This window comes from Cucumis sativus, chromosome 2, assembly GCF_000004075.3.
Source record: "Cucumis sativus cultivar 9930 chromosome 2, Cucumber_9930_V3, whole genome shotgun sequence".
Classification (NCBI taxonomy): domain Eukaryota; kingdom Viridiplantae; phylum Streptophyta; class Magnoliopsida; order Cucurbitales; family Cucurbitaceae; genus Cucumis; species Cucumis sativus.
In genome coordinates this window covers 11323773-11395861 of record NC_026656.2, presented here as the reverse complement: position 1 = coordinate 11395861, position 72089 = coordinate 11323773, and the positions used below count along the sequence as shown (strand labels likewise).

The 72089-nt window shown below is 30.5% G+C and overlaps 5 protein-coding genes, 1 long non-coding RNA gene and 2 other non-coding genes across 9 annotated transcripts; 6 read left to right on the top strand and 2 right to left on the bottom strand.

The window, feature by feature from the left end:
• Positions 1-7441: 7441 nt before the first annotated feature.
• On the bottom strand, positions 7442-11230 carry LOC101218864 (2-methyl-6-phytyl-1,4-hydroquinone methyltransferase, chloroplastic). Its single transcript, XM_004145321.3, has 3 exons — positions 10236-11230; positions 9491-9797; positions 7442-7971 (listed from the first exon to the last, which is right to left on the bottom strand). Exons 1-3 carry the CDS (start codon positions 10784-10786, stop codon positions 7816-7818), a joined length of 1014 nt encoding a protein of 337 aa, XP_004145369.1. The 5' UTR covers positions 10787-11230; the 3' UTR covers positions 7442-7815.
• A 1604-nt stretch (positions 11231-12834) lies between these two features.
• On the top strand, positions 12835-16184 carry LOC101219100 (guanine nucleotide-binding protein subunit gamma 2). The gene is made up of 4 exons (XM_004145322.3): positions 12835-13294; positions 15353-15405; positions 15594-15638; positions 15715-16184. The coding sequence occupies exons 1-4, from the start codon at positions 13163-13165 to the stop codon at positions 15797-15799; spliced, it is 315 nt and encodes a 104-aa protein (XP_004145370.1). The 5' UTR covers positions 12835-13162; the 3' UTR covers positions 15800-16184.
• An 18558-nt stretch (positions 16185-34742) lies between these two features.
• LOC101210692 (protein LONGIFOLIA 1) lies at positions 34743-39025 on the top strand. The gene is made up of 4 exons (XM_004145368.3): positions 34743-35113; positions 35206-36666; positions 36790-36982; positions 37977-39025. Exons 1-4 carry the CDS (start codon positions 34967-34969, stop codon positions 38585-38587), a joined length of 2412 nt encoding a protein of 803 aa, XP_004145416.1. The 5' UTR covers positions 34743-34966; the 3' UTR covers positions 38588-39025.
• A 6813-nt stretch (positions 39026-45838) lies between these two features.
• On the top strand, positions 45839-52813 carry LOC105434599. Of its 2 annotated transcripts, none has more exons than XR_004214685.1 (3): positions 45839-46382; positions 46520-46676; positions 46870-52813. It is a non-coding gene; the product is annotated as an uncharacterized LOC105434599 (long non-coding RNA). The 2 variants fall into 2 exon arrangements; XR_004214684.1 differs by having other exon boundaries at positions 45841-46382; positions 50199-52813.
• A 195-nt stretch (positions 52814-53008) lies between these two features.
• Positions 53009-57804, bottom strand: LOC101219340 (beta-carotene isomerase D27, chloroplastic). The gene is made up of 7 exons (XM_004145323.3): positions 57352-57804; positions 57126-57265; positions 56105-56197; positions 54971-55032; positions 54603-54709; positions 53508-53600; positions 53009-53310 (listed from the first exon to the last, which is right to left on the bottom strand). The coding sequence occupies exons 1-7, from the start codon at positions 57575-57577 to the stop codon at positions 53270-53272; spliced, it is 762 nt and encodes a 253-aa protein (XP_004145371.1). The 5' UTR covers positions 57578-57804; the 3' UTR covers positions 53009-53269.
• Positions 57805-62012: 4208 nt separating this feature from the next.
• On the top strand, positions 62013-62988 carry LOC105434735. The gene is given in 2 exon segments (XM_031880850.1): positions 62013-62211; positions 62543-62988. Coding segments are annotated over 2 exon segments (645 nt in total).
• A 3054-nt stretch (positions 62989-66042) lies between these two features.
• On the top strand, positions 66043-66116 carry TRNAI-AAU. Its single transcript has one exon. It is a non-coding gene; the product is annotated as a tRNA-Ile (tRNA).
• A 1191-nt stretch (positions 66117-67307) lies between these two features.
• On the top strand, positions 67308-67381 carry TRNAI-AAU. Its single transcript has one exon. It is a non-coding gene; the product is annotated as a tRNA-Ile (tRNA).
• Positions 67382-72089: the final 4708 nt, after the last annotated feature.

The following is a 72089-nucleotide window of genomic DNA, read 5'->3' as shown; positions in this document are numbered from 1 at the left end:
TTTATCGAAGTTTAATCCGTTAGCAATAGAAGGGTATTTTTAATTTTTTTAAGTGTGATTATGCTCTTAATTATTATCTTATTAATTTTGATTATTCGTTGTAAGGAGGATGTCTTTGTAAGGACCCTAATGAAAAGTAGCCTCTAAGTTTGAAAGCAAAAGGTTTTTGGTCTTTTGTTGATGTTGTCGTCCCGTGATATTATCGCTTTAACCTTTGTTTCTTCTTTGTTCATTGGTTTGAAGATTTTTTTGTTTCTTTTTTTTCCATGTTTTTTTCTTCTTCTTTCTTTTTATTTTTTCTGTTTTTTCTTTCGTTGTCGTCGTTTTCTTATTCTTTCATTTTTTGTCTACATTACTGCTGGTCTTCTATTTTTTTTTTCTTTTTCTACTCTCTTCGTCTTCTTTGTGCTCCAAATTTGTTTATCCTTGTCGTTATGCAATTTTCTTCTACTAGATGTGTTTGAATAGGAACAAAGGGAATGAGCAAGTGAAGAAACTAGAGGTTGAAACAAGAAGGGATAGTGAGAAGCTAGAGGAACAAGGTGAGAGGAAGAATTTGAACAAAGGGAAAATTGAAGATAAAATTTACTCTCGTGCCTAATGAGGAAATAAGAAACAAGAACGAGAAGCTGAGAAATGAGAGGAAGAGTCTGAATGTAGGGAAAAAAAAGTTGCAATTGTGTCGATGAAGAGCATGCAAAAGGAAAGAACGAGAAGTGAGAGATAAAAGCAAAAAAGTTGTCTATGCACGCGTTTGAAGGTCAAATTGGTACTTTCACATGTGACTAATGTAAGTTGAAAGTCATTTTTAAGCATTTTTGAACCTTGAGTCAAATATCATTTTAACCCCCGTAAACGAGTCATTTATACAAATTGTTATATAAGAAACCGACATTCTAGTAAGAAAATAACTTGAAGGCTTGGTGTAAATTATAACCCTTTTTTTTAAGAAGAATAAGCTTATAAATATCTTTTTCGATCTAAATTTTTGTTTTGTTATTATCCTTTTATCAAACAACATTTTTAAAGAAAAGTATTGATAAAAAAATTCAACTTTTTTTTATCAAAGAACTTTATGAAAGTGAAAATTAAATCGTAGTTTATATACACTCATTTGACAACGATCTTCGTTTTGTTTTATATTTTTTAAATTCAATATTTATATCCTCTCACATTTTCCATTTTTTTCCACATTTATTGAACACAACAATTTTGAGTTATATTCTAAATTTCATAAGACTTCATTTAATAACTATTTGATTTTTTGTTTTTTAGTTTTTAAAATTTAAACATATTTCAAACTCTGTATTTCTTTATTTGCTAACTACTATGTAATGATGTCATGGAAAACCAATCCAACTATTGAAAAGTGAAAAAAAAACTTTTAAAAATTGTTTTTGTTTTTAGAATTTGACCAAGAATTTAACTATTTTCCTTAAGAAATTTTAAATAATGGTAAGAAATTAAAAAAAGAATCGGCTTAATATTCAAAAGTAAAAAAACCAAATAATTACCAAGTCAGGTATTTAGTTTTCAAAATTTGACTTAGTTCTTAAAAGTATTGGTAGAAAGTGAATAAACGTAAAACCTGTGGATGGAAGTAATTGTTTATAAGTTTAACTTAAAAAACATTTAACAAAATTGTTACCAAACATGATCAAAATAATTTTTGAGGCAGAAATTAGATCTAATATTATCTTAATTACACCAATTTAAAGATTAAACATGCTTGAACAATAACACTAAAAACATAATTCGAAGATACTAATCTTTGAAGCAGCTCAAATCATTCACTCGATTTGGTTGATTATAATCACGAAATCTTCAAGGACAACCATCTCGAGATCTTTTTTACTAATCTCTAGACTTGAAACTTGGCTGTGGGACCAATTTAGTGGGTAACTTAGGTCATCAATATCAAAATAGTCCGCTTTAAAAAGTAAATAATGTTATAATGCAAAAGTGATTGTTTCATGGTTTAGTTTTATATAAACTCTTTTACATAGAATACTCTCACACGCTTACATGTCTCTACATGAGTAATTTGGGATCACATCGTTTGTTTTAAATATAAAGAAGACCACATCCAATGTGTACTTAGAATAAAACGAGCTCAATCTTTTTCATATATTGTAGACTATCTACTTGAACTTGATTCATGTCTATGTTATTACGTACTCATACTATAGTTAGAGTATATAACAAGTAAAATTCTTATTCAATAATAAGTTATTGAACAAAATCCCAATAACAACTTGAATAATAGAATAGTCATTTAACATTCACAAACCGCAAGTTTTAAGAGATAAAATCCAACACATGATAAATCATTCAAGGATGTCATGGCTTAGGAGTTTTATTGTCGATGTATATATATGTGAATGAAACCATAAAGTGTCTCAAATTTAAATTACATTCAACATTATACAATTTAATTTGGCTAAATTATAAATATAGCTTCTAAATTTTATGGTGTGTATCTATTTGAACTTTCAATATTCAAAATTTAAACGTATGTAATAAAACAATTAACTTTTAATTTTTTCTTTTTAATTTACAAAGAATTTATTCAACGTTTAAAGTTTAAATGGACACAAGTCTCTCCATCTATATATTAAACTTGCAAATGATATATTTAGTTTTAATATTTATTGGGTTTTTTTAAAGGAAAGAATATTTATTTGAGTTGAACTTTTGAAAGTTTACTTATGAATATAATATTAGCAATCAAGTTTAATTATTTTATATCCAATTTGGATTAGAGAGATAACTCACATGAATTCAGAATAATAACAATAATAAAATAGATTAATTGAAAGGGAAAAGGATAGATGGGTTAATATAATTTTTAAATAGAAGTTATATTCATATATGTATATTAAATGTTGGTAAGTTTTATATAACTTATTAGATATATATGTTATAGGGTTGTCCCATGGGAGGCTCTAAGAGCTATGGAAATTAAAAGGAAACACGAGAAACGAGCATCTCAAACGAGAAATGTTAAGAGCTTTAGGTTTTGGATCCACTAGTAAATATACTAGAGCTTTGTAACTGAAAAATATCGAATTGTACTTGGTATGGTGCGCACAATTACGATGGTATTACTAGAGTCATTGTACCTAATAACCACAGGTATAAGTTATGAAGAAGGAGAATTATAAATAATCTCATTCGACAACTCAAAAGATAAAAATAAGTAATCTCTCGAGAAGAGCACTAACCTTACTTTTGTATATGCTTAACTCAATTATACAAAGAGTATACTAACTTAGATATCAGAAAGTGGTAAGATTCGACAACACACCAATGCGAGAAACTTTGTTAGCACTTGAAAAGTGAGACTAGACTAAGAGAGTCGAGTGTCGAGCAGGCGGTCAAGCCAAAAAGTCTACTATAACAAAAGCGCATGTGAGTTTTCCACTCAAAATTTTGTAAAGCCAACTTCTTCAAACACAAAATCATATATTTTTTTTTTTCAGGACAAAAGTTCATCTCTTGAAGAGTAAAACATGCTATCTACGAAAAAAGACTGTCTCTTCAAGATAGAACACTACCGTTATCTTCTTATACAACTCAACAAGTATAAAATTTTTCAATATTGTTTATATATTTAACACCATCACATATCCATGTCTTCAAGTATATAAAGTATATAAAGATGAGAAAATGTCATTTTTCTTGAAAAGAACTAATGTGTGAATTAGGTTTTTCTTTTTGCCATTTAATTTTATACAAAAATACTTTTAAAATAATAAGTTGAGAAAAGTCATCATTTTCAACTATAAAGTTATGTACAAAAATGAATCAATATAATCATGTGTGTGTATATATATATATGATTTTCACAACTAATTAATGCATGTAGGAATCACAATAAATTAAATAAGCAATATAAAGTCAAAATAGATATAAACAAAATAATCTAAGTTTTCTAAAATTGTAATAAAATTTTGTGTTGACTTTAACATCTTACCATGAATTTCCATCCATAACTTTGGAACTTTATTTTCAACCAAACTTGGTTGAAAGTATATAAAGATTATAAATTTTATGGATCACAAAAATGATGGGATGATTATTAAATTTACGTCAAATTTTTAATATGGATATTAATTCACCATTGTTTTATATATAAAAAAGTGTTGTAAAATGTCAATTGGTGAAAGCTCTCTTTTTGGAAAACCATTGACATGAGAAGTTTTCATATTTTATTGTTTGATTGTAAATATAATATCTTAATAATGGTTTAAAGTATGGATCATAAATTTCAATCCCCTAAATTTCCATAGTTTGGCATTTCAAAAATAGAACAAACATCTAAAATATTTATACTCTTCGGAACAATTTTGAAAACGAAAAAAATTCACGGACCCACAATATGAAATACAAAACATACATTCATCAAGTACACACGATTAATCGCGCATGTAGTCTTTCTCTAAACGATCATGATACACAATCGTGTATCATCATAGCTAAACGATGATCAAATCTAAACGATCTTGTATCAAAACTAAATGATCTTGGTACATGAAATTGTAGCAAATCTAAAAGATATTGGTACACAATCTTGGGTACATGATTGTTTAGATATTGGTATACGATCGTTTAGGTCATATCAACACGATCGTGTAGTTCTTTTTAAACGATGGAAAAAATGCTTCAAATTTAAACTATCGTGAATGATGGTTTAGATCATGTCAAAATGATATTTAAACGATATTGATATTCTCTAATATGAGGAAGATGAAATAGCTTCAAAAGTAGCTTCAAAGAATCTTATCTAAAATGATGAAGATGAAATATGAGATTTAAACCGAAAAATAAATCGTTTAAAAATATAAGAAAGAAAATTTGGAAGAGAATGTGAAGAAATCTGGAGGAAAAGATCAATAAATAGTAAAGAAGAAGAAAGAGAAGTGATGAGTCGCTCACGATATGAAAAGCAAATCTAGAAATTATGAATATATTTTACCGTCTTCATGAGCTTTTGTCTTTTGTTACATTGACCGTAAATATTTTTATGTTTTTTTACATTAACAAAAATTAACCTTTTTTATTATTATTTATTTTAATGATGAAAAATAGGGAAACTAATTGGATAATTATAAAGTTAATTTTTATAAACATAACAAAATAACAAGTAAAACAACAAAAAAAACCTATGAAGCTGGTAGAAATTTTTCATAAATTCCAAATTTGTCATTGATATTGGGGACTATTATTATTTTTTGCGATTTATTCATCTTCTCTACCAGATTTCTTTGGCTCATCTTCAAGATTTTCTTTCTTCTATTTGTATTCATCTTCTTTTTCTTTCTTTCTTACAGCTTCTTTTTCAGAATATCAAAATTGTTTAAATATTACTTTTATGATCTTTTGTTTACCTAATCAACACGATTGTTTATCTTTGAAGCATTTTTTCCATCATTAAAAAGAACTACACTGCCGCATATCATGATAGTTTAGAAGAAGAATTACACGAAATGTTTTTGGTTGATTAATCGCGTGTTGACGGAAATGTTTTTTTCTATTTTTCATTGTGGGCCTTTGGGCTTTTTTCCTTTTCAAAATTTTTCTATACAATGTAAATATTTTACCGGTTTGTTATATTTTAAAAAAAAACCCTAATTATAATATCAATTTTAAGAATAATAATTAAGTATATATTATCATTTTAAAAAAAGTTACAAATAGAATAAAATCTATCAGTGATAAACTTTTATCGCTATGGTTTATCAGTGATAAACTAATACTTGCAATGTGCTCTATGAAAGATAGACTTAGGTAGATTTTGTTATATTTACAATTTCTATAAAATTTTGTTACATATGCGAATATTTTTTAATCTAATAACCTTTTGCAAACTAATTATAATAGGGTGAAATTGAGGAACTTTACATGAATAATACTCAATATTGACACTTTGGATGGCCAGATTAGCAAAAGATTTGCATGGAAAAACTGAAGGGTATTTTTGGTATTAACAATTACCATTGACAAAAATAAACATCTTGAAATTGTGGAAGATGAAATTTAATACTAAAAAGATATAGATCAAAAGACATTTAGTTGGTAAATGGTTTTCCAATTTTGTGCCTTTTAAAATCTTCAACATTTTGAAATGGAATTCATTAGATATAAAATTGAATTGTGTCGAAAAAACCACTGAAGTTTCAATTTTACGTTGAATAGAACGAAGTCGAAAATTCTAAAGCTTGTTAGACTTAAAATGATTTATTAATTACTTTTTAAAATATAAGGACTTATTAGATGCAAAGTTTGAAAGTTGAACGAACGTTTGCAATTCAAAAACATATTTGTACAATCTATTCGTATTAACAAGTTTTTCTTTAGTTCAACTATGGAAGTGAAGACTAAATCATGACTTTTGAGAAGACGATAGGTGCAGTGGATTGAAAAATGTATCATTTTTATCTTAGACTAAAAAAAAATACATCTTTGATTGTTTTATTTTAAAATTTGACACTTTTAGTTATTAAATTTTGAGTTAGATTTTAGTTTAGTTTCTAAATTTCAAAACATTACACTTTTAATTCTTGAGCTTCCAGCTTTGTTTCAAATTAGCCATTAGATTTTAAGATTAATAACCTCAACGTCAATATTTTGCTAACATTAATTAATTTTAACATTACTTTTGAAACTCAACAAATTTAAATCTAAAAAGTATTGAAATTTCAATAAGTATAAATTGAATTAATTATAAATCTTTTAATTTTTAACACTATGAAAAGTTAATATTTATAAATATTCACAATAATATTCCTATTCCATAGAGCAAACAAGATTAAAAGTTTAAATTTCAAACAAATCCCAAAATAAAATCATCATAAAAACTAAAGAAGTGAAAGTGAAGGTTTCAAAGTAGAGAAACCCATGACCACAAACGTATTTTTCTCTAATAACATAGTTGTTGACTTTTTCTTTAGGCTGAATTCAAGATGCTGACCATTGACTTTAATAAAGAGTTTTGTTTTTGGTTAAATTAATTAGTAATATAATAAAATAATAATTAAGAAATTTGGCAAGAAGATATGTAGTATGGTGGAAGAGTGGCCATCAATTCATATAACCACAAGTGCCGTAGTCCTTTGGCAGCCTCACCCATTCTAAATTATAATTGCTTCTTCACCGTCCTACTTCATACAAAAATATACTTCATACTTTTTCACTGTTCAATGTATAAAACAGTAATACCTCAAATGCCAATCTCTTCTTCTTCCTGTTTTGTTTTAAGAACTAAAAGCATAAACATCACATGTAACCTTTCTTTGTTTTTTGAGAAACCCTTGATCACCACCCCCACCACTCAAGTGGCTCCATGGCTAGAGAAAGAGTTGTCAATCACATTTTTGTAATTTTTATAAATAAAGTAGTTTATTTCTGGAAGAAAATGAAAAACAAATAATAACCATCATTAAACAAAAAGGTGAGGATTTGTTTTTTTGTTTTTTTCAATCTACATCAAACGTCCTTTATTATAAATGCCTCATTAAATAATGGTCCTCTCTCTCTGCAATTATTTTAAATCAAAGTGGACTTACTTTGAATCTGACTAATTCCTGAAGTCATTCTGACCTCAAGATGAGGTAAAAGGACGGGCTCTGATTTGGAAGGTTTCTGATTCCTGAAAAGAGTTTTGAATCCAAATCATACACATTTCTGATGGGCATTCAATAATTCATTCTCAAACTAGAAAGGACAAGTAGTGAGAAACAAACAGTGCTACAACTAGCAAACTAAAATTGTATCTCCAAGAGTAAAATATCAGCTTGATGCCTTTTTCCCAGCTCAGATTGGTTGACCTTTTGGAACAATCTGATCTTTGATCCACATGTATATGGGAACCAGCACATAGTATGTAGCTGCCATGGCTCCTAGAATGAAGCGATACAGAAATACTAATGGATTGATGGGTTTCGATACATCCTCTTCCTTGGGACCAAGCTGCAAAGAAATACGTTTAACACTCAGGAAGTTGAACACTGGAAATAAAACCAAAATTACATAGACAAAACATGTATTGGTTATGTTGGATTTGATTAACAAAAAGTTTTTTTTTTTATGTGAGTGTTCATGCTAATTTCCACGCACCTTGACTATTTTACACAATAACTTGCATTTGGATTTCAAGAAAAAATCATAGAATATTTTATCTTAGGTTGGTTTGTATTTGACAGATTTCTATGATAGTAGGAATGGATTAGTTCAACCAGCTGGCCAGCACATGATAGTTTGATATTACGACGTAGTTAAAGATTTCATTTCACAGATCATCACTCAAGTTTTATGATTTTAAAGTCTTGATACAGTAGATTGTGTTCATAATTGTTTGTGGCCTGAACTGAGTGTACATGTTTCATGTCATAATTTCAAAAGCTAATTCCATATGATGACCATGTACTTGGATTCTGCATATGTTCAGCCGTTCATAGTTGTTTGTGGCTCGACTGAGTGTTCATATTCAAAGTCTTGATTTCCAACAACTGAACGTGAACCCATAATCACCATTGTACTGGTTGTTTTTGCAGAAAGCAGAACCCCAAGAAGTGTTGGGGCAACAATTGCATAAACCACGTTCTAACATGAAAAGAAAAATACTTGTGTATAGCCCACTAATTGCCTAATTAAAAACTGCTGTGTGTTGACTTTTTCAGAAAAGTTAAATTACTATTTTCTTGTCATGTGATAAATGAAGGTGTAGCCATTGCCCATATATAAATAGGAATGGTTTTAGAGGAATTAAAATTTAACCCAATTTTTTTAAAAAAAAAAATTGAACATGTCAAATACAAACCAAAGGAAGAATGTTCAGTAAAAAAATGGTGAATGCTAAAACTCAAGTTCAACCTTTCTATCGCCCTCACATATTATTAAGTTATGACCCAAACATCTAGATTATCTCTTCCTGAGCAAGAGGCCAGAAATCTGAATATCAGAGTCCATACGATTGAGATAATTATGGATCCTATGAGATAAGAGCATATAAAGATCTATAATTTAGCAAATTTTCACGAACAACTTTGAGAGTTTATGATAACATCAATCAGAGCAAACCATTAATTAGACATGCCGCACGTCTTAACAGAAGAGTAGACAAGTTCATGCTCTATAACTACCTATTCTTCCAGTTACCAAAGAAAAAAGTTCTATATTAAATGGACCCTGACACTAATATGCGAAAAATTAACAAAGCACATGGTTTCCAACCAACGCTAGTCAGAAAAAGAAGTTTTCCTTTTCTGCGGCTGCTGATGTTTTGTGTGTGTATTTGTGGACTGGGGGTTGGGGGTTGTTATCTACTGCAAACTAAAAAAAGAAGCAACAAAAAAAAAACAATTTATCCAATGGCCTGCCCTTCTGGCAAATGGTAACAATTAATATCACAATAGCAATCAGATATGATGCACCAGGAGAATTACAACAAACTACACTAAGGTTGAAATTTGAAAATGAAAAGAATTACCTGCAAAGGAGAGTCACCAGAATATGGTTTCACACCAGTCACAGAACATCCCATGATTAGACCGTGGCGACGAACTCCTCGGTACCATTTTGGACCAATCCTTTTCAACTGGACGTCCTTAAATCCAGCATTTTTGAACCACTGAATATACTCCTCTTCCTTTGGGAAAAGCATCCACACATCTGCAAAGAAGCGAGACAACCAAAATGTTGGGTACACTGGACCAATTATGCATGCTTTTCCCCCAAGTTTCAGGACTCTATATGCTTCCTTGATGCCACGCTGTGGATCTGGCCAGTATTCAATACTGAGCAGAGAAATCATAAAACAAGATCAGTGCTACCATTAAATCTCTCTCCCTCTCTTGTTCTTTTACATACTAAAAAACAAGAGTAAACGTAGAACACACAGCGCCCTTGTACGGAAAATCACTTCTCCATCCTTCAGCTATAATCTCTTTATATCAAAAAGCTAATTATAGATTCTTAAAGATCCCCAAACCACATGCAGCCACATACTCTAAGTTATTGATCAAATGGGAATGATTCACTTCTTAAGTCTTGATATTTTAATGCTTCTAGATAAACATATTCTAAATTTGGTCTTCTTTCAGGGTGATTCACAATTTTCACGTAAAACAAGATTCCTCATACTTCAATTCAAACTAGTAAATTAACATAAGGAAAATACACATTACAAAAGAGCATGCACAAATGAAAACAAGAGAAGAGTTTCAACAGTAAACCTTCCAGCAGAAACATATCTATCTGCATAATCAGTACGAAATGGAAGATCCTCAGCATCCCCTTCAATAATTTTGCAGTCTTTCAATGCCTCTTTCTTCTTAGCCTTAGCAAGCTGATGAGGCGATTGGTCCAAAATGGTCACATTTTTAGCATCCACATGCTTCACTATTCCTAACGTAGTAAACCCAGTGCCACCACCAACATCCACCACAATCATATTTCTATTGTTGAGATCCGCAGGCTCAAGAGCTTCATCCCTCATATCCTCAGTCCAATGCCCAGGGTTTATGATATGGTCATACACAATGGAAAGAAACCTATAAAACCAAAAAGCTTCTTTCTTGTGCTGAATAAACCTAGGTTGAGAAGCCGGTCGAGAAGCAGAAAGACTGCACTTAGGCGTCATGGACACAGTCGCAGCCTTAGAACACCCAAAACTGGAAACTAAACCGAATTTAGGGAAATTCCTCCCATGGAGATTGGAACCAGAGAAACCCAATCCTCTGGTGAGCTTGAGGCATTCGGCTCCATTAAGCATTGCGGAAGCCATGATTTAAAGGGGAAAAAAACAACCCAGAAAGCAAAGATAGCGAAATTTGAGAAAAGGGTGGACAATTTCAAAGCTTATCAAGAAACCCAGTTGCCGAAATCGACTCTTCTATCGGTTAAGGAAGTGAAATGGGAGTGTAGATGCATGCAGAGGCGTGAAGGAATTGATAATATCAATGGTGAAAGGAGGGGGAAAGTGGAGGAGCTTACCGCTACAGCAACAACTGAAAGGAGAGTGAAGAGGACAGTTGAGAGGATGAATGTGTGGAATAGAAAGAGTTTTAACGCTAATGCCACTCGTGAGCCGAGGAAATTGTGTGGCGCTGAGCTACTTCCGTCTTTACACAAATTTCCAATTACAGAACCATCGGTTCATTTTGTTTTTCCTTCTTTACATCTTCATCTTTCTTGTTGAGATTAGCCTATCAACAACACTTTGTTTTGGAAATTTTTAGCAAACCCTACCCCCACAAATATTTTCATTCCAATACCAAAACCGTCCCTACTTTAATTCATGTATTAATATTGTTTAAATTTAATAGTTTAAATTTGAATATCAAAACGGTCATTTTAGATTTGTATTTTTTTTAATAAGAAAGTAGGTTTTTTTTCAAGATCCTCTATATTTATATTTGTTAGTCGATCTTGAACAACCATTTGAAAAAAGTAATAATAAATAAAAGAAAAATGACACAAAGACGACGGAGGAAAAAAATGCACAACAGAAAAAGTAGAAAGACTTGAAATGAAAAGAAATGACAAAATCTTGAATATTCATATATAAAAAAGTGGATAGCTTAATGATTTTTTTCATTTATTTACTTGCGCCGTAAATATTTTCACTTCCAGTTGTGAAAATTAACCTAAAGAAAATAAAATTAACAAATTTTACGATCTAATTTAGAAGATATTTTTAGGACACAAACAAACAAGAAAAATTGACAAAAGTAGCACACTTTTAGTTTTTTTGTGTGTAAGAGTAGTACACTTTTTAAAACTCGTAAAACTGTTTTTCTCAATATAAGATAAACGGTTGAATTTCACCTAAAACATTAAAAAATTTCAACTTATTGATTGTTTTCCGTTTTTTTGGTGCATCTTTGTAAATAATAGATTGAGATTCTATCATTTTTCAAATATTTTCAAATCTTACAAAATAGGCTATTTTCATATATAGAAAGATAGTAATCTATCTTGATATTTTGTTATATTTATAAATAATTTCAAAAATTTTGTCATTTAAGATGGATAGATTGATAAACTAATTAAAAATTGACTTTGTTAATAAATTATGAAGACTAAGACTCATCACAAATTATCACGGCATTTACTAAATCAATTACAAAAGTACAATAGATTGAATTTGAGACTAATTAAAATTTAACATGTGTTCCAAATTAAATTGAAGCAAATTCTCATGACTTCCAATTTTCATCAAGACCATTGGATCAAGTTAATTATTTTCATCAAGATTTATTTAGACTAAAGTCCAATTGAGTCCAAAAATAAACTTAATTTAGGTTAGGTTAATACTAAATAAAAACCCAAATCCATAGGTCAACTAAGTCCAAGCCCACAAAACCCATCTAAGACTCCAAATATAAATATGCATTTCACTTAGAGAGATACGAAGAATTAACCACTAGTAATCGAAACTACAATTTGAAGAATTAACCACTAATAATTGAAACCACAATGCATCAAATCAACACAAATACTACTCCACCAAAACCGGGTAGTTTTGAAAATAATTTTAAATAATTGTGTTTTTGAAAAAATTAGTTGTGAAATGAATTGAAGTAAGTATTGGATAAACTTTAAAACTAAATTGGAAAGAAAAGAAAAACTAACTAAGTTTGTCCAACAATATAATGATGTAATTAAAACATAATAATCAAATTCTTGATATTGAATATAAAAATAGTGTTCTCTATTTGTATTGTTTAAATGACATAATCCAAAAGCAATTTTGAGATACATAATTGGAATCAATGGCTATGAACTCAATAAATGGATTCTCACTCAGCGCTTTTGAAACTAAATTAGAAAAAGAATTTTTCTAAAAGAAAGAAAAAAACACTTTTAATTTTTCATATTATATTCACACAAAGTTTCTTTGAAGTTGAAGCATGCGAAGTTTTGGAAACTTAGAACGGAGCAAAATTTCCATTCCTTTGCTGATTTCCTCATCAATTTCTACTTGGATCTTCCTTCCTTCCTTCTTCCTCGGTGGAATGAGATTTGTAGCTTCAACAATGGTTCCGCATCTTCAAATCCCGTGACCTCTTCAATTCAATTTTGCTTCCTTTAATGGAACTTGCGAAACAGTGACTGTGTGTAGTCGCGTCGTTGAGGAGCTCCATTTTGGTTTATCGTAATGGCGTCGTCTCTGGATGAGCACCTCGTCACCAGCGCTTCAATTGGAGTCGGAGCCGTTGTTGATTCCAGAGGAAAGCATCGCATTCTCGCCGAGCTCAAGCGTCTTGAGCAGGAACTCAGATATTTGCAGGTTTTTGTTCATTTCGTTCCTTTGAATTTTCACTTATTTGCTGTTTGTTTCCAGCATTCTCTGATAGTTCAATCAGTTGCCTGTTATTAATCTTTCTATGAAATTCTGAAACAATTATAGCAAAAACAGTAAGGCGCGAAGAGAAATTAGGATTGTCTACTTTGCTATTTCTTTGATGCTCACCAACGGAAAGCTATGGATATTCTGTTTGTAGGTTTCGAAATTTTTAGTATAAATTGTTCAATAATTGAATAACTTATAAATGGTAAGCTACTGTGATTCCCCTTCGATTACAAACATAAGAATTAAACTTCAAATTGGAGAAAACCCCATGGACCAGAAAACATTTCACTGCATGAAAAATTATTACAATCTCTATTCCAATTACGAAAGTACTCTCTCAAAACTTTTATACTACCCACAACTCTTTAATTTCACTCTCAAACCAGAATACAAACGGGAATTTAATCTTTGACTCTCTCCCGTGTACTTCTAATATTTACCCAAAAAACTCAACCCTCCCGACTACCAAGTATCACAAGCCCTTAGTTCTTTTCTGGAACATTTGATTCTAAGTTGGGAGAAAAACCGTTGGAAATTATAATTGACAATGTCTCACGAGTCACGAGAGAATATATAAACAGACTTGAACTCTCCAATTGGAGTGAATCAACTCTAACTATGTTCTTTTGTTGTCTACTATAGAAAAACTTCTAGGACAAATCAAAGGAGTCACTGGAATTATCAATATCATTTGGACCATGGGGATGAAATATAAAGCTATTCATGTCACATTGTGTTGTAGGCAACTAATTTTCTTTTAATGGTAATGTTTGAATATGTTATCAAATTTTAAGATACAAAATATGGGGGTCTATTATACGAACTTTTCTTGTTAAAGTAATGGTTGAGTTTGTTATCAAGGGTCGTTACAAAACATGGGAGTTTCTTAGACAAAGTTACTCTTGCTTCTCATAATTTCACACTCTCTTTCTAGTAATACTTGTTGGAATTAATAGCATAGGACCATTCAGTAGGGTTGCCTTGTTTCATAAACGAACATGTCCTTTAGAAATAACTAACTTGAAGAAGAGATGCGACTATTCGAATGGTCACAAATAGTCTATAAACACGAATCTTCCTCAAATTGCTTAGTAGAACTTTTTCATAAGCATTTTCTTTGATAAAACATTTCTACATTTGTTCAAGTTCGGTTCATTTCCACAAAATATAATTCGTTGAATCTTGTAGGCGAAGTGCTGCTTCCATGAGAAAGTTAATATCTTCTATTCTAGAAGACAATTACTCATGAAACTCAAGCACTAGAATAAGTAAAATTGTCTTTAGGTGATAACGTAAATTTGTTGAGCTCAAATTCTATTTGGTATACCAGGTTTTATATTTTCCTTCTTTGATGATACTATTCCTATAAATATACGATCTATTATCTATGGATCTAAGATGACCTAATACCTTCATCAGAATGGTACTCTTAATTTTGATTCTCATATATTTACGGGGTCAGACAGAGACTGTTTGAAATCTTCTCTATGTGCTTGTATAATCATTGATTGCGAATACTGAAAACAGCTGCCTATTTGAGGTAGCTGCATAGGTTTTGCGTGTCTGCAACTCTTGGAGCTAAGGCAACTTATTATATTTGGTGAAGCTCTAGAATTAGCTGAGGTGTTTTGTTATTCACAATTTTAAGTCTTCCTCCTTGCCATATATTAGACTTCAATCCCTTTGTATAGAAAAATTGAATAACAAAACCAAAGGCCTGAAACCATCCTGAGTTAGCTAGTGGTAAATAAAAGACATGCATTAGGAAAAAGGCCAAAAGAGAATAAGTATAATCCAAATGTTGCAATGTCAAATAAGTTGTCTCGTGAAGTTAGTTGAGATGTAAGTAAGCTGCTCACACTCATGGATATTAAAAAAGAAATGGACCATGTGAACAAGTTATGCTTCCATTCCTTTGCTTTGATAAATACCCTCCCAGTATTGTGATGATTACTGATTAACAAATGTGCTCTTCTTTCTGTAAATTCTGTCCAGGAAGAGTTGGATGAAGTTGAGAAAATGGGAAACATCTCGTCGATATGCAAGGAGTAAGTCGAGTAATCCTTCTTATTCTTTTCCCCTTTCATTTCTGGTGTTGTACAATTCGATTTCCATGAGGAAAAAGAAAGAAGATGGCAACTTTTCATCAATACATTAAAAAAGTAAAAAAAGAAAAAAAAGAAAGAAAAAATGTTGAATACAAGTTTATAAATGATTTTTTTTCTCATGCTCTCAGCTTGCTTCCCTGCATCGAAACCAAAACAGACCCACTTTTACCCGTGTAAGTTTTTCTTTTCACAACATCTTCCCTCATCCAACTAAATTCACATCTTTTCATCAGCTTAATTTGTCTACAGGCTGAATGGTGTTGTAAATCCATCGTGGGATCGTTGGTTTGAAGGATCCCCGAGCTCACCAGAATGTAGCTGCTGGATTCTCTAAACAACTGTTCCCTTTAAATTTTTGGAAGGATCCCAATCTTTAACAAACTAATCGACATCTTCAAACGTCGAGGCTTGGATTTCTCAGTGGCACATAACGAAGAATAGTTAGCTTGATGATAATTGATCATTACCCTTTCTTCTACAGTATGACTTATGTAATATCTTTTCACTCTGCTAATTGGGACAGAAATTGTTCTTGTTCCATCGAGGTTGGATTGTGGAAGTAGCCCCAATGGGCCAAAGTCAATCCCAGCCCAGGCCCATATATATGGTTTAGGCTTGTTTTATTTGGGCCTTGATTTTGTTAACTCTGATTTGGCCCCATAACTAGATTTGGCAATTAACTTCTAGCCGATTGCATAAAGTCATTTTGGTTGTTCTTATCTTGTTCGTTTTTGTTTTTGTTTTTTTTCCCTGAAACAAACATAATGTTTCTTTATTATCTCAGATGATATGGACACATAAGCATCACATTCAAGGATCCATGTGGGTGTCTTATTGCTTTGAGAAAAGGTACGTTTTTTAAGATTCATATTGGAATTAGGACATTAATGTCCCTCCTTTTAGATGATGTTAGAATAGAAGTGAAAATCATTTTTTAATAACTAATTTTATACTTTAAAAATTGGTTAAATTTACAAAGTTTAGTTTTTGGACTTTTATGTTTGTGCCTAATACTCTTTATTTTGAATAAGTTTCAATAGATATATGAAATTCATAAAGGTTTCCTTTGTTGTTAAACTTTAATTTGTGTACAAACCCTCTATATATTAAACATGCTTAAAAATTTAGTACCAATTCGATACTATTTAGTTGTTGGTTTTTGGTTGTTTGAAATCTAACTTATAAACCCTACTTTCATATTATGTTATCCACATTCTACCCCTTTACCCCTTTTCAAATAATCAAAATTTGAAAACTAATCAATTAAAAAGAAAAATATATTTATATAATTTGATTAAGAATTCAAATGTTTACTGCTAGAAAAAGGAGATTAGGAAGAAACAAGAAAAAAATATATGAAGGCTCTAAAAACTTATTGGATACCTATATCAATGCACGGAAACACTTTTTTTTAACATTTGGATTTCAAAAATGTTGTACTTTTCTTAAACTTTTGAGTTTTATTTCAATTTGGTAGTAGGGGTTAGATTTATGAACTATTCAATTTTAATTTTCCACTAAATACTTAGTTTTAGTACTAATATTTATTAATTGATTTAAAATAATTGAATTAGATATAATTAAATTAGTTTCAATGACTTCTAGAATTAATAAACAAAATTGTGATCATAGTAATTGAATTAAATTAGTTTCGAACACTTATCATTAAATATGAAAGTGAACATTTTTTAGGTAAAAGTGAAAAATATTGAAAATCAAAAAACAAAACAAAAGTAAAAATATAATGTCCTGACACCAAATGAAAATTATTCACATGAAAAACAATAAGATCTTGTAATGTAGAGGCCAAAGAAAAATTAGACTCTACGTAAAAAGACTATTTTCCCTGTAAGCAATTAAACACAAACTTTCAATTTACTTGTAACTTAATCAACTGCCCAAAATTAGTACCTCAATTAAACTTGTATTAAATCAAGACAAGTTCAAATATCTAATTTCTATTTGGTTTATATATTTCAAAATGTTACAAATTTTATCCATAAAATACTACCACTTTACTTTTGAGATTTGAAGATTTTGGAACCCAAATACTTAATTGAAACAAAACAACTGAAATTACAAGAATTTGAAAGTTGGGAAGGGAAAAAGTAGACCAAAAACCTAATAAACCTAATAGGATAATTTTATTTTCCAAAAATTTTAAAATATATATATCTATATCTATATATATATATAATGAAGAGGCATTATTGAAATGTATGTAATTGTATAAAACATAAATGGTGTGGCCTATGGGCTACGGGTAGAATGGAAACTTTGTTTACCGTTTTAGGGTATTTATTCTGAATAATACAAACAATAAGTATGGAATATTATTTGTTTCCTCTCCTCTTCTCTATTTCACACGCCAATTATATTCTTTTTTCTCTTTTTCATTTCTATTATTTTTATAAAATTGACAAATTATTTAAAACAAAATCACTAAAATACAAAATTGAATTATAAATATTTTATCAAATGATTTTTTTATCTTTGTTTATTTTTTTTAAAAAAATTTAAGACGGGTCTTATAGTGTTTCCATTTGTTCGATAAAATTTTGTTTGGTGAAATATATTTTTCATTAATTTTTAGTTTAACATTTAATTTGAATAAGGTTTTAAATAAAATAAGGAAATTTTTTTTGTGATATTTATATTGTACATTTATTTGCATTTAAGAAATAAAGATGATGAAACAATATCTGTATTTACGTTTTGGTAGAAAATTAAAACACAAAACAATAAATAAGAAAACTTACACTTCATTTTACAACCACTAGATTGTAGTCTTGAAATTTGAGCTTAATTATATTTCTATTTTCATCTATTTTTTCTTTTTTCCTTCTCTTTAAAGAAATATTTAAATTCAAAAGCAAAACTTACATTTTAAGTTAAGGTTGAATTTGAATGCCAAGAAACAAGAAAATTAGAAGACATGGGCAAATGTGAAATTCCTTTTGAAATTCAAGAGAGTTAAAATCCAAAATGAGAAATACGTACGATGAATAGGTATGAAATATGTTAGAGTCCCAAATTACAGAGATTCAAATTGTAGATAACATAGTGTATTGTAGAGGTTTGTTTTTGGTTTTGTTTTTAAGAAAAAATACATAGAGTTGGAATGTAGATTTTGGCCTCCCTCCCTTAAATTGTTGCTTTTTATAGTGAGGCATAAAAATAAAAGTGGAAATTATTTATATAGAGAGATTGAGAGATGGGATTGTAAAAGTACTTTTTTGTGTGGGCTTTCCATGCTCATTGTGATTATTGCCCACAACACACTCAAATGTTTTCACCATTTTTGGAACTACAAATCTTATCATCTTCCTCTTCTCTTCCTTCATTTCAAGTTTCAACAACAACACACACTCACAAAAACATTTTCTTCTTCTTCTTCTTCTTCTTCTTCTTCTTTTCTCTCTCACTTAATTCATTATTTATTGCTCTATATATTTTGTCTCCCTCATTTCCCCCCACCCTTAACTTTAATATATTATTATTGTAGTAAGAAAAAAACAATGATAATAAATGCTATCTACACTCCATTGAAAAAAAAATCACTAAAATACAAAAATTCATTACAAAAAGAAAACATTTTGTCCATTTTAAACAATTTTCTATATAAATATTCTTCATTGGTTCTTTTAAAATCACTCCAAAAGATAGATTTATTAGGTAAAAGTAATATTGGAATTTACTTAATTTGGAACAAATTGATATTAAAAACAATATGTTTACATAAGGACCTTTTGAGTTGTGTTTCTTTTGTTTTAGTTGGTTATTGTTTATGATGAGATTTTGAGATCCATCAAACTGGTTAAGAAAAAGAAAGAAAGAAGAATAAAAATTAATGATAATAGTAAGAAAGAATAGTAATAATTTAGTGAGAAAGAAAGAATAGGGAATACAAAAACCGTACCTGAAGAGATGGCAGAAAAAGTGACCGTTAAGCATCTCTTTGTAAATACCAATCTCTTTCATTTCTCAATTCAATTACTTTTTAAGTGCAGTGGTCATCACTTCAATTCATCAATTCATCAATTCATCAATTCTCTTTGGAGATTGAACCATTTCCCTTTTTCTAATTACCAACTTGCCAATGCCAATGCCTAACTCCCTCTCTTGCTTTCACTTTTTTCTACTTTTGCCCCAACTTTTAAGCAATCTTTCAACCCTTTTTTTTCCCTCTCTCTTTTGCTTACATACCTAAATCCCAAAATATGAGTATGGTATGGTGTCTTACCCTACTTATCATTTTCATCTTTGCTCTTCTTTCATTCATTTCTACCTCTTCTATTTATTTTTCCAATCATAATTTCTTTCTCATTCTCGCTTTAATAACATTTAGGGCTTATAATTTATGTTTGTTTGATATTTGTTTCGTTTTTTTTCTTTTAAGAAAATTAAGTATTTTTTTATTCGTACAATGATTTGCGTCTTTCTTGAGTACAATTGTTGGATTTTTAGTCAAATTTTGAAAATAAAAATAAGTTTTTGAAAACTACTTTTTAGGCCACGTTGGATATAGTAGTCTTTTTGTTTTTGAAAATTAAGTTTATAGATACTACTTCCACTCTCGACTTTCTTCATTCGCTACTTTTTACCAATTGTTTAAAAAAACCAAGTCGAATTTTAAAACTAAAAAAAATATATAGATTTAAAAAAAAAAAATTGTTTTTTGAATTTGATTAAGAATTTTCGGTCATTGTACTTAAGAAAAATGTAAATCATTGTATGACATAGGGAGGAAATAAGCTTACTTTTCAAAAACAAAAAATTCAAAAATAAAAAATAAAATTTTTATCAATGGAGGTCTTAGTTTTCAAATTTTGGCTTGCTTTTTTAAAACCATTAGTAAATAATATAAAGGAAGAAATTTGGAGGCAAAAGTGTGGTTTATAAACATAACTTTTAAAAACAATTTTTTTTTCCATCAAGAACTTTAGCTCAATTGATATTTGTTTAAATTTTGTTTTATAACTCAATGATGAATCTTAGAAAACATTAAGAACGAAAATACATAACAATAAACTCAAATTTGTTGAAAATTTGAAAATATTGTTCCTTAAAAAATGTGAATAAATCAAGAAACAAGAAATATGAACAATGCAAAACGGAGTCTAAAAAAAGGTATAGAATGTGTTGGTGTGTTGAATTATTTATTTCTCCATACTTTTCTCTTTCTTACTATTATTTAAAGGAATTGAAGTGAAATTACATTAAAAACATATAGTATATTTGTGGAGTAGCTAAAGACTCTATGATTGGATCAATAAAACTTATGACATTAAAGGAGAGTTATGTATAGAAAATAATATAGTTTTGCTTTGTTTTTAAGAATATGATTAATAATAGAAAGTTAGGGTTTTTACATAAATGCTTTGGAGTTGATGTTTTTTAATCCTTTTTCTAAAATCTCTCTTCTACAGAGATGCAATTATTTAAATATGTTTAGTACATTTTACATTTTAAATTGAAAAATTTTAAAAATGTAGATTTTACAAAAATGTTTATAACTTATAGCAAATTCTATCGTTAATAGTCATTAATATGCTATAGTGATAAAAAAACTATCAATAATATAATCCAAAATTTTGGTATAATTTATAAATATTTTAATTTATTTTGTTATTTTTAAAAATGTACCTTTTAAATTATTAATTTTAGGAAGAGAAATATATATGTTGAAAATATAAATTATAATTATTTTCAAAGATAATCTTAGTAAATCTTTTCTTTTTACACATAATTATTGTACTAAAACAAAAGTTTGTGATTAATCAATTTGAGTATTCATAATGCATCTAAGTTTCAATAATTATAGTAAATATTTTGAGACTACAAAGACAAAAAGAAAGGTTGAAATTGAAAGAAGTAAAAAACTCTAATTGCACCTAATTTTATGGATTAAAACATGCTCTCTAAATAGGAAAAGTAGAGAGATTATAAACTAATTAATTTTATGCTCAAAATTCTCTTTGGTTATTATCACCACAACAATCTTCGTAGCTATCTTTCCATCTTAGAACGGAATTATGTAATGTATTTTGAGAGCAAATGTGTAGCCATTGATACAATTCAATCGATTCTACTTGCTTCCATTAGTCTTTAATCAAATTAATTTTAACATCTCTTTATAGCTAATTCACACATGCAAACTAATTTGAATCAATAAGTTTAACACTAAATCAAGTTAATTTTTTGTAGAATTTATGTTTAAACTTGGAGATTACACATCACCAAACCACTATAAATTTTGACTTTGGTCAACATTTTTTTTTTACCTTTTTCCAAAATACATATTTTTCCTTTGATTATTTGAATTTAAAATTAAGTCTAATAATCAATTTAAAATTTTGTTTAATTATTTATTTTAATATCCAATTTAAACTTCGACTCGATTAATCCAATTGACCGACTTCAAACCTTTATTTGTAGCATCGATATTTAAATTCTATTTAAATATCATTTCTCTCAATAACAATTTTTTAATTGTATTAAATATTATTAACAGTTTGTTCTCTAAATTAATTCGAACAATTCAAATTTCTTGATTACATTGTCTATGGTTAAATTCGATATAAGCTAGTAGGGAGACCTAATGTGCTTATAGATCATGAGGTCCAACGATATGAGGTTAACTGATTAAACTTTTAACCTAGGTGTTGCCACGTGTCTGAGACGACGCGGAGCGGCCGACGTCCTCAAAAGAGCCAGTTTTCAAATACAATAGAAGTCGCCACCAATCATTTTTTACGATGTGATTGGACACTGAAATAAAGTAAACAAAAAAATGGTCTGCAAAAAAATTGAGTTGAGTTCGGGAGTCATTTGTGTGTGGGGAAGGTATTAGCACCTCACAACACTCATTTAAAAATCGGTGGCCAAATTTCAAATCTTAAATTGAAAATATTTTTTAATTTATTTTTAAACTAATGTCTTATTCTACCTCTCATTACTCCAATGTTTGAAGCAATGATCTCATAAAATAAGTGAAATAATATTTCATTAATTAAGACTACATATTTAATGAAAGTTTCTCAAAATCTATTCTAGACTAGTCTTTGAATAAATATATTTTTTTAAACATTAATTAAATTCATTTTTTTTTATCAAATCTCGGACTTCCAAAGATATTGATCCCTCACCTCAAGAATCAGAAATAACGGACTTACAGAAAGTTCTAGATTCCATCGTATGATCTTTTTAAGGAAAACGGTATAAGTTTTTAGAAAAGACTGATTTAGGAAATCTTATGAAATCATATGTTAAATTTTGAAGATTTTGAAAAAACATACAACATTTATAACATTAGACACAAATTTGCTAAATGATTTTTTTTAAAAAAAGAAAAAGTCTTTTATTTAAAACATAAAAAAATTAAATTGGAAGGATTTCAAAACATTAAAAAATTTAAATACAAATAGTTACATTTAAGTGCATATAATATGATGTAACAATGTGAATCGTAAAAAAAATGAAACATAATAACAATAAAAAGAAAAATAAGGAAAGAAACAAAAAAAAAAAAAGGAATGAACAAAGAAAGAAATAATAAGAAGAAGTAGAAGAAGAAAAACAATATGTAAAAAGAAAAAGAACCCTAATAGTAATAAAATATAATATAATAACAAATGATGATGATAATAATAATAATGGTGATAACGATAATGATAATGATAAAATTTTCTCTACGTTCTTTATCTCTATATTTTAGAAAAAAGATTAAAAAGGGTAATAAAATACAGATAAAATAAAAAAAGAACATTTCCCTTGTGTCATTTTCTTTCTCCCTATTTTAATTTTTTTAAAAAAATTGATGATAAAAGAAAAAGTAGTACAAAAATACTAAAATTTTTCTACATTTTATTATCTTTCTCTTTATCTTTTAACAAGAGAAGAAAAGAAAAATAAAAATTCGAATCCCAAAAAAATTACTTGTTGTATGAGGTGCTGATAATTGAGATTAAATCTTTACCAAATGCAACCTCCAACTAAGTTTAGTTTAGCAATGAGGTTTAATTTGCTTAAGATAAAATTTTAAAAAAATATAGAGATAATAAGGTATTGAAAAGAATAATAGAAACGCACATTTTGGAGAGTTTTTTTTGAAGAGATTCACTCTAAAAACTTTCTCTAAGCACTCTTTCTAAAAAAATTTCGCTAAGAAACTTTCTCCAAAAAAATTTTTTTGTAAGAAATTCTCCGAATTCTTTGTTTAAGAAACTCTCCCCTTTTCCAAATGACAAAAGCCTCTATTTATAGACCCATGACGTATCATAAATTAGGAAAAAATAATCAAAATTTGATATTATATTAATAAGTTAAATTTCATTTTTCTAAAATAAATAAACTAAATAAATGAGATTTTTTGAGATTTCGTAAAATTAATAAATAAATAAAATGGATATTAAAAGATTTTTTTTTTAAAATTAATTTTCCTTTTTCCCTAAAATGATATAAAATAAGTCAAAATCGATATTAGAAGAATTTATTTAAAACAAATTCATTTATTTTTTCCTAAAATAGTACAAATAAGATAAATGTGATATTAAAATATTTTATTTAAAATAAATTGATTTATTTTTATTTCCTAAAATAATGAAAATGAGATATCAATAATATACTTTATTACTAATTTTTTTACCTTTTTTCCAAAAATAAATAAATAAAAGTTTAGTCATTATTACTAATATTATTTTTAGAGAAAATTATTGGTAGGATAAAAATAGGTGGATACACTAGGTAACCAACATTTGTTAACTAACAGGACTGTACACAATAGCTCGTTTGATATAACCATGATTAGTAAGTCGATCATTCACAAGTTATTTGTCATTTTGGCTGAGTCAAAATATCGATTTACTACTGATATTACATCTCATTTCTTAAGTTGCGCTAATCCTAATGAAAAATTAGTTTATGGTCCAACCACTAAACTAAATTCTTCTTGGACCAATGAAAGGGTGAAGTCTCTTGTTCAAGTCTTAGAGTAAACACTTAAGGAAATAACCTTTCTACAATTCTCAGAATCGAGTATGAGTGAATTTTGTCTCGCACTATATATTCTCAATTATATCTATCCAATTTTACCCTTGAAATGGAAGGCTTGTTGAGCTGCTTTGTCTTATGCAAAACTAAGGATAATCCCGAATAAATAGAAGTTCATAACTAGCTTTGAATTAAGATTTAGTTATAACTTAGGTCATCAAATTTGAAATAGTCAGTTCTAAATAGTAACAATGTTGTAAAGTAAAAGTAAATATTTCATAGTTTAATCTTAAACAATCTCATTACATAGGACGTCTTCACTCACATATCTCTACATTAACGATCTAGGATTACATTATATGTCCTATATATTAAGTGGGTCACATCCGTAAAGTCCTTAGGAGAGTAAGGCTCCCAACACTATTCTTATACAATAGACTATCTTGATTACTAACACAAACTCGATCCACTTTTATGTCATTATATAAAGTTCAAACTTTCAAACTATAGCCAAGGAACTTTAGTTTATTAGATTCATGGTTACAATGAATAAATCATATATTCAACAACTCTTTGTTAAATAACATTTCAATAACAACTTTATTGAATAATAGAAAATATTTAACGTTTACAAACCACGAGTTTTAAAATATAAAACTTAATAATAATATAATATTATTATGATTGAATTATAAAAAAATGCCCATCAATTTTGCATTTTGCATCAAAAACACCCCTTTAACTTTCAAAATTTTCAAAAACATCCTCAAACTTAAAAAAAAAAGTTCCAAAATACCCTTGACTTTAGTTTTGGATAAAAACTATTCAAGTTTTTTTTTTCTTTAAGAAAACCCAAAAACTATCCTTGAATTTATATATAAAAAAAAAAAACTACAATCACAATTAGTATATGATATTGTAGGTGACATAGTTATAACATAGTAAACTAGACCTCCATTTTTCAAAAATTTTCTTGAGTTCATAAACAAATTGTATAAGCTTCGTTTGGTAATGATTTGATTTTTTAATTTTTATTTTTTAAAATTAAGTCTATAAACACTTTTTCTATATTCAAACATTTATTTATAAGTTATAGTAAATTTTATTTTCTCTTTTACCATCTTTAAAACTTTTTTTAAAAAAACAATGATTAAAATTGATGCATAGAAAGAATGGAGAAGTGATGGAGGGAGGAGAGGAAAGAAGGAAATGATGATGTAAGGAAAGCAGAGGGGTTGGGGGAAAACATGTGCAATGCTTCTTTCCCTCTCTCTTTTCTAATCATTATTTTTATTTTTTCAACACACAATTTTTATTTATTTTCATTATATATATATATATATAAAAAAGGATAAGATATCATGTGATTTATTATCAAAAAAGAAAAATATAGTTAGAAAATTAGTGACATTTTGACTTATGTTGGTGTATTTTGAGTTTTCATGAGATTTTATTCCTTAAATAGTTTCCATAGCTGACATAACCCCACACCACAGGATGCCAATATATATATATATATATATAACTCTAAAATCCCTACCAATCATACTTATCAATCAAACTAATGGAACAATATATATTTCCTTTTTCTTTTTCTCCAATCACAACAACAAATTACCATTTTTTAGTTACACCCTATGAGGAATAATAATACTTAGGCCCTAAACCATCTCTTGATGAAAGGAAATCTAAACTGATTAATTATAAAGATAGTGTGTAGGGGCAAAAATGGGGGATAGTGAGAAAAAGGATAGAAAGTTAAAAGGGAAGGTGAGGAAAGCAATAGCATGTGATTAAGAAGTTGGAGATTACAACTGACACTCCCCCAAGCCTACCTCTCACTACTAAACCCTATAAAAAGGAATCTCAAATCAAACCTTTTTTTTTTTAAATATATATATATATATATATATATAATATTCACTCTTTCATCATTGATTTAGAATTCCAAAAATCTATTTCACCCAATCAACTATTTTGGATGAATTAAATATTGTGCCAAGCATATGGGGAGGATGTGTATTGTGTAGTGTAAAAATTATAATATATACACACACATATTCCACTCACATAATTGTTAATTGATTTTCTATTTCAGGGTTTAATTAATTGATTGGGTGAAATGATGATTTCAAATCTTTACCACTAGGCAAGCCCATATTTGGCCTAGGGAAAAGTTAAGATGTGATTTTTGTTTAGTTAGGAATTGTTTGAGTAATTAGTAGTTTTTGGACAATGGGATTGTGTAGATATATTTTCAAAGGGTTTAAAATGGAAAAAAAGAAAAGTAAATGAAAGAGATTTGTTATTGGTTTCCTATTTGCATAAATGGTTAAAAATTAATGATATAGGTGTACTTTTATCTCTATATTAATTTAATATCTACTACTTGATTTCTTAAAGGAAAATGACCACACGGATGAAATGTTATAGATTAATTAATATAATCGACATTTAGCTCAACTGACCACATGTATGGTTTAGAGGACAAGAGGTTTTGAGTTCAAATGATTTCATCTCCCATTTGTACTAGAAAAAATACATTTTTTGTTCGTGGAATTTGGGTCTAATTTCTATTTGGTTCATAGATCTCAAAATGTTACATTTTTAACCTTAAAGTCTTTGGTTTCGATTTAGTTCCTAGGTTTAAAAATGGTATATTTCACCATTGAAATTTGAACTTTGCTTCATTTGAGTCGTTCGTTTCGAGATGGAAATTTGAAGATAAAAGTAGTGTTCATAAACTTGATTTTTAGAAACAAAAACCAAAATTGTTACCGAATATAAAAAGCTATGATTAATTAAGTTACCGACCAAAACATATAAATGAATAAACGAACGAAGGAAGGACGGGAAGGAGTGTGGGATGATGATGAGATATATTATTAGGAATGTGTGTGCAGAAGAGAATAAAAGAGGTGAGTTAAGAGAACATGGGAAGTTTCTGCTAGCTTCAAAGCTCCACATTCATCTAAACCTGACCATTACATTGGAACTTCACCACTCTTCTCTCTGCCCCACTTCCCATTTTCCTTCTCCTTCAACTCTCTTTCTTTTTCCTCTCCATGCTCTTACACCCAAACCCTCTCCATCTCTAAACAAGCAAACAGACTTGAACTACAAACGACTTTATTGTTACTAATACACTCATAAATCAATTATATTATATTCAATTTAGATAGAGAGTTGATAATTAAGTAACGAAACCTAAACATCCAACAAAAATACTTTTAAATTTCTAAATTTCAATCCAAGCACCAATTTATTCGATGACAATCTATTTTGAATTTGGTAAGAATTTAATCGTTATTATATATATAAATAAATAAAAATCTCTATAAAATTTGATTGTACAACAACTTTATTGTTATCATAGTTTATAGAAAAGAATAATGTCAAATCAATTTATGAATCTATATGGCTACGCTTTGAATAATATATGACCCTTAAACCTTAGGTTTAACTCCTACCTATCATGGTTTTATTTCTTTCTTTCTTTTTGTATATATTTCTTAATTTGCTTTATTTTCTTTCTTTATTCATTTTTCATATTTTTATTTACATCCAGTATTAGAATTTTGCATTAGAGTATTCCTTTGAGGGTTATCTTTAATATTTTGCATTATTTTTTACGGTATTTTTAAAAATTATAAAATAAATTAAAATATTTATAAATTATAATAAAATTTTGAATTCTATTAATGTCTATTAAGTTATAAATATTTAGTTAAATTTACTATTTTTGACCATTCTTTTATATTTTAGGAAAGAAAATGGTTAGGAGAGGAGGTGTGATATGGATAGGTGAAGAGAGGTAATATTGTAATTAAAAAAGAAAGAGAAGAAAGGAGAAGAGAGGGTTAGAGTGGGGGAATGTACTTTTAGAGATCTGAAATGCATGTGGGTTAATATGAAGAGACAGAGAAAGAAAAGAAAAGTGATTATATAAACAATTTTTAAAAAAGGGATCTCCACACTTTTTTTTCTTTTTAATATAATTATAATTATTGCTTTTATTCTCATGCTTTTTGTTTTTATCTCTAAATTTTTTAGATTAGTTTATTTTACACAACAATACTACCATTTTAATTTTAGGTTGGATAGGAATGTCCTTTTCATCTTAAAACAATATATATTTATAGGCTACTCTTTTTTTTTTTAAATTATAAATTTAGTCTCTCCATTTTTATCTAAAAATACAATCTTTAACTACTTATCTATTTAATTTTAAAAATTCATGTTTATAAATGTTACTTTTATTTACATTAATTCCACTCCCGTAACAAACTAAACTAAAAAGGTATTTCAAGTTTGCTCTTGTCGCTTTCTTCCTTCTTTCCATTTTTTCTTTTCTTTCCGTCTTCTTTCTCCAATTTTTATTTTATATTTTTTGAAATCATGATATTTGTTTTCAATAGTATTATTTGGCTGAAGAACTACCTTGAACGTTAAACAATAGTTGGAATTACTAAATCTAAACTATTGTGTACCAAATATAAAAAATCTTAATACGCATTCATGTATTATTTCCTATATGATTGTACATGAATTACGGAGTTGTGGCCAATGACCAATTAATTGTGTGTGGGCAATGGCTAATGACAGGAGCATTTTTTGTATTTTTTATGGTGGACGAGTAACTTTTTTCCGTTTTCAAAATTGTTCAGGGTAAATATTTGGTCATTTGTTATATATATATATTTTAAAAAATTTAATTTATTACAATATTTTTATTAACAAATTATATAATTTGAATTTGGTTTATTGTAAATGGTTGGATAAAAGTTTTAAGAAGTAATTGTTATAAAAAATTATAACCAATTAAATTATTATTATAGTGTATTTGTTGAAATGAGCAATGACATATTGTTAGAAAAGCTAAAAGTTAATTTTCATCAATATAACAAACCGTTCAAATATTTACGGTTCGTGTAATCAAATGAAAAAGTGAATGAAGTTTATATTTTAAAAATATTTTAGTTTTGTCATTTCTTTTTCTTTTTCTTCTCTTCCTCCTCTATGATTGTTTTTTATCGTCTTTTTCTCTCGTGCAATTTTTAAAGATCATATACAAATTATAAAATAAGTTATTTTAACCAACATAATAGAGGTGTTAAGATTTTTCATAATCACTTTTTAAGGCTGAAAATGCAACTCTAAAGGAAGCCTTAGTATAAAATTTGAATTTCCATAAACTTATTAGAGAGGCTTTATATATATATAGGTGAAAACCTTAGGCATATGGATAAAAGGGAAAAAAGAGTCACATGGAGCATTGGAATTGAGTATTCAAAAGTGGCTAAAAATAATATAAAGCCTCCAAAAACCAAATATTTGATATCTCCATCTCATAAGATTCACCTAATTAATTTGTGAAGATTTCGTAAAATCTCAACACTCATCCAATGTTTTGTCACAATTATTGTTATTATTATTCATTCTCTAACTATGCTCTCAATTATGTCTTTTTCTTTCTTTAATTAATAGACTAAATGTACTATCCTCAACCCTCATTTTCTTTATTATCCTAAAAAAACTATATGCAAACAAAAATCTATTCAATTATGTTATTATGGTGTACTTAAGTATTACTCAACACTCAATTTTATCACTTTTATCACTTGTGGAAAGAAAAATCTATTTTAGGGTGACGTTGGTACTTAAAATCTTAAGTTCGAATCTAAAGTGTAGAACTTTAAAAGGTATCTGTCGTTTGCTAAGTATTTGTATTTTTAATTTTGTTTTAGTAGATTATAAAAACACTTTTGAAAATATCTAATAAAGTTATCAACACTGTCGAGGATTTACCCCAAACAAGATCCAAAACTTATAGGTGGCCAAGTTTAAAAGAAAAACAAGGGTTGTTCTGGGTTCACTTGTTTTAAGAGCAAAAGTCATATCATTGAGTTTTAAGTTGATCATATGAGCTTGTAGAGTTTAACCAAAGGAGAGAAATAACCAAGTCACTACTAATGCTCTTTAATATTCAATTTATTAAAAAACACATAATACAAAGAAGGAGAAATAAGAAGGCGTTATTTTCATGAAGGTTACATAGTTAACTTATCCTTGAAGAATCGTTTTCAATCTTCTTTCTATCTTGAGAAAAATCTGGAAGAACAATATTACAAGCTCTCGTACTTAACAACACCACAAGCATCTTCTTTGTTGTTCCCTGATAATTAGGATCAGTTGGATTATCATAAGAAGAACTATAACAAATTCATGTATTGGAGTTGTGAAGTTGTAGCCCAAGCACATATATTGTGTGTATGGATTGTGCTTCTTAATAGCTATATGCCATTGGGTATATTTGAATTTAGACCTTATTTGGATTTGGATATTTTTGGAATTCATTTATTTCTCTCGGGGTTGGGTTGCTTCGGTGTTGGTGTATTTCATGTAATCAAATTGTATGGTTTGAAAACATGAATATCTAATCCTTATAAATTAATCGAAAGGGTACAAGATGTAAATCTTGGAGTGTTGAACAGTTTATGATCCTTTTGTTCCGAGCGAAATAGCCTCACTAGGGAATATTAGTAAGCTCGACAAAGTGGAGCGTAAAATAAATTTAAAAAAATGGAAGAAAAGGTAACAGTATAAAAAATAAAAAAGATTAGTGTTTCTTAATTTTTATAATATTAGCTTTCTTTAGTATTACTTTCCTTTTTAAAATTTTAAAAAAGGTTTAGTGTTTTTAATTTTTGTAAATATCAGTTTTTTCTGCCTTAGTTTCTTAAGTAAATTTTAGTGTTTTGTTTGATTTTAATAAAGAATTAATTTGAGTAAATTTTGATAATTTTTAAATCTTAAATGGTCCTTTAATATATATATATATTTTTTAAAATATAATTTTTTTCGTCTAAATTTTAAATTTATTTTTTATTTAGTCTCTATGTTTCAAAATCTTACCCTTTAGTTCATGAAATTTCAATAATGTTTAATTTTAGTTCTAATTTAGATAACAAATATGGTAATAATTTAATGAAAAGAACTAAAATTTCAACAACGTTTAATTTTAGTCCTAATTTAGATAACAAATATGTTAGTAATTTAATGAAAAGTCGAATAGGATGATGACTAGATTAATATTTGGGAGTAGAGTAATCGAGACCAAAAAAATCCACACAAACTAGGAAATAAACTATAAATATAGCACAATGATAAAATATTTGTAAAAATAACAAATGTTGATAATATGTTCTTCAATAACTATTATTGATAGAAACTATAACTAATAGTGGATATCAATTATAGCAGCTAATAGTACATTTCACTAATTAAAAGCTATTGCTGATAGTATTTACTTGTGATAACACCCTATAACATTTATCAATTTAATTATTTTAACCTTAGTTTTATTCTAAATATTATAATGCATTATTTATTTGTATATTTGAAACTTGCATGATTTGAAATGAATGTTACTTCATTCAAACATTGTACCAATATATTGGTGTTCTCAATAAATATATACCTCTCTAAAAGTCAAATTTGATCTCTAAAATTTTAAAATCATATCGAAATTTAAGTTTTTGTCTTAACAAGTCACAAATGTCCAACAAATCTACGAAAGTGACAATTTCTTGTATAGTACCATATGTGTTTGTCTCCTCGACAAAGAAATAGATATCCGTTTATCCAACATATTAATCATCTCTAAACAATCAAATTCCACTAAAAAAATTCAAATGAAGGATATGGACTATACTTCCCAAACCGTAAAAAAACCGCCTATCATTTTTGGGTTTCTACCTCACTACATATAGCAATGAACTTTGTGCTATCACTATCTTGATGGTTCTCTGTAACACCCAAGCAACAATAGTGTTCAACTTTAAAATTGCGGTGATAGATAGTTGCTATCGAGACAAAAAAAAAAAGAAGTAGGTATAGACAATTGGATCTCCACTTTACCTATTTCATCTAACCCTTCCTACCAATTCTTCCTTTCTTATATTACATATGTTGACTAATTGACTCACTAATGGACTAAACTTCGAGGAATAATCCTAAAATTTAAAATGTGCTGCTAACAAAATCTTATCTAAACATTTAACATTTAACATTTTGAATTCAAATTAAAATCAAAACTTGTTTAATACGAAGATAAAATAACTATAGAAAAAACAAAGACATATCCTCGCCGTTCGATTACATTTTTTCTTTCGAACTATTTAAAAACAAATACTCGAATCAGAATAGCAATATAATGTCACGTGTCTGCATCAACATTTTACATCCGTTCTAAAGTGCAAATAAGATAATATAAAATATATTTGTTTCTTTTCTTCATATTTTATGCTTATTTATTAATTAATAAAAGAAAATCAAATAGTCAGCTAGGAATATACATTAACATGTGGAAATGAGAGATTCAAGTTCTTAGCATTTGGATGAATCCACTTTTTTTTTTTCTTTTTGTTAAATCGTGAAAATTTTAAAATAGAACAAAAATGAAATAGTTAAAAATATGTAGCAAAAAAATTCAGATTCTATCAATAATATTTTAATTGATAGACACTCATATTTATCATCAGTGATAACAATGTTTTGTTATTGATAAAATTCAAAATTTTGCTATAACTTATAAATATTTTAATTTATTTTACTAATTTTAAAAATAAAAATTGATATATCTATGTGTCAAACCATTTATTTCTTTACTTTAATGTAAATAATTTATGAAAGGATGGATGATAATTATTGGTGTCATTCACATAGTTTAGGTATTTTTTCAAGTAGATTAGATGGGATATGTTTTAATTTTGCTTCCAACATTTATTTCACGTTTATCTTACTCAACATACCATTCTTCTATATACGAATTTAGCAATAAAATAAATGAACAAAAAACGATAAAAACAATTATTTGGTTATCTAATTTCTCAAATAGAAATATTTTTTTAGTAATTTCGTAACCGTGACATCATTCTCGAAACGAATACATAATAATTCAAAAACATATTTAAACATACAAAAATTACTTTTAGGAGTTGATATTAACAAATCAATTTAAGCATAACTCAATTCTATAATATTTATATATTTATAAAGAGTAGTGACGTATAAAATTGATAGTTTAGGTATTTATTATATACAAAATTAGAATTTAGAAATTTATTACATTTATACGGTTGTAAAAACTGTAAAATTGTTTTACGAGGAGATTTTTCTGAGTGCTTGTAAGACAAAAAAAAGGTTATGCGCGGATGCGGAGTTTCTATGCACATTCTGACGCTTAAGTATGTTTGTGTTTCTAGATGACTAGAAAGTAGAGAAAATAGTAGGATATTCAGGCTTATTTCGATCAATGACCTTGGTCGTTTATATAATATGAAAACTGTTAATTGATACTCGAACTCATAATTAAACTCTCCTTGAGCTCTGTCATTGGCTACTATGACCTTACTTCTCATAAGCGTACCTCATGAATCCCATAGAGCTATCCAAGCTCTCTACGGTGGATGCTCTCATTCCTAGGCTCTTCTCTTGAGCCTATCCTATAGGTGCATCAAACTTTGCTAACCTCCTTTTGAGCTTTCTCTCACGCTCACCTCATGGGTCCAACTGAACACTCACTAAACTTGCTAAGGCATACTTCATAGGTCCACCATGCTATCACTAAGCTCGTTTAGGCCCTTCTATTGATTCTCATAGACAAGCTAAACTTTAGATGCAACAAACGTAAATTTAAAAAAGAAAAGAGAATAAATATTCCATAAATTTAGTGAGTTAGAAATAAAAGAAAATTCATATTATTTTCCAAAACATTCTCTAAAATTTTGGATCAGGTAGAAAGAAAAAAGAAAAAAGAATATAGATGATATAAAAAAAAGAAAAGAACAGAAAAGAAAAGAAAAGAAAAAGAAATAATGGGAATATTTGGTTCGCCGGGGAGTGTATCCGGCCGGTGAAGGCAGTGGGACAATCAACGGGCGGGATCTTTTTTATTTAATTAAGTAAATAAATGACGGAAATTAGTGGGAGTGGGAAGGGAATAAACGGTCAAAGCCGGTCGTCGTTCAAAAAAAACGCGAAATTCTAGGAAGTGGAATTTCTGACACGTAGAGAGCTTCACCCACGGAGGTTTACCGGCTCGTCCAGTTATCTGTTTTTCTTAAATATCATATATATATATATATATATATTAAAGTAAAAAGGAAAGAAAATTCCAATATATTAAAATCCCGCTTCTACTGAAGAAGAGAACCCAATTGGGGGAGTGGCTTATCAGCAATTTTGGACTTTCCAGGACACATTTGCTATTACTAACTAAATAAAGGGTATATTAGTAATTGACATTATCACTCCTCTTCGTTTTAAAGCCTTTGAGAAGACAAGAGAAGCGGGAGAGTCGTAGATAAAATAAATAAATCAACAACACAGATGGAAGAAGGAAGGGCTAATGGAAATGGCGGATTTTGAGACTTAAACACACGCACACACACATACCCCTTCTTCTTTTTCTTTCATTTCTTCTTTCTTCTTTGTTGTGACTCAAGAAATGACGACAGGAATGGTGCAAGACCAGAATCTTGAGAAGCAGATTGAGAAGCAGATGGGTTGCATGGCTGGATTCCTTCATATCTTTGATCGTCATCAGATTTTGGCCGGAAAACGCCTCTACTCTACTAAACGCCTCCCTCCTTCGGTAATTTTACTCATTACCTTTCACTCTTTCTGTTCTGTCTGTCGTTTCCATCACTGGAAATTTGTGGATCACTGTTTTCATTCAAACTGTAGGTAGGGAACTCAACACCTCCGCCGCCGGAGAATTCCATCTCCTTACCGGAGGCAACGGTGGAATTGGAAAAACTACAGCAGACTAGAACGATGCCTTCTCCAGACAGAGTGAAGCATTTTGCTTCGGTGACGGACCTTCGATCTCCAGCGCCGGAACCAGCGACGCCGGTGCAAACGAAGCCGAAACATACGCTTCCTCTTCCAGTTTTTGAGTACAAGGAAGGGAATCGGTCTTTATGGAAATTCTCGAGAGAAGCTCCACGGCTTTCGTTGGATAGCAGAGCTATTGTTGACGGGAAAGGAAGTATTTATCCGAGGGAGATCCGTACGAACGCGTCTATTCTCTCTGCAAACCGTAGTGAAACCTCCACGGAAGAAGGGGATGAACAACGGCGGTCTCCGAGTGTCATTGCTAGATTAATGGGGCTGGAACCATTACCTAACTCCGAACCAGAACCGATAAAAAACGCCGAGCTTCGAAGATCGGCTTCCGAATCAAGAGTTTCTAAAGATTTCTATCATAATCGGTTCATCGACGGTAACAATTTCCGACTTAAACAATCTCAACATTTGAGCTCGCAGGACAATAATGGAAGCAATGTACTGATAAAGAATGCAGCAAACATGGACCACAGCTCAAATGTCAAAATGCTGGACAGAAGCGACTTTGCTGCAAGAAGTACGAAGGCTGAGCCTGTTAGGTCGCAAAGAGGAATAGGACCTCGCAAGATTTTCTTCGATTCCGGAGACGTTTTTCCAGAGCCAAAGCAACCTGCATCAATCTATGGAGAGATAGAGAAGAGGTTGAAGATGAGAGGAATTGATGAGCCTTCAAAAGATTTAGAAACGTTAAAGCAAATCCTCGAAGCACTTCAACTCAAAGGTCTTCTTCATTCCAAGAAATCTCCTAGCCAGAGGAAGCTTGTTTACGATCGTATTTCTTCACAGGCTGAATCTCCGATTGTGGTGATGAGACCTGCCAGATCACCAACTTCAGTCAATCGTTTAGGAAGAATCAGTAACGATTCTCCACCTTCGAGTTACAGAGCTAGACAAATCGGTCGCCGGAATGTTAATGTTACCAGTGACTCCATGCCGTCTGTAACCACGAGAAGCGATCGTTTGGAGTTTGATCGGAATTTACGGAATCAACCTAGAAATAGATTCTCTAACTCTCCAACTAGAAGCGAGAGTAACGTGAAAAGTCCGAGTAGAAGAGGATTGTTCGTTGAAACACAGAGAAGAATTAACGATCCTGTAGATCAGAGAAGAAGTTCGAAGATAAATTCATCAAAATTCGGATCAGATCCCCAAATGTCAAACCGATCCCCAAAAAACAGGAAACCAATGGGTTCTGTTCATCATCCAAAAGAACGGAAGATTTACATATCTCAAGCAGAGGATGAATCGTCCACATTCTCAGAAAGTAGCATTAGCAACTCTTCACAAACGGATACGGAGGTACGTAATCACCGACCACCATTGTCGATCAGTCACTTCAATGAATTTCTTAAAAAAAAAACCATTAAATTAATTTCAAAATTTACAAAGAATCGATTGATTCTCATTTGGTTTCTTTGACAGAGGTCCAACAAAATTGAAGAGTACAAAGAGGGCCGTACTCTATTAGAGAGGTGTGGTAAGCTTCTTCACAGTATAGCAGAAATCACAGCATCGACCGAGTTACAACCGAGTCCTGTCTCGGTACTTGACTCGTCTTTTTACAAGGAGGAGTCGTCACCATCACCTGTACTAAAACGGCAAATAGATTTCAAAGGTAAGGAAAAAGAAACCCCAGTGCTTCATTTTTTTTCCTTTTGTTCTTTCTTTTCTTAAAGAAAAAACCCAGTTTGATTTTGGGTTTCCTTCTTGTATTCAAAATTTCATTTGCTAGATTTTTTTTTTTTTTTGACTTTGATGGCGCTTACTTTACCGTATTTAGTTAAAGTATTTGAGTATTTGTTGGCCTGTGGCTTGGCCTAGCCAGTAGTGGGGGCGGTTCTGTTTTTGATGGGTCCTCTTCATTCCAAGCCAAATCCAAAAGTAGTCAGATGATTTTGCAAATGTCCATGCCACATCAGTGATTTTCAAGCAGGACCCATATTTAGTAGGGTTTGTCCAGCTTGAAGCTTTGAGCTCAGCTCAGCTGGATTGATTTGATTGGTAGTTGGAATGAATGAACCAACCATAATTCCATATTCTCATGGAGTTTCATCCAATCCAAAATTTGATTTAAAGCTTGTTCCGAATGATTTTTCGAAAATGTCAAATGGAAAAAAAAAAAGGTGTTCTTTAGGTCTTTGTTAGTGCCATTTGATTTTGTGGCCTTTTATTGATGATGGGTACAATTTACAATAGGTCTTTGTTAGTATTCTTTGAATTTTGCACCCTTTTCTTGATGATGGTTGCTGATCATGTGACTAAAGTACCTAGGTTTATGGTACTGACTTTAATTGTCTAGTGCATGGGGCTATGGCAATTTATGAATGATGTCCATCAGCAGCAAACTGCCAGTTGGATTGAGAGGGGATGTGAAGTAATTAATTGGAACAGCCTTTTGAAGTGTTCTGGAAATGGAAATTTATTGACTGGGATGGATTGATGAGATTGATGAGAACTTGAACTTTTTTTTTCTATTTTTCTTGGAGGGTCAAACTAATCAAACTAATTTTTAGGGTCTATTTAGGATGACTTTTGTTTATATTTGTATGTTACAGTGGGTTGGTTTATTGACTGTTGTTGCTTGTACTTTTTTACTATTGTGTTATCAGACCAAGTGGTTGATGTGGAAGACGAAGGGTGGTTTCAAGCTATCTCATCGATGGAATTGGGTTTGGCAGATGGATCTGACGAGGGTGATTTTGTCTATGTTATGGATGTTCTCCGAGCCTCACGTTGCTTGCAAGATGACGACTCCGATATCTTTCTATTGTTAGAGGAACAACAGTATTTGAAAGGGAAGGACGTCTCCAAGGTTCCAAGGCTTCAAAGGAGGCTAATTTTCGACACGATAACTGAGATTCTCGACCGGAACAGACAATTACCACCATGGAAATCCAACGCGCAGCCAGAATCCATGACCGAGCCGACTTCAGTGCAGGAGATTTGGTCCGAGTTTCAGCGAATGAGGGACCGAGAAAACGACACATCGGAGGACTTGTTTGAGGTCATCTGCAGTGTCTTGAAAAAGGATCTAACAAGAGACGCTCCTAGCGGATGGAGGGACTGGCCAGTTGAAACATCCCAAGCAGTTTTGGACATTGAGAGACTAATATTCAAAGACTTGATCGGCGAAACGATCCGAGATCTGGCCACCATTACTGGAAAATGCAACCTCAATAATGCCATTAACATGATGCCTAGAAGGAAGCTGGTGTTCTAAAAGACTAATGGCAAAGGCATAAAGTTGCTAATTCATTTTTTGGTATCGGCGCCGATGGTTTTCCCCTTCTCTCATTTAATTATTTTTAGGAAAATGCTAATGTTAATCATGATCTGTTCATGGGGGGAGGAAAAAAAAAAGGCAAATCTAAGAATAACCCTTTTTTCTTCTTCTTTTTTTTTTTTTAATATGAAAATTTGATATGTATAAAACATGCATTTAGTCATAAGATAGTGAAGTGGGGAGTGGCAGAAAAAGGAAAAAGGAAAGAAAGAGAGGTGGGTGGGGAGGCTGCTTTAGAACATTTCATGTGAAGAAAAAAAAAGTGTTTGATAATTAAAAATTCCTCATGGGAAAGGTAGAAAGTGACCTGAAAAGCAGGGATTGGAGTTTTTTAGCCTTAAAGCAAAGTTGAATTCATGTGCTTTCTGTCTCTAATCTGGAGCCCTTCATCATTTAGATTTTGAACTAAACCCTAAATATAATTCAAACTAGCTGAGAGACATTTTCATGATTCGTAGTTTTGGTGTATTTGAAGATTCTAAGCTATTGAGGATGTTATCACGTTCCTTAATAGAGTTAACTTAGCCATGTTGGTGTGTTTGTAGATTCTAAACTATCACCCTATGATTCGTCGTTTAGCTTTATTGGATAGACAGTGTAGTAAAGGGAAGCTGGGTGGTCCTTTGTTCAAGGGGGAAGATTGTTGAGAATGCATCCGAAGAACAAAATTATACATTGGGAAGATATGTGGTGTGGAGGGTTGGTATCGACCAAATTCTAATAAGTTTCTAAATTTAATTTTGAATTTTGTACCAATTAAAGACAATAAGTGTAGAACAACATTTTTAAAAAATTATAACAAAAAAAATATACTAATTATCGACTTTATTATATACTTCCAGAGTTGGATCCTAACTAATATGTTAACATTTTAGAAAATGTTTGATGTTTAGTCGACAAGTAAATGAAGTATTAAATATGAAATTGAAATTTTTATAGATTTATTAGACAGATTTATTTATAGATTTATTAGACAGATTTATTAAACACATAATTAAAAGTTTAAAGATCCACTAAACACTTGTTTTATGTTTTTTTTGAAACTTAATGAGGTAAAATTAAAATTTTAAAAATTTATTAGACTTTTTTAAAGTTTACATTACAAACAATTATAACCAATGTTCAAAATATTAACATCCATGATATAGGGTTGAAATCCCCAATGCAACGTAGGCCTATTAGAGAACCAAAGTTGGAAACGTACAGGTATTACTATAAAGACTATTAAGAGTGATTGGTCTAAGTTGGTTCACATAGAATTGATTTTTTTTTATTATTATTATCTTTTACTTATTCAAATATTCTTTTTAATTTCAGTTAGGAAATACAACTTAGATGAGAATTTAATTTAAGATAAAATCTAATTCTAGAAAGCAAAAGCAATAAAAGTGACACGGGAGTGAGAATCAAGTAAAGACACGTTCTTACGATTGGAATTTCGTCAATGAGTTAGCTAATTACTTTTACTTTCGAGTGAAATTATGACAATCATAGGTCTAGGAGTCTTATTTCTAGATTAACTTTCTCTAAGTCTAACCTTTTCTAATCGATAATTAATAGACCCGTTCTCATAAGTTCATTAATTAATACAACATTAACATACTTCCAAATTAATCTATACTAATATCTATGTCTTTCTGAGGCATACCATTTTATTTTATTTTATTCATTTGAAAAATATTTATATAGTTTAAATTAACTAATAAAATAAAATAAAATCGATAATTAAATTAAATTAATAACTAATAATTAATTAAATATAATTTAATCAATAATTTAAGTGAGCATCTATCTATATTACATTAATATTTAAACTCCTTTCAATATTTAATTTTCTCATAAATTAATTTTGAAACACATCCAAAAATTAAACTTACGTTATAAACTATAAAGTTTAATTAAAAAACAAATGTTATATTATAATGTATAACTATATATTATATTATGAAAGATTGTATCAGATGACAAAAATATTTAGAAAAAAATTATTTTTTTAACATTGCGAATATGACAAAATTAGTGATATCAGATAACTATCAGACAGTTATTTAAGGGCTATTAGAGGGTTATAAATTTTTAAATTTGCTATTTTTGCAATTTAAAAAATGTAGTGACATGATTCCTATCATATATATATATATTTTGCTATTTTGCAAGCACCCCTTATATTATTTCCCCAATTAAATTTGAACATTTCAAATCTCATTCAAGTCATAATCACCTTAATACCTTTTATGAGCTAGGAAGGGGACCCAAATAATCCACTGATCATAAGCTCAAACGGTATGAGAAAAATTGACTAAACTCATTAATCACATAAATTAAAATTATTAGATGTGTGTAGACTCTACTAAAGACTCACAGTTGCACTCTTATCAAGTGCTGGTATATTTTAGTTTCCACTAATATAGACCGATAATAGTGAATTAGTCCTTTAGGACACCAGCTAAGTCATATTATCGTTTTACCCTTATATTACTTTTAAATTTCTGAATACCGATGCTTCTCTAATGAACAAATTGTTTAAGGTTCAACCATTAAACAAAAATCTCTATCGTACCAATGAGAGAGTAAGACCTTTTGTTCAAATCCGAAAATCACCATTTAAGAGAACACTCATCTATTTGTCTTAAGTTGAAAATGAGTGAATTCCATCTTGTAATATTATGTTTTCAGCTCCTCACTCAGTCTTGTTATCTAATAGAAGACTTATTGAGTCGGAAAACTGGTAACTCTTCTTCATACAAATAAGAGGACAATCCATCATAAACATATAAGTCTATAATAAACTTAAAATTAACACCAAGTCACTTAGGTCAACATATCCATAGTGTTACCAAGATAAAACATTAGTCTTATCCTTATACGATAGGCTATTTAGACTAGAGGTAAGCATGATACACCAAAAAACCAAACCAATAAACCAAAAATGACCAAACTAAAGGTGGCCAGTTGAAGATAAGGAGATGTTCAATCGGTGTCAGTTTGGGAAAAATTCTAAACTGACAATATTTTTTTAAAAAAGTCAATGACTTAAACCAACTAACTAATTGACCAACGATCAATTTGTACTTCTTCATGGTCGAAGTTGGTTTCAATGTTTACTAAACCAATCATAGTCCGTTTGGTGTTGATTTGGTCAAAAAATCGACTCCGACCGACTAATGCTCACCCCTACTTTAGACATTGTCTTGAACATTAATCCCTATATATACCTCTACATACAATTTAAGACTTATTAGACAGTCTATGGTGTTAGTTTATTGGATTTAAGGTTATTAAGACAAGACTAATATTAAATAATTAATAACTCTGGTTGAAATATTGGTATTGACGAAATTTTTGAGTGAAAGTTGATGGAAATTATTATAATTAGTTAGTGAAACTGAAAAAGCATTGAAGTGAGTCGTCACACAATTGCGGATGTCAAATAAAAAGCATAAACAACAACTATAACAAAAAAATACAAACAACAAGTAGACATAGAAGTTGGTAACCGAATTCAACGATAAACTATCTGCATCTAAGACACAATGTGCACATGAAAGATAGTCCACTAATATTAAAGAGTTAAGGTAGTTTACAACGTAGTACTTATCTACACTACTCGACTACTGCAGTGACTCATGTAGAGCTTAACTTCTACCTAGGCTTCTCCTATATGAGAAATTCCCCTCTCAAATGCAGTTAGGTTTCCCCTAAATTTGATAATGTTAGTGTTGAACATTTTGACTTTTAGCAATGTGTGAGACTCCTCTCAACGTAATTATCTTCCCTTCAAGTTAGCGAACTCCCTTTACTGATGAATCCTAGGATCTCCCTAATATAGAAAATTCATCTCGACAACAATAGCTTAATTTTCCTCTAAATTGTGATAATCCTCAAGCACTAAACAGATGAAAAACTTGCACATTCAAAATATAGTGAGCAAAGAGAGCAAGAACACAATGATGAACAATTTGGTCTGTCGTACAAAGTAGATTGTCTTTCTCAATAAACAAAAAACTTGCATATCAGAATATAGCAAGCAGAGATAGCAATAACACAACTATGAATAGTTCGGTCATAGTACGAAGTAATTGTCTTGGTCGATAAAAAAGAGCAACAACCCTAAAAAGTCTTTACAATCCTACTTAAATAATTGAATCCAAGAAAGGAAACAAACTCCAATTTGAAATAAAAATGTCCCACTTCAATAAATAAAAATATCATATTGAAATAGTACAATGAAATATTTTCAGTTAAGGAAAATGTTATGAGAAAAATCCTCCGAGGTCAAAAGTGGATGTTAAGATTTTATTTGAGACAACGGTGGAAACCACTGTCTTATAAATGAGCTAGTATATTACATAAATGTAGAGCTCAAATTACTTTAATACTCATTTCTATTATTTAATTGATTTATAACAAATATGTAAATGGAAAAAATCGTGGGATATAGTTTTGGGGGCTCAAATTAATTTAATATCAATTTTTATTATTTAATTGACTTATAACAAATATCTAAATGAAAAAAATCATCGGATACGATTTTGGAAAGAAGTGGGGTCCAAATTAATTTAATAGAAATTTCTATTATTTAATTGATTTATAACAAATATCTGAATGGAAAAAATCATGGGATACGGTTTTGGAAAGAAGTGAAAAATCTTTCATGTTTCCTTATACGAAAACAGTTCTCTACTCCTTCCAACGTAGATTACTGTTTTTACTTCGAAATTTTAGAGAGTTCGGAGGTGAAGAAGAAGACATTTGACGACTGACAGATACAAAACTTCTCGAACATAATCTAGTTAAAAATTTTGAGATTAATATTGTATATATTCAACACATATGAAACATTAGGTATATTTTAGATATTCAAATAAATAAGCAATCAAATAAAAAATGTAATTTTGAATGTGATACATTTTAGGATTTATTGAGATTTCGACGGTGAAGAATAAAACTTTCGATGCCGACAAATAAAAAACTTATCCAACAGAGTAGCTAGAAATTTCGTGCTTAATATTATATATATTCAAAACATATGAAACATTCGGTATATTATGTAAATTTTAAATATTCGATTAAATAGGCAAACAAACGAAAATCTAGTTTTGAATGTGATACATTCTAGAGTTTATTGAGAATTCAACGTTGAAGAAGAGCTACATTTTGGCCATCCTACCAAAAAAAATAATAGAACTAGATGTCAGTACATAGTATTATTGTATATAATACATGGTATATATGTACTAAAACATAGAACATAACTATTATAGATTGTGGATATATTAAAGTATAATGTAATCAAATATATTTATAAAGGAAAAATATGTATGTATGATCATGTCGTTTACTATTGTTAAATATTTACTATATAAACAAAAAATTTAAACACAAAGTCTGTAGGAATTATGTATAAGGTATTATTGTATATAATATGAGGTATATATACTAAATAACATAAATAAATTCGGTGTATATTTTATTAGTCAAAGGTTTTTATATCAATTTGTTTATGTATTTATATTCATATCTTACATAGTAAATAATACGTTATATTTGAAATAATATTGATTATGTATTAAAGTTGTTTATGTTTACATTAATGAGAAATAATTATGATGAGTATATGTAATATATGTCATTAAAATATTAGTTATTTTCTAGTATATGTAATGTTGAGGAAAATTGAATTTGATTGTAGTATAGGGACTTTGATGAAAGAATTGAATATCTAGGAAATTGTATGAAAAAAATAAATTATTCAGTAACATATATGTAAGAAATATAATTCATGTTAAATGTAGTAAGAAAAAAAAAAACAGAACATAAAAAACATGTGTATATATTATTGAATATATGCATTGATATATATGTAACAAATCACAAAACATAATAAATTACTCAGTAACATATACGTACAAAATATAATAAAGATAAGGAATGAACTGACAGAAAACATACTATAAAATATGTGTATATATATGTTATTGAAATATATGAAATGAAGAATAATAAAAATAATTGAAAATACCTAACTCTACTAAGAAGAAAAAAATAAAGAAAAAACCGATCAAATACTAACTGGAATGAAACGAAATCTACGGAAAATGGTAACCTTAATGAAAAGGATGTTGGAGGATAAAGAACAATGTGAAGAATGGAAATTGATTGGAGCTTGATGATTAAGATGAAACAAATCCCACGGTTATGATAAATTAATTGCAACAAATTACCATATTAGATTATATTTTGTATTATAATTCAATACAAAATATTGTCAAATAATTTCCATACTAATAACATAATGAAATAATTACTATGATAATAAATTTAAAGTATTTTTAATAAGAAAATAATTTAAAATTAATTATGAATATAATATATAATATATGATTATTAGAAGGTTATTATTGTCCAAATTTTATACGAAATCACATTTTAGAAAATAATTTCAAATTTATGACATTTGTGAAATATCCTAGTGAATTTAGACTTTTCGTCTAAATCTTTCTGTGTTTAATTGTATGAGGTCCCCTTTGTTGGGCCAAAATGAAATTAATTAACATGAATTTCGAGCTTATGCTTGTGAAAATCACTGACCTAACTCCAAAATAATTTGAAATATTGTTGCAAATAGAATAATGATTGAGTTGTTTGTGGGAAAAGGTTTAACCCAAAGAGAGGGCGTAGACTATGAAAAAACCTTCTCTTCTATTGTCATGTTAAAGCCTATGAGATATGGCAAATGGATCTCAAGACTGCTTTATTCAATGATTATATTGACTAAAGTATCTACATGTTAGAGAGATTTAATAAGACTTCATTGGGACTTTATGCTCGTTACTAAGACTATATACAAGCATATAGTTTCTCATTCTTTGAAGATATTTGAGGATATTCTTAACGACAGTCCAATGTTCAAATCCCATATCATGGATCGATACTAGATGATTATTCTACGACATAACATATTTTAGGTTTTGACATAACACAATGTACATCAAGCTTTCTATTTTGGTTGCCTAGGGAATACATCCCGTATCCTCAAGTTTTTTTAGGTGTTTTAGAATATTGTTCCATGAAAAATGAATTCCACGTGGAAAAGGCAAAAGGCAAAAGGCAAAAGGCAAAGCCTCTCTTTTGGAATTTTACATATTTTTTTCAATATAAGTTGGTTGGGACATGACCAAAGTTCTATTCTTTCTATTTCGAACTATTTAGATCACAAGAACGTGCTATGTTTCTTCAAAAATAGATTTGGAATTGTGTATGATATGGTACAACACCACACACCACTATAGCATTCTTGGTGTTGTGTATATCTTTTAAAATAATTTAGGGTGTTTTTGTGACCAATAATAGCAGAATTAGAAGAGAAGGCAGATCCTCCAATAATGGTGAATGCCTAAAAATTTTTCTGATTGATTATCCAATCGCCATTTTTGAACAAGCGCGGGAAGATTTGAAAAAGAACCCTTCAAAACTTGTAGGGTTCTAAAACCAATCGCCACAGAGTTCATAATCCTTTTTGTTGTGACCTTCAAACAAATTCATACAAATCCATGTTTGCTCCATCAATTTTTCATCATTCACATGATCCAGATGAATCCGAATCAAAAGTTTCAGCTCATGGGTATGGCTGAAGATCGGACCATGGCCCGTTTTTACTCTATGACAATGAAATCGGACCCTTATGCCCTAAATTTTCAGAGTATTGATGGAATAAGCTCACCTAACAACGGTAAGTTTTTGCTTCCTGTTATGAAATCCATTACTTGTTTGTCTCCCTCTATGAGTTAAAGTATTTATAAGCAAAAGAAGCGAAAAGCAAAGAATCTCAGAGAAGCAATTGAAAATATGGGGTCCTTGTCGATGCAGAAGGGAGCAAGCTTATCTGGAAATGCATTGAATAATGCGAATTAACGCCACTGGCAGTTGCACATGTTGCTTCTGCAATCCACTCTCTCGTCGAGCGTGAAATTGTTACATCATTAAACAGAGCTTCTTCAGCGAGGGAAAAAAAACTGGGTGGGAGGTACGTTTTTTGTAATCTTAATTATGTGTCCGATGCTGTTCCTCACTCATATTTGTGGCTATTGCTTATTTATCTCTGCATCGTACTCAATCATTGTCCCATTTTTCATGGAGCTTTTTCTTTCCATATGATAATTTTGTCAATGTTAGTCAATATGAATGCTTTGTTGTCAGTAAATGAGATCTGCCTGTAGGTTTAGGTGAAAAGGAGACGAACGTGACAGCCAACAAACGCCGTATAGAGCTTTGTTTTTTTTGCTAAGATCGAGGCCAATAAGTCTTGTGCACCAGCTGTTTGATGAATTGTCTCAACCAAGTGAATTTCAATGGATTAATAAAAACAAGTGTTGGGTTCATTTCTGAACACACCACAAATAACATTTGGTTGGTTCAGTCCAAAATTATGAGTCCATTCTTTTTTCAATGGAAGATATTAAATTAGATTAGTTTGGTGTTACAATTACAGTTGCCCACCATCACACCTTCGGTCCTTTATTCATAACTTATACAGTATTAAATTGGTCATAACTCACCTCCTCCCTTCCCTTGCCTTTTTGGGTGCTATTATGGAAAAGTCCAATAGTGACAGCTTCTCTAACTGTAAGAAGAAACTTCCGAGAAGATTTAGATGGAGCCACCTATGATGCTCCCTCCTCCAACTAAGAACACATGTCTCTATTAAAAGCCTTCTAGTCTAAGTCCTTTTTCTCTCAGTTTAGATTACTTCCCCCCCCCAAATTATTAATGTCATATCTCATGAGAACAATCTAAAAGCTCTAAACATAAAACTCATTATCTGGGATGCCTAGGGAAATACATTATTATAGTTATAATAATAGGACTCTATAAGCAGTTAAAACAAAAAGTTAAGCCATGCTCATAATAGGCATCGACCAATTTGGTAGAGGAGCCGGATACAGTTCAACCATTTATTGATAATAACATGAAACATCTCAGTCCCCACTGACATAAATGGGCCAGCAAGTTCTCTCTATCGCAACCAGTTATGGCGGAAAAACCCCTCTGAAAATTTCATCATAAAAGTTTGTTTCTTTGTTATTTAAATACTTATTTATTTTTACTGAGTCTTTTGTAATTTTTTTTATTCTCGTGAGAGACTTGGGACAATACATAGCAGCTTCAAGGTGAAATTGGAAGAGCTTACCATGATCTATGGTCTTTTTTTTTTTTCTCTAGACTAATTTGATATGATTAATTTTAGTGGGAGGGTTTATATCTTAGAAGCAAATCTGAATAAACATGGCCTTTTTATTTTACCGTTTTTGTATGACTAAATGTATTTGAAGTTAGAAGAAAATAAATATTATAACATAACATTGTCAATTTGAGCACCGATCAATTAGGAAAAACTTTCATTATCGATGAAGAGGTCAAAAGTTTAAATCTCCATCTTCACCCTTCCATATTGTTAAACTGAAAGAAAAAAAAAGTGAGATTACATTATAACTACTCTCCAAGTGAAATTTGCTCGACCACTCCTAATTATGGAGTCTTGTTTTTTTGTTTTAGCAACATTTAAGCCCGAATTTAGTTTTTAAATAAAGTAATCAGTTAGATATGGAAAGACGGCCTGGTGGGGTTGGATTCACAAAGTTGTTTATCTATTGATAAATCGACTTGTTAACATTCAAGGTCCCTGAAATTTAGTAGTATGAGCTTTGAAACCTCGCTGATGTAAAAAGATAGAGAAAGTAGCCATTCAATAGGCATTTGAGTTAAGAAAATTGATTTATTTGGGCTTCTCTGTCTGAGATAGGAGAGCCGAAATCCCATTTTTTAACCTCAGGGCCTACAACAACCTTGACGAGACGCAGCCCGAAGTTTTGGGCTTCTAATAAGAACCTGGTAAAGTCATTATGAGGACAAGGCTACTACGGTAAAGTAATTGTGATTCTTTTTCATGCTTCTTATAGGTGTGGTGTAAACGGCATCATTCTTTCCCGGATTTTAGTCTTTCTTACTTGCATTCCATTTGGAAAGTTTTCATGTAATCCACCAATAGGCTTTTGGAGCTATTGCTCCTAGGCCTATTATTTCATTCATCAATGTGATTCGTTTCTCTTCTGAAAAAAAACAAGACTACTGCTACCACTGCCAGGAATCTATCTCCAGCCTCTACAGTTACAAGATATTACTTTGCAAACTGCTCTCTATCTCGGTTTTATATCGTTTCATTTCTGGTTTGTGGTGGATGTTCTAGATATCTTCAAGATTTCTTTACCCATAAACGTGATACTTTTATGCACACCTGTTCAAGTTCAATTTTATAGGTGGCAGTTAATGGCATGAGAAAAGTTAAAGATAGGACAATTTGGGTAGAAAGGAAACTCTGGAAAATTTACTGAAGTAAGGATGTTGACCCGTCGACTAGAAGTGAAAAGGTCCCCAAGTGCCTTTTCATAGGAAACGCATGGCTTCTATTTCTTTTTCCTTTCTTTTTTTGCCCCTTCTTAGCCCTCGTGCATTTTGTGATTACAATATTGAGGAAGAAATTGGAGGATGGAAGACTGATTAATTAATGACAACGAAAGAAACAGAGGTGCGATGAAGATAATTGGAGGGGGCGGAGGAAATTGCAGTTTCAAATAACTTCCTTCCGTTTCAATGAAACGTCATTGCAAACTTTTTTTTTTTTTTGAGAGGATTGCAAACTTGTTTTTTCCCTACATTGAAATCACGAGTGCATGTCTAAATATGCTTCATACGGGGACGTGCTGTTTTTGTGTTGTTCAAAGAAGTTTTAAGTCTGACGTAAAGGCGCATTCTTAGGATACCGTTGTTCAAGTTTTCCAAATAGCCTGATCTTTTGGATTGATTAGCATGGTGGTTTTATCTTAATGTTCCATGCTGCCCGGATATATTCCTCCTCCACTTATTGGTTGCAAATTTAACCTTCTTACAAAAGAACCTTGTTGCTGAATTTTATATAGGTTCACAGTGGGCTTGGGTACTCAGTCGCCCTCATAATGAGACAAGACATCACAAAAGTCTGAGCCTGGTTACTTGGAAACAAAATGAAGTGGGAAACAATCTTGGTCCACATTTGCTGACTTAAACCCCACAAATAAATCCCAGTCAAAATGCTTACTTTAATAAAGAAATTTACCATTTTCTACATAGGAAAATGATACGTATAATTCCAGTTTCAAGCCTTGTCAAAGAGAACAAAATAAATAATCATTAAAAGTACTAATTTCTTTGAATATCTGAATGATCATGTGTATCAGCAATTGGAATTAATCATTAATTTTGTCCTTATAATTGGTGGATCAAATTAGCCTAATCATATCCATGTTTGCATCTTTCCGTCGCTTCAAATTCATTGAGGTTGTTACAAACAACCATTATAATTATTTCACGTGAACAACCTCTCTTAAAATTGACTATATCAATATATATTGCAGTGGAGTAAGCTATCATAAAATATTTTTTGTTACCGCCAGTTAACTGAGGTTGTCAAAAATGAATTATGTACATGATGAATTCTGTTTTGTTTTATCAGGATTGGCACTCACAAATACTGAAGATTGAGTTTCCTAATAGAAGCCGAATAACCGAAATTCTTGTGATGACGTTTATCGAGTTAACAGAGAGCATCCTTTTGTGAAAATTAGAACAATAATACCCATGGTTTAGAGTCTTCTGCTGTCATTATCTTTATAATCTTTAGATCTGCATAACAGCAAACTAGTAAAGAGAATAATTATAGGTTACCTATCTTTATAGCCCGAAAGTCAGGGTCAAGCAGTTTGTGGAGGGTATAGATTGGAACCCTATCTCGGGTAGGGAGGATGAGGAATTTAGTGGTTCTGTTTACCTTGGATGAGATTGAAAAAGCTGTTTTCAACTGCGATAGGAAGAAATCTCCAAGCGCTGATGGCTTCTCTATGGCTTTCTTTCAGGAGTCGGGACAATTGAAATCTTATCAAAAGAGATTTGGAGGGTGTGCTTAAGGAATCTGTTGAAAGAGGAAAAGAGGAATGTTGAATAGTTCATTGGTGAAAACCTTCATTTACTTGATTCCTAAAAAGGATAATGCTAACAGGGTTAAGGAATTTCAGTCCATTAGATTCATTACTTGTGTCTAAAAGATTTTGGCTAAGGTTCTTGCTAATCAGTTAAGGAAAGTGATGTCGTCTACCATTCTCTAGGCCCAGGGTGCCTCTGTGATGGAGAGGCAAATCCTGGATCAAGCTCTTATATTTAATGAAACCATTGAGGTGTATAGATTGAGGAAAAAGGAAGGTGTGATTCTAAAGCTCGATTTTGAAAAAGTATATAACCATGTGGATTGGGTGTTGATAAAAAAAGGTTTTGATTATAAATGGAGGATGTGGATGTGGGGGTGTGTGAGGAATGTGAAATATTCTATCCTCATCAATGGAACCCTTAAATGGTTGATTCAAGCTACCAAAGGTTTAAGACCAGGGGATCCTTTGTCTTCTTTCTTGTTCTTACTTGTGGTGGATGTCTTAAGTCAAATCATTTATAAGGTGGTGGAAGGAAACATTATTGATCCTTTTTGGATTCGAAGGAATGAAGTCTCATTATCGCATTGTCAATTCGTGAATGAAACAATGTTATTTTGTTCTGGAAAAGAGGAGTTCTTCATCATCCTTAACCATATGGTGGCTTTGTTTGAAGATATGTCTGGGCTAAAAATCAATAGGAGCAAATGTACTATTTTTGGAATTAACACTGATCAAGTTAAGTTGCAGAGGTGGACAAAGGTGTTTGATTATGAGATTGACTCTTTACCTTCATCATATCTTGGGCTTCCTTCGGGTCGAAGCCTAGAGCTTTGAATTTTTGAGAAAATTCGTAAGAGATTGGTGGCGTGGAAGAAAGAGTTCTTCTCAAAAGCTCGCAGATTAACCCTGATTAGATCGGTGCTGAGTGGAATCCATGTGTATAATTTATCTCTTTTCAGGACCCTCAACTCAATGTGTAAGAGCGTTGAAAAGTATATGAGAAATTGTCAATAAATGAGAAATTTTCTATTGGAAGGGGTGAAGGAAGGTCATGGATCTCACTTGGTCAATTGGGAAGCGGTGGGGCACCCTATAAGTGATGGGGGTTCAGAGATCGGTAATCTAAGAATCTAAAACAGAGCTTTGTTGCCCAAGTGACTTCAGTGCTTTTCCCTTGAGTCCAATTCTTTATGGCATAGGATTATTGTGAGTAACTAGTAAGGTGGCAACTATCCTTTTGAATGGATGACGAAAGGGGTTAAAGGCACACATCATAATCCTATTCCTTGGAAGGATATCTCTTTCAAGCTTTCGACCTTTTTCTGATTTACTCGTTGCTTTGTGGGGATGGTAAGGATACTTATTGTTTGGAGGATCAATTGGTAGTGTTGTCTTCCATTTGTTCTTTATTTTCACGTCTTTATCATTTACCCTCTTCCAAGAACTCTATGATATTGGATCTTTTGGTTGGGTCATGTCCTTTCTTTGGTTGAGGGAAGCAATTTTAGGGAGGAAAGGAGGGATGTTCGTGTTTAGAGTCCCAATTCGAGTCAGAGATAACGTGTAAATCCTTTTTCAATATGTTGTTGGATCCCTCCCTTCCTAGGGAGTTTGTTTTGATGTGGTTTATAGGATCAAGGTTCCTAGGAAAGTCAGATTTTTTATTTGGCAAGTTTTGTTTGTGCTTGTTAGGAGGAGAACTTCGCTTGTTGGACCTTTTTGTTGCATGCTTTGTCGGAAGGTGGAGGAAGCGTCTTATCTCTTCTTTTTTAGATTGCCAGTATGCATGAGGTGTGTGGAGATTTTTTAACGAGAGTTTGCTGTTAGCTATGCTGGCCATCAGAGCATTTGTACGATGATTGAGGAGTTCCTCCATCTCCCTTCAAAGAGAAAAGGGGTTTTTTTATTGCTTGCAGGGGTGTGTTGTGTTCTGTGGTAGGGAAAGGGACCATATTGAGGTTTGGTCTTTGATTAGATTTTACGTTTTTCTTTGGGCTTCAATTTCAAAGATCTTTTGTAATTATTCCACTAGTAACGTTTTACCAATTTGGACCCCCTTCTTTTATTCGGGGTGATTGATTGTAACTATTCTACGGTAACATTTTACTAAGTTGGATCATCGATTGGACGAATGATTTTTTTATGACCTTGTATTATTTCATTTTTTCTTAATGAAAGTTATTTCTATAACACACGTATATAGGTCACCAGTCTATAAATATACTGATTAGCATGGTGGTTCCATCTTGATGGTTTTCTTTCTAATAAAACACTATAAAATACACTATCCATTATAGCATTTCACGTGAGGATCATCGATTGTAGTTCCTGCATCTGACCCTTTTCCTATATAAATGCTTTTATTTGTATTCATGTTATCTGACAGAATTTGTAGATTTTGTCTTTGAAACAATATAATGACTAAACCAGATTCCTGCAAAGTTATTTTTTCTTTGATGCCTAAACAGTAAAACTATCTGCTCATCTTGGAAGATGAAGATGAAGAGAGTTTCTCCTGTAATACAGAAAATATTGGAAATAAAAAACAATTGGGAGCTCAAATGGATATTATCCAAAAAAAATCTTTCAGCATCCCTTTGCTTTAAATAAAGCAGTTTGTTGTATGTTTCTCTTTCGTTTTGCCTGCAAAAGGTAAACAAAGAAGATTAGAATCATTTTTAACTCACATTACCATTCCCCTAAAAGTATCGTTTAGGGCTGCTGTATTCCTGCTCCCTAGCCCATTAAGTTATTTAAATATATTTGACTTCTCCACTTACAGGTAAATAAGTAGAAGGTAATAATAAGAAAAGGAAGAAGACTTGTGTTTAGGTAAATACATAGTTTGTAACATGGTTGCTTAAGCGCTGGATCATCGATTGAAGCTGGTGGTTCCTTTCCAAAGATCATCTCACAGCTCATGTCATCAAAATCTGCAAAGAAAAAGACAGTTATTGGAATCACGTTAAAGCTTCTTCCCCCCTGCTCCCCTCTTTTTTGCTCCCAAGTTCCCCTTTCATATTGATTCATTTCTTGGTCCTAGACATGAATACTAATGGTTCCCAGCTAGTCGTTACATCATGGTGCACAATCAACATCCTAATACTAATGCCTCTTCTTGGTTGCATTTTTTACACTTGTGATGATTAATGTATATCATGGACAAGATCGATGATTGGCTTAGTGTGAAATTCAGCTTGATGATTGATTAACGATGGAAATTCAGCTTTTAATTCTTGGATTGTAACCATATCGCAAAATTAAGCTGCAGGTTTGGAATCCCACTTAGCTTGGTTGGGGCCTACCTGCAGTTCTTTTGTACCCAAAATGGTTCGTACATGGGACCCTCCATTCACATTGACAAACATGATCCGTTCCACCATTTGGTGCTGGTAATGTTGCTTTAATAGTAATTTCACTTTTGCTCATGGATCTACCAGTCATTGGTCATTATACTATAGCTGATTTACTTTATTTAGTGTCCGCACATCTAGACTATATAGATTCAGCTGAAATAATTTACTTCTAATATTCCTCTATATGTGAATATGAAGTTTTTATATTATAATTGCCTTGAGGTAACCACCATAGGTTGGCTTAGTGGTCAATGAAGAGCCAATCTAATTAATATAAAATGCATTGAAGGAATGAGCTCAAGCCAGGTGGCTAGCTGTGATTTAGTTTTCTATAATTTTTTCTGACAACCGAATATTACAGAGTTGTGAGAAATAAGAATTATGGTCTCCATTTACGTTTGGAAGCCTGAATTAGTGTCTAGAATTGCCTTGTGCGGCAGTGTGTGTGAGTTTGATCTTCTTTTAAATTTATTATTATCCTTATTGTTTTGAAAAGTTGAAATTTGTTTTTCTTTTGGGAAAACAATATATGGTTGCTGCAATTGGTTGGTGAATCGGTAGGTTAGTGAGGAGACTTACTGGGGACCATGGTGACTGGCATTCCCAAGGAATCCTTGATGAAATCCTGACATGGAAACTTGCATAGATTAATGCACATTCCAGCACAATTAGTTTGCTCTAGGAACCTGCAAATAAATGGGATATGTTTAGGGGCAAAATAGATTTGCTGAATGTTAATTTTGACGAGGACAATTTCAAATTTTCAATGATGTGAATGATGGATATCACTTAATGTGATTAAGTACTAAGGGTTTAGAAGAAGCGTATAGTAATTATAGACAAATGGTTCTTTGGGTGTGGAAAGTATCTCAGGTAGGTGAGAATGGGACCCATGAACGTTTAGATAGCATTGCCTTAATTATAACTCTGATGCGAGAAGGAATTACCTGCACTTATGGATTTGAACCACGTTCTTTTCTCTTTTCCCTTTGAATTCTGATTCCTTCACCTGTAAGAATCATTTGTTACCATTGTCAGTCTTACGAATTAGTCAATTGGAAAAAAAAAAAACTTGTTCCTTCCATGTGTGTGCTATTTCAATCCCTCCCTCCATAACAATCTAGGCATATCAGCTGTGTTTAATTTAAATTTTAAGGAATGTCTAGAAAGGGAAAGGGTCAAAGTGATTAACCATGAAGAGAATATAGTTTTCTCAAAGAATTGGTTCATATATCTTACGTCACAAAAACCGTTCTTTGATTTGTAGGGACAGGACAAGTCTAGAAGGGACTAGTGCCTCAAACACTGCAGGTTTATCAACTTGGCCATTGAAAATCGTATTATTATATTCAATATAGTGCTAAAGGTGAAGTTCTTGATGTCCACCAGTATGCCTCCTCATATGTCAGTCTTTTCAACCTTGTGAATCTCTTCTAATTCTGATCTTGGTTGTTCAATATCCTCCATTTAAATACTATCTATTCTCAGCAAATTCTTTGACATCGGTCTTAAATAGTGGCCTTGAGCACTTACTTAGTTTAATTCTGATCTTGGTTGTTCAATATCCTCCATTTAAATACTATCTATTCTCAGCAAATTCTTTGACATCGGTCTTAAATAGTGGCCTTGAGCACTTACTTAGTTTTCCAATACAAAAGATAGAGGACCAACTGAATTCACATAGGACAAGCTGAATTCTAACACATGGGTAGAGAATTTAAGCTTTTAATATCTTGATCGTTGATACTTGTCGTAACAATAAGATTTAAACTTTTGATCTCTTGATTGATGATACTTGTCCTAACAGTTGAGTTATGCACAAGTCAGCCTCTAACTTTTCAACCCAAAAGAAAGAAAATGTTAATTATAAATATGTCTCTCCCTTATTCAATCACGAGGAATTCAAACTTTTAACCTCTTAATTAGCCATATATACCTTAATATTTAGGTTATGCTGAGATTAGCCTCTCTTGTGTGTATTTGTGTATGCATGCAAGTGAATGCCCAATTAGGGCCTTGGATTTCTATGAACATACACTGAGGAAATAAAGAGGCCTTTAGGTAAATTTACAACATCTTACCTCGCAGGGTCCAACTAACCAAGCAAAGAAGACAGTGGTGAATGCAGCAAAATATTCCCTTGCTAATTTGGATTGTGGTAGCAATGCTTTTATCTGCACTTTGTTCACCACTATGTGTCAAGGGCAATATAGTTGGGAGGATTGAGGGTATAATAGTAAAATGAAAATATGGAGATGAATTAATAATAGTAAAAGCAAAATTTTAATACTTATTTATAATAAACTAACATAAAAAATGTGACCATTTGATGATACTGTTTCCATATAATGACATGACAATCAAATAATTATTAAACCCAATGATTACTTGAAAGAAAAATTAGAGAAGGGTATAGTTTTTCAGTAGGTTCTAACCTAGGCAATGATCCTAGCTATATTCTCCCAAGTGTTGATGGGAGAAGAGAGACCAAACAAACGGAGACAACATTTTGGTTCAAACAAAATTCATCAAGGATGAAATGATCATGCATTACTCACCTTAAATCAATTATTTAACAATTGACAAATACAATAGGTAAATAAGTAATTTAAGGTAATTGAGTGAGTTTAGCTCCCTTAATTAACATGAACATAAGTTAGTGTTTTGATCTCTGTTCCTGCAATCACTACACTAAACATATATAAATGTGATTCATTGATGTGATTTTTAAATGAGAACGACTCTTGAGATAATAATATTATTTGCACCATTGATTAAAGTAAAAGTTACTGCAAGGACTTTTCATATAATCTTTTTTGATATGTTTTTGTTTTTGTTTTAGTGCAATGGAGATGAGAATTCGAATTACAATTCTCTTGGTTATCGACACATACTCGTGTTAATTTAGATAACCACAATTCGCATATTTAATGGTGTGTTTGGTGATAGATATTTTACATGTATGCATGGTATGGTATGCATAATATAATACATAGATCATGAAAGAGAGGAAGGCTAGAAATCTAAAAGAATAGTGAACGTTATTAAATGGTAATGAATGAAACATACTGGGAGTATTAAATGACAACGAATGAAGTTTACCAAAGAGAGGATTGGCTTTGGAAATGCCATTCCAAGGGCTTGAATGACAACTTCTTTTTGTTTGATGTGGTTGAAATTTCTTGATGCCATTGTTGTCACTTCCACCAAGCTTTCATATCCACTCTTTTTGCTTCTCCAACCTGCATATCATAATTCTAATATCAATCTTCTTTTTCCCCATCTTTTCCAAATCTTTCCAAGAAAAAAAGAAAGAAAGAAAACAAACCTGATGTTGCTTGTACTGCCTGAGACAAATGGTCTATGGCAATTTTATCAAACCAATTATCTGTATAAACAGTATTGGTTTTTCTTGTTTCTTCTATTAATTCACCCTCTGCTGGTCTTGTGAGCACTCCAAAACAAAGAATGCTTTTTCTTCTCAACTTCATTTTGTTGTTGTTCATCATTGTTGGCAAAATGACTCTCGTATCTTGAATAACTCTTAAATCCATTTCTTTGTTTTGAGAGAGAGAAGAGAGAGAGGAAGGAGAACTCTTCAGACTAACAACAAAACTTTGGGTTGTATTTAAAGATAGAGGGACTCTTTAGAAAAGGTCTAACTATGGTAATACAGATGGCCCTCGGTAGAAATCTCAAATTATGGTAATATATATGGAAATGAAGATGGGATATCAATTAATGCACTTATTTAACATGAAAGTTTCAAAGATGGAACTTGGGAATAAGTCATTTCCATATTTTAATTCTTTTATATCTCTCAAACTGAGCATTTGAGGGATTACAAATTTTGTAGTTTAAATCTTTTCATTTTTTGTTACCTTTATATCTATTCTTTTAAAAAAGTTAGAATTTTTTAGATGGCAATTTCTCTCATTTCTTTTCTTCTCTTTTTATTACTATTGAGTTAGGTAACAATATGTCAAATTACTATAAATTTTTTAAAATATTTTTATGGTAATTAATAATAATTGGCCGATGTTTGAATATATATATATACACACTTTATATGCGTGTTAAGAAATTCATATATATTAGTAAATTCATAATATATTATTATTAGAATTAACAATTACTACAAAAATTCACTAAAATATTTAACTAATTTATTTTATGGATTTTTAAATAATTATGTTTGATTATTCAGTTATTTATAATTAACTCAATAAGTGTTTTCAAAAATAGAAAAGTTCACCAACTATTTTTGACAATTTATTATATTTGATTTTTTAAAATATTTTATCATTCTATATTTTACAATTTTCTTAATCTTTTAATGCATCAACTGAATTTATATATACTACAAATTTTATGAAATTTATTTTTTTATCCATTAGTTACAACTAAGTTAGGTATAACTTTAATGCATTAACTGAATCTATAAATGCTACAAATTTTACGAACTTTATTTATTGAAATATTAAATGATTTTAAATAATTAATTCATGGTGGAATGACATTTTGAAGAGTTATCTAGAATTTTTAGCAATGCCATTTGTAGGCATATAATAAATGTGCATTTTGAGTATCTTTTAGGACTCCAAAGTATAGATGCCCAATTTTGGAGCTTTATACTTTCATTTTTATTTTTATTTTTATTTTTATTTTTATTATAATTAATTTGAAGGAATTGGAGCATTGTACTTTTAAAATAAATTATCTATCACCTTTCTTGTGATGAATGATCATTATATTTTAACTCATTATTAACTTATAATTCATATTGAAATGATCGATAAATAATATGTTTAAATGACTTTAGAGGACCAATTATTCTTCAAATAATGACAATACATAACATTACAAGTTTGAGTACCAAAAAAAGGAAAAGAAAAGAAAAAGTACAAATTCAATTATAAAAAAATTGTAGGGAATATAACGGTTTATACCTTCAAACTTGTGGCCATGAAATAGTATTTACATCAATTTTGAACTTTTATATTACATTAATTGTGTGTTTATATTTTCCTTAACATTTCATTTTTTATAAAAGAAAAAACTTGTTTACCAATTAATTTGTATTAATTAAACTCCTAAATTGTAGAAGAGAATCAACTTAGACATTTTATTAGGATTACACTCTCAAATTGCTGTGATTATTTGTTTAGGTTTTTAATTGATGCAACCATAATTAAAACATTGGAATATAAATTAAATAGTTATTTTATCATAATTGTTTTACAAACATGGAGCCTTTTAAGCTTTTAAATTAGGGGTAGAAAATATAGTATTTAATTCCAAAGTATTAACAAATATAACCTAATATAAAAAAAAAAAAAATTGTTTATAGACTTTACCATCTTTATTACAAGTACATACATTTTCCTATTTTTGCAATTTTTTTCAATTGTTACTGTACATTTAATTATTTAATTATTTTAAATACATTTAATTGTTAACCCTAAAACTATTCTCTACTGTAATTATCCTTTTGAAAGTTTAATTGTATAAATTTAAATCATACACCTTTTGAAAGTTTAATTGTATAAATTTAAATCATATATGTTTGTAGGTAATTTAATTTATATTCTTCTTCATAGTTTGAAAAATAGAATGTCACTATTTATTAATTTATAGTTTATTTGATATAGTTTTAACTTATCAATTTGTATTTATTTTTAAATTAATACGACTTATATCATTTTTATATGTTGTTTTTCTCGCCAAAACTAATATATCATAATTTAAGATTTACTATAAAATAAATATGATTCCAAATTTAATTTGAATATCTTGTTAAAAATAATAAGAATTATGATGTATAAAAAAAATTACGTGTATGTTTGTATACTTGCCACTTATTTTAATTATATAATGCAAAGGAATATCAAAATATATGTGAAAGAAAAATTAAAAACGGAAAAATGTTAATTTAGAAATCTCTAATATATAATTGCTTCAAGCTAATCACGTTTAATTTTGAAGTTCCTATGATCGAGCTACAAAAAATGAAGGTGCATCTTGTTGGTATATAGAGTAACTTTTAATTCTTTTAAATCTTTTTTGACGTTTCTTTCATATCCTCATTTTGATGTTCTCATGATCCTTCTCATTCAGATGTGGTATTGGTTCATTCATGTCTTCTTCTTAAATTCATGCCGTTACATTTGTTCGGACATTTAGGATGCTCAAGAATCTTCAGATGTCAAAGCATTTTACAATGCTACAAAACAAACACGGTAACCCAGATACACACTACATAAAAATCTAAGATGTCCATGAAATAAACCGTCTTTTAAGTGATTAATAGATAAAGTCATAATGCTCATCACGTTTTTTGAAATAGAACATAATATAGAATATAAATTAATACACTTACAAAGTTTAAAGTTTAGATTGAAACGATTTCAACAAACATAGTGTAAAGTGATTTTTCAACTCTTTTGGTTGCATGTTAGAGAATAAATAATTTCTAAAAATTTTATATTATATTAATTATCGGATTGATCCAAAATAAACATTCCTCAATCTCTCTGTAGATTCCAATTTGTTTTTTCATAAGTAGTTATTTTTAAGTAATAGAATTTGGAAATTTGAATACTTTTATTGATTTTTTTTTTACAAAAAAATGTCATTTTCAATTTTTCATTGGAAGGGAAAGGAATCAATTGTCATTTTCTATGAAAAAACCTCTTTTGTCTTTCTTATTGGATTAATATATGCTGAGGGCTATTTTCAAAAGTTCTGTTTTTCAAATTAAGGGAAAAATAAATGACATGAAGGGTATTTTTCAAAAAACTAATGATTAAGATTGAATATATATATATATATATATATATATATATATTCTTTTCTATCAAGTGGATGAATTAGTAGTTGAGATTTGAGTGTAAATTGTATAAGGTACCCCACTTACATGTCTATATACCGACAAATTTGGTATAGGCTCGAGCTTCTCTCAACTTTATCGTCTTTATATAATATATATATAACGCATTAATTTTTCAATGCGTTTAAGTAGCTAAGTGGTTAAAGAATGTCAGCCTCCTACTAACTCAATTTCGAACTCTACTGATGTTATTCAACTTCACTAAATTTTTTGGAAATTTTAACTTTTTTTTGTTGGCTTCTTCGACATCTTCTCCAAGCTGGTGAGGTAAACTTTTATTTATTTTTTATTTTCTTTTTCTTTTTAATTTTGTTATTTTATTTATATGCATTCGTTTTAATATGTAAAATCATTACTATTTTTTGTTTTACTTTTTAAAATTTCATATTCAACTTCTTCTTCAACTTTATCTCCTAATTTATAAGGTAAGTTTTGTAATTTATTTTCTTCTCTTTTCAAGTTTGTAATTTTATTTCATGTATTTGGTTTTCATGTTTCAAATTATTCTTAGCTTATTTTTTTTGTATTAGTTGAATTGTTTTATACCTATTTTATTGATTCTTGAAATAATTTATGGATCTTATCTAAACGTATTAGGTTGTTTAAGTTGTGATATTGTTGTTATTTGTCAATATCTTCCTGATTTATTCTCGTTACAATGTTATGTTATGTTATGTTATTGTATATTTAATTTGATCTAAATGAAAAAATATTTTCAAAGAAAATCGACGGGGTCATCATCTTCTTTGAATAAAAGTAATAATAGTTACGAGAGGTACATCACTGAAGTAAAATTAGAAGATTTACTGGTAGATCTCGGTCTAAGAATTAGAATTCCTGATAACAATTGTAATATTTGAGACAAAGTTCGTAGAAAATATCTACAAAAAAGAACCCTGCCAACCTCGAAATCATAATTTTTCGTTGAAGAAATTTGGGTCATAGTCAAGAAGGTTTAATCCAATTTGGTTCATTGTTTCTCTCACCAGCTTCAATTAGCTTTGGTAGCTATTGCAAAAAATCATGTAGAGATTGTTGGTCTTTTTCTTTTAGTTGTAAGTGTGGTGAATATTATTGGTGCATCAACAAAACATCGAGACATGTTAAGAGAAAAACACAGTGCCAACACTTTTGAAACTTTGAATAATGGCAAATTGTCAACTGGAAGATGATTAAATTAGGAAACAATTATTAAACAACCAGGAGATACACGGTGGGGATCACAATACAACACTTTGGTGAGATGTATTTCAATGTTCTCACCAATTTGTGAGGAGACAATCATAGATGAATGGATCAAATTCTGAACAAAAATATGAAGCAAAGGTTCTAATGACTTCAATCCAATCATTTGACTTCGTTTTCCATGTGCATCTTATGAAATTCATCTTGAGAAAAGATCAAAATATTGTGAATGCAATGAATTTGGTTAAGATTTGTAAAGTAAGATTATAGTCAATGAGAGAATCAGGATGACAATCATTGTTGGATGAAGTTTCAAGTTTTTGTAATAAACATGGTATTCTAATGCTTAAAATGGATGATACATTTTTGGTTCGAGGGAAGCAAAGACGAAAATCTCAAGAAACCACAAATATACATCATTATTGTGTTGAGATTTTTTATGCAGTTATTGACATGCAACTTCAAGAGTTAAATGATCGTTTCACTGAAAAAAGTACAGAGTTACTTCTTTGTGTGGCATGTCTCAATCTGAGCAACTCATTTACTACTTTTGACAGACAAAAACTCATTTTCCTTCCACATTTTTATCCTAAAGATTTTTCAACTATGGAGCTTGTTATTCATGACGATCAGCTTCAAAATTACATCATTGATGTGCATTCAGATAATATGTTTGTTGAGTTAACAAGTATTGGTGATCTTTCTAAAAAAAAGGTGATAACAACTAAAGATAAAGTCTGCCCATTAGTCTATCGTTTGCTTACCTTAGCATTGATATTAGCAGTTACAACGACTACCGTGGAGAGGACATTTTCTGTTATGAGCATTATAAAGATTCACTTGCGCAATCAAATGGGAGAACAATGGATGAATGGTTGTCTTGTAACGTAATATTGAGAGAGATTTATTTGATAAGATAGATAATGAAGTTATAATGTATCGATTACAAAATATGAAATCTCGTAGAGGACAATTGTGATGTTCAAAAATTAATAAATTTATTAATTTTTAGAATCATTCACTTATAGATTATTTTGACTAAACTATAAAGCCCCATGTCAATAAATTTTTTGGATCCATCACTATGTAGCAGTGTAAACGGGTTGTGGTTGGGTTGTAAACGGGTTGAGGACATTCTCAATCCAACCTATATTTTCGAGTTGCTTATGTTGGCAACCAAAATAACCCGAATTGTATTACCAACTCAACTTAACTCTTAAAATATGGGTTGAGTTGGGTTGTCAAGTTGTATTGTTTTTTTTAAAACAACGACTTTCAAATTTAAACGAAGTGAAGATCATGATACACGATCTCAGACCTTAGTTGCATCAAGATGTCCGAGGGTGAAAGAATCATGTCTTTAATTCATTTGATCTCATGTATTCAATGCCCCAAAATGAAAGAATTCTTCTTTTAGTTATTGAATCTCGGGCCATAGTGGCACCGAGATGTCTCAAGATAAAAGAATTTTACCTATATTTTATTCAATCTCAAGCATACATTGTCTTGGGGTGAAAGACTTCTACCTTTAGTTATTCGATCTTGGGCTTTAAGAGCAAAGAGATGACCCAAAATGAAAGAATTCATCATTTAGTTATTGGATCCCAGACCTTAACAGCCTATTAGCTCAATTATATTAAAATGACCTATTAGCTCAGTTGGTTAGACTGTTGGGCTAATAATGCGAAGGTAGTAGGTTTGAAACCTGGATGGGCCAATTTTGTTATTTAGAGAATTTTTTTTACCGACAACTGAATGTAACGAGAGGAAATGGTTTGACTTGTTTTCTTTCTTTTGGACGGGAATGTCTCTGACTCCCTTCACAATATATATGATTTCTTTATTTGGTGCATGCGAATTGTATATCATTGTGGTATATACCTTTGTTTATTTGAAAATTAGGAAATGTATACTAATGCTATATAAATGAAATCCTATGATATCTTGGGACTTATGTATAAATATTGTGGGATAAGGATAACTAATAAAGAAAATTGATTAATTAGAATATACTCTTGCTTTTGTATATTATAACATATAGTCTTAATTTTACTGACAATATTTCAAGATATATTGATATACATATCAAGAACATCGGGGGAATACATTGTTGCCACAATTATTGATACCTAAGTTTACAAATTAAAATACTAGGTACAAATGTGCACGTAGACTAAGAACTCTTTTTTTTTTTTTAAAAAAAGAAGTTTTTCTTAACCCTAAATATATGTTATAAAACCTCAAAGTAAAAAACCCATATTAGTCAATGTACCTTACAACATATATATACATACATACATGCATATGTGTATCTATAGGAGTATAAACAGGTTGTGTCGGGTTTGGGGACATTCTCAACCCAACCCATATTTTTTTGGTTGTGAGGTTGGCAATCCAAATAAACCGAATTGTATTACCAACCCAACCTAACTCTTAAAATATGGGTTGGGTTGTCAGATTAGATTGTTTTGTTTTAAACAATAACTTTCAAATTTAAACGAGCGTGCAAATCATGGTACACGACCTTGAACCTTAGTAGTAGTGAATATGTCCCGGGATGGAAGAATTCTATCTTTAATTCATTCAATCTCGAGTATACAATTTTCCGAGATAAAAAAATTCTTCCTTTAGTTATTGGATCTCGAGCTTTAGTGGCGCCAAGATGGCTTGAAATGAAAGAATTTTGCCTATATTTTACTCAATTTTGAGCATACATTGCCTCGTAATGCGCCGGAATGAAAGAATTATATCTTTAATTCATTCGATCTCGGGTATACAATGCACCGAGATGCCCCAGGATGAAATAATTTTTTCTTTAGTTATTGGATATCGTACCTTAATGACCTATTAGCTCCATTAGCTCAAAAAGGCCTATTAGCTTAATTGGTTAGAGCGTCATGCAAATAACGCGAAGGTCGCAGGTTTGAGACTGGTGTTTTTTTAAAAGAACATTGATTGAACATAATATATTCTTGATTTTGTACATTGTAACATCTGGTCTTAACTTTGTATATATTCCTAGATATATTGACATACATATCAGAACCAACTGATTTCGTATAGGCCCAGGAGGCTTGAACCCTTCTCAACTTTATCATCTTTATAATATATGTATAAATATAATTGTTTAATTTTTAATACTGGTTGGTAGCTTAGTGGTTATTCTGCTTATTTGCTTCCCTTCCCAACCTAGGTTCATATCTGCTTTTAGAAAACTTCAACATCTTTTTCTCTTCCCCACCTAAATTATAGCTATTTAACTTCATTCATTGTGTTATTTTTATAAAACTTCAACACATCTATTTTTTTTTCAACTTTTTTTACTAAAGATTGTTATTCTCGAAATCAGTTTCAAAATTACATCATTGATGTGCATTAAGATAATATGTTTGTTGATATAATAAATATTTGTGATCTTTCTCAAAAAATGTTGATAACAGCTAAAGATAAAGTCTAACATTAGTCTATCAGTTTCTTACCTTAGCATTGATCTTACTAGTTACAACGACTACTGTGAAGAGAACATTTTTTGCTATGAGGATTATAAAGACTTAGTTGCGCAATCGAATGGGAGACCAATGGATGAATGGTTTTCTTGTAACATATATTGAGAGAGATCTATTTGATAAGATAGATAATTAAGTTATTATGTATCAATTTCTAAGTATGAAATCTCGTAGATGACAATTGTGATGTCCGAAAATCAGTACATTTATTAATTTTTTAGAATCACTGACTTATAAATTATTTTGACTAAACTATAAAAGAATTTTGCCTATATTTTATTCAATCTCAGGCATACATTGCCCCGGGATGAAAGACTTCTACCTTTAGTTATTCGATATTGGGCTTTAATTGCAAAGAGATGACCCAAAATGAAAGAATTCATCCTTTAGTTATTGAATATCAGGCCTTAAAGGCCTACTAGCTCTTTAATCATAAATTGGCCTATTAGCTCAGTTGGTTAGAGCGTCGTGCTAATAACGCAAAGGTCGCAGGTTCGAAACCTGCATGGGCCAACTTTTTATTTAGAGTTTTTTAGGGTTTCTTCTCCCTTTCCACCAGCACCGACAACTTAATGTAACGAGAGGAAATGGTTTGACTTGTTTTCTTTTTTTGGACGGGAACGTCTCTGACTCCCTTTACAATATATATGCTTTCTTTATTTGGTGTATGCAAATTATATATTGTATATACCTTTGTTTATTTGAAAATTATGAAATGTATACTAATGCTATGATATATAAATGAAATCCTATGATATCTTGGGACTTTGGTATATATACTATGGGATAAGGATAACTAATAAAGAAAATTAATTAAACAGAATATACTCTTGATTTTGTATATTATATCATCCAGTCTTAATTTTGTATATATTCCAAAGTATATTGACAATATTTCAAGATATATTGATATACATATCAGTAACATCGGAGGAATACATTGTTGCCACAATTATTGATACCTAAGTTTACAAATTAAAATATTAGGTACAAATGTGCACGTAGACTAAGAACTCTTTTTTTTTAAAAAAGTTTTTCTTAACCCTAAATATATGTTATAAAACCTCAAAGGAAAAAACTCATATTAGTCGATGTACCTTACAACATATATATATACATACATACATACATGCATATGTGTATCTATAGGAGTATAAAAAGGTTGTGTCGGGTTTGGGGACATTCTCAATCCAACCCATATTTTTGGGTTGGTGTGGTTGACAACCCAAATAAACTGAATTGTATTACCAACCCAACCTAACCATTAAAATATGGGTTAGGTTAGGTTGTCGAGTTGTATTATTTTGTTTTAAACAATAACTTTCAAATTTAAACAAATGTGTAGATTATGGTACACGATCTTGGGCCTTAGTTGCACTGAAGATGCCCCGAGATGAAAGAATTTTGTCTTTAATTCATTCGATCTCGAGTATACAATTCTTTGAGATGAAAGAATTCTTCCTTTAGGTATTAGATCTCGAGCCTTAATGGCACCAAGATTGTCAAAAATGAAAGAATTTTGCCTATATTTTATTCAATTTTGAGCATACATTGCCTCGTAATGCACCATAATGAAAGAATTATATCTTTAATTCATTTGATTTTAGGTATACAATGCACCGAGATGCACCAGGATGAAATAATTCTTCCTTTAGTTATTGGATATTGTACCTTAATTGCCTATTAGTCTTTTTGGCTCAAATAGGCCTATTAGCTCAGTTGGTTAGAGCGTCGTGCTAATAACGCGAAGGTCGCAGGTTCGAAACCTGCATGGGCCATTTTGTTTTTCATTTCTATTTACTTCTCCCTTTCCACCGACAACTGAATGAGAGAAAATGGTTTGGCTTGTTTTCTTTCTTTTGGAAGGGAACGCCCATGACTCCCTTCACAATACATATATGCTTTCTTTATTTGGCATGTGAATTATATATTATTGCAATATATACCTTTGTTTATTTGAAAATTATGAAATGTATAATAATACTATGATATATAAATGAAATCCTATGATATATTGGGACTTATGTTATATTGTGGGACGTTTGACCCCCCCAAACTTTGTCATCTTTATATATATAATTGTTTAATTTTTAATATTGGTTGATGGTTGATAGTTTAGTGGTTACTCTGCTTGTTTGCCTCTCTTTCCAATCTAGGTTCATATCTACTTTTATAAAACTTCATCTTTTTCTCTTTCCCACCTCAATTAAAGCTATTTAACTCCATTCATTTTATTATTTTTATAAAACTTCAACATTTATTTTTTTCAACTTTTTTTTTTACTAAAGCTTGTTATTCTCGAAGATCGGCTTCAAATTATATCATTGATGTGGATTCAGATAATATGTTTGTTGACAAAGTAAGTATTTGTGATCTTTCTCAAAAAATGGTGTTAACAGTTAAAGATTAAGTCTAACGTTAGTCTATCGGTTTCTTACTTTAGCATTGATCTTACTAGTTACAACTATTGTGGAGATAACATTTTCTGCTATGAGGATTATAAAGATTCAATTGCGCAATCGAATAGGAGACCAATGGATGCATGATTGTCTTGTAACATATATTGAGAGAGGCGATCTATTTGATAAGATAGATAATGAAGTAATTATGTATCGATTTCAAAATATGAAATCTCATAGATGACAATTGTGATGTCCGAAAATAAGTACATTTATTAACTTTTTAGAACCACCAACTTATAAATTATTTTGACTAAACTATAAAGCCCCCTATTAATAAATTTTCTAGATCCACCACTGTGTCTATATATGAACGGTTTGAAACAAATCATTTGTAGCATTTATAAAGTAATTCGTATCTATAGTGTTACCAAGATAAAACAACCAACCTTATCCATGTACTATAGATCTTTAACATGATCCACTTGTATGTCGACTGCATACCGTTTATGTTACATCATATAACCTTGGATTTATGTTTATTGGATTTGAGTTATGAAAATTAAATAATTAAATAATTTTGTTTACAAATTAGCATACAACGGGTTAACACTAACATAAATCCCAACAATCTCGCCCTTGTCCTAAAGCTAGTAGAATGTACAATACACAAATAAATAAATATAATAATAATAATTAAAAAAAACTAGGGCATACATTATACTCATACATCTCCCGTTTGCCTTAGATATCGTGATGTATATCACGCAGACTCAAGCCTTTTCGATGACTCTCGAACACTTTAATCGTGAGAGCACTTTTTAAAAACATTCATCAATAATGTGCTATCACTACAAGAAATCGAAACAATTGCGACGCCAGAAACAACATCGACGAAAGATGCGTCGCCATTGGTCACCTTTCGCCGACGCACGAAATGTTACGTCGCGAAAAGTCTAAAATTAAATTTCACGCGTTCACTTTCTTCAACGTCAGCCTGTCAAACATCGTAGAAAGTGAATGCATTAAATTTAATTTTAGACTTTTTGTGACGTCTTCTTCCTTTACGTCTCTTTCTGCGACGTAACATTGTGTGCGTCGCAGAAAGTCAACGCATTAAATTTAATTTTAGACTTTTTGTGACGTCTTCTTCCTCTACGTCTCTTTCTACGACGTAACATTGTGTGCGTCGCAGAAAGTCAACGCATTAAATTTAATTTTAGACTTTTCGCGACGTCTTGTTTCTCTACGTCATGGAAAGTCCCTTTTTGCGACGTAACATTGTGTGCGTCGCGGAAAGTGAAGGCATTCAATTTAATTTTAGACTTTCCCCGACGTGCAACTTGTCACACGTTGTGAAAAGTGTCCGTATTGAAGTGAAAATTGTCAACTTTTCCTAACGTGGGGCAGGGGGCACATCGGGAAAAGTTTAAATAATTAATTTATTATTTAAACTTTTTCAGACATTTGTACTTAATACGTCGACGAAAGGTACCTTCCTCGATGTCTTTGAAGACGCCAGAGAAAGTCCACACTATTTATTCTCCCTTCAACACAAAACAGAATGCAAAACGAAAATAAACCGAAAATGAGCCGAGAGAGAGGGAGAGGAGGAGAGTTGTGTTGTCGTCGTCTGTCTTCACTGCCATCACTGTTGTGGGTCTCCTCTTGTCTTCTCTTTTTCTTTTTCATTTGAACCTTTTGCTTCATTGTACCCTTTCAAATCATAGCAGAGCCCAAATCCAGAGCATCGCAAAATGTGCCTATGAATCCATACTGAAACACAAAGTTTAAAAAAAAATCCACGAAGAAACTACAATAATAATAGAAGTATGCAATTGAAACAAGCTAGAAGAAGAAGAAAAAGAAGAAAAAAAAGAAGAAGAAAAAGAAGAAGAAGAAAAAGCAAAGAAAACAAAGTTTAAGCTTTTTCCGATGTGTTGACGATGTGCATCGGTGAACGTTTTCCCATCGTCAACGCGATTTGCGTCGGAGAAATTATTCCCGACGTATATGCCGACGTCGACTGAGACATCGACGTAACCTTCCCCGATGTGTTTTGACGTTTTTGTCGATGTAGAGCTGCGTTGGGAAAGACCTTTTGTAGTGTATCTTCGTGACAATCACGTCACCTTGTTAGACAATCTTCCGTATTAGATGATACTTTCTTTCAATGGGTTTGCCTCATTTATGACTTTGAGGTTCTTTAGAATTTGCCCTAGCACCACTATTATCACAATAAAGGGTAATGGGAAAGTCATATTCAAAACTATTTATTTTCTAAATCACCAATAGCTTTTTAAGTCATATAGCCTCCTTAGCAGCTTGACAAGCTGCTAGATACTCTACCTTTATGGTTGAGTCAACAATGAATCCATAATTTATGCTTCACCAAACTATAGTTCCTCCATTAAAAGTGAACAATGATCCTGATGTGGATTTTTTAGAATCCTTACCAATCTAAAATTCAGAGTTAGTGTATCATGTGTATGGATCAAACTCTTAGTGTCATACGCAAGCATATAGTCTCTTGTTTTCCGAAGATACTTAAGGATCATCTTTAATGTTGTCTAGTGATATAATCCTAGATTAGATTGATACCTACTGACAATCTCAATTGCATAACATATGTTAGGCCTTCAACACAACATGATCTACATGTGATTGCCACAACATTTGCATAGGGAATTTGTTTCATATTCATAACCTGTTGAGGTATCTTAAGACATTGTTCCTTAAACAAGGTGATTCCATGCCTGAAAGGTAAGTTATCTTTCTTGGAATTTTGCATTGAATACCTGACAAGCATTTTGTCAATATAAGATGCTTGGAGACAAGACTAATCTTTTGTTCTTGCAACTTTGAACAATTTGAATTTCAAGAATATATTGCGCTTCTCATAAATCTTTCATTTGAAATTGCACAGAAAGCCAGTTTTGAACGTTGGTCAGAAATCCTACATGATTTTCAATGAGCAAGATATCATTTACATACCACACAAGAAAAGCAATAGTACCTTTGATGATTTTCTTATAAACACAAAGCTCATTAGCATTTTGATCATAAGATCTGATGGAGTGTCAAACCTTATATCCCAAGACCTAAATGTATGTTTCAATCTATAGATGGATTGTTTTATCTTGCAAACTATTTGCTCTTGAGCTTGTTTTATGAATCCCTCTAGTTGATTCATGTAGATGATCTCATCAAGATTGTCAATCAGAAAAGTACTATTGACGTCATTTGTCATATCTCATAATCATAATGAGTGGCTATAGAAAATAGAATTTTGATAATGACACAGATAATGTTTATTCTTAATCAACCCTCTCTACTTGAGTATAACCTTTTGCTACTAACCTAGCCTTAAAGGTCAAACCTTTCCTTCTACACACTCCCAGAGTGAATTAGAGTACGTTGACTCCATTTCAAAATCCATGATCTTGACCGGCCCATTCATCATTGTTAATGTTGTTCATTGCTTGTTTAATTGACAAATGAGCCTCTACGTCACCATCAAGTATGGTGGCTTGCGCTTCAGTTAAACTCGTGTATTATGTGGGATGAGATATAACCCTCCCACTGCAACAAGGTTCCCTCAACTGCTAGATGTGCCTAGAACAACAACAATAATTCTTGATGTGCCAGCATTGTCAACAATCCTTGTTGATGTACAATCATTTTCATAGAAAATTTCACTTAATATTGATATATTGTGCAATTTCTAATCTCTCATATGATCTTCCTGTAAGAATGTGACATTCGAAGATACACTTAGAATCATAGAAGAGACTACCTCTCCCCTCTTTAGGATAATGTACAAATAGGCATTATCATTAAATGAGGTTTTGGTTTCTTTGAGTTTGTTGATAACACGTGTGTTGGACATCCCCAAATCATGAAATTAATGTCGTAAACTACCTTTGAACCTTTCCACAACTTAAAATGGTGTCCAAAAACATATTTTTAGGGAACATATTGTTAGATGTATATTGTTATCTCTACTGCATAACCTTAAAAGAGTTAGGTAAATGAGCATAGCTCATCATAGGCCAAATTGTGTCCAACAAGGTTTTATTTTTCCTTT

Bases quoted from the DNA above. Each gene is read 5' to 3' on its own strand.
- LOC101218864 (XM_004145321.3), bottom strand. From the start codon at position 10,786: ATGGCTTCCGCAATGCTTAATGGAGCCGAATGCCTCAAGCTCACCAGA. The intron at 9,798-10,235 runs GTTTACTGTTGA...TTCTCTGCTCAG, and splicing joins AGATATGTTTCTGCTGGAAG to TATTGAATACTGGCCAGATC. The intron at 7,972-9,490 runs GTAATTCTTTTC...ATTTCTTTGCAG, and splicing joins CTGGTGACTCTCCTTTGCAG to CTTGGTCCCAAGGAAGAGGA.
- LOC101219100 (XM_004145322.3), top strand. From the start codon at position 13,163: ATGGCGTCGTCTCTGGATGAGCACCTCGTCACCAGCGCTTCAATTGGA. The intron at 13,295-15,352 runs GTTTTTGTTCAT...AATTCTGTCCAG, and splicing joins AGGAACTCAGATATTTGCAG to GAAGAGTTGGATGAAGTTGA. The intron at 15,639-15,714 runs GTAAGTTTTTCT...ATTTGTCTACAG, and splicing joins ACAGACCCACTTTTACCCGT to GCTGAATGGTGTTGTAAATC.
- LOC101210692 (XM_004145368.3), top strand. From the start codon at position 34,967: ATGACGACAGGAATGGTGCAAGACCAGAATCTTGAGAAGCAGATTGAG. The intron at 35,114-35,205 runs GTAATTTTACTC...TTCAAACTGTAG, and splicing joins CTAAACGCCTCCCTCCTTCG to GTAGGGAACTCAACACCTCC. The intron at 36,983-37,976 runs GTAAGGAAAAAG...TTGTGTTATCAG, and splicing joins ACGGCAAATAGATTTCAAAG to ACCAAGTGGTTGATGTGGAA.
- LOC101219340 (XM_004145323.3), bottom strand. From the start codon at position 57,577: ATGGATTTAAGAGTTATTCAAGATACGAGAGTCATTTTGCCAACAATG. The intron at 57,266-57,351 runs GTTTGTTTTCTT...TATGATATGCAG, and splicing joins GGCAGTACAAGCAACATCAG to GTTGGAGAAGCAAAAAGAGT. The intron at 54,710-54,970 runs GTAATTCCTTCT...ATTTATTTGCAG, and splicing joins GTTCAAATCCATAAGTGCAG to GTTCCTAGAGCAAACTAATT.